This window comes from Centroberyx affinis, unplaced genomic scaffold (genome assembly GCF_046629955.1).
Source record: "Centroberyx affinis isolate AG114_WGS23_722 - 3 ecotype Tasmania unplaced genomic scaffold, CSIRO-AGI_Caff_v1 ptg000483l_1, whole genome shotgun sequence".
In the NCBI taxonomy this organism is placed as follows: Eukaryota; Metazoa; Chordata; class Actinopteri; order Beryciformes; family Berycidae; genus Centroberyx; species Centroberyx affinis.
Genome location: NW_027279140.1, coordinates 62,872 through 123,819, shown reverse-complemented (window position 1 = coordinate 123,819; position 60,948 = coordinate 62,872). Strand labels below are relative to the sequence as shown.

The following is a 60,948-nucleotide window of genomic DNA, read 5'->3' as shown; positions in this document are numbered from 1 at the left end:
GGCATTGCCCACGGATGCGCTGTTTGATTTGCGCTCGGCCTTGCTGTTGTGCTTGTCTGTGAGCTCCTGACATGTGCACTGCCGCATGAATAATTGAGGCCTCGCACGCAGTCAGGGTCCAGCAAGCACTGCTTGCTCTCTCTCTTTCTCTTTCCCTCAGTCCTCCTTTTTCTTTCTCCCCCTCTCTCAGCCCTCTCTAAATCTCTTTCTTTCTCACTTTCTCTCCAACTGGACTCAACAGCCAGTCCTTGACAATGTGTGTCTCGGAGATGTTGTGCCACACTAGTTTTAGTGAGATTATTACTGAGCTGATTCTGTTGCCCCTTCTCACCCTTCACTAATGCCCCTGTGCCAATAACTTGGCCTCTCCTCTGTTCTCATCCTGATGTTCTGGGATTGCTCCTTAACAAAATTCATGTGTAGTTGTATTGATAAAAATCTGTGACTCTTATTAAAAATAGATGTTTCAGACAGACAATAGATTGACATGTAGTCCAACCTTTCAAAATCAGATATACTGGACATCAGACATGCAGCTTTGGGGATGGACTTACGTGAAAAAAGACAACTACCAAAACATGTTTTTATCTGGGGTGAGCGATGTCACCACATATTATGTCCTTGGCCTTGTTTAGTCATAGTTAGGTCGTCACTGGCTTGGCAGGTGCTCCCATTGAATCCATACCAGAGGTCCAAGCTGGAGTCTGAGATAAAGAAAGCTGTACCTGGGTCAGATTGTTGATGAAGACATGCTAAATCAATGAGAAAAGACTGGAGGAGATGAGAATTTATGAGTGGTCTGTCTTTCTCACCGCCACTCTATATCTCCCTCCCACTCTCTTCCTCCCTCCTCCCTCTTTCTGCTTCATACTCAGGCCAGTACAGTTATCAGCCCCAGCAGATAAACAAGTCTGGTTGCCAGATATAACTCCAATATGTGAAACTCAATCATAACTCCGGAAACCGGCTGGGAATAGGAGCGGAGGAAAGAGGAAAATGAAAGCTGCCATGCCCACAGGGCAAAACCCAAGGTCCCTTTTGGCAAAGTAAAGCTCCTTCTCTTCCCTCTTTTCTCTTGCTTATTTATCTTAGAAAGTAAAAAAAAAAAAAAAAAAAAAAATCACCATGCAGCAGACCCTTTTTTCTAACCCCCCTTCCTTCAATTTTTTGTGAACATGTACTCGCTAGTTTTTATAGTATATAGCAAAGAAGAAGTGCTTGGTGTCTTCATCCTTAAGTTCAGGACATTGATAGCTGTAGGGTACACATTTCTGAAGTCTTCTTCACTCTCCATCTTTTGCCAGTAGGATCTCTGTGATTTCCACTTGTCAGTGAGGGCCAGCCATGCAGAGGGGATGGGACCTGTGCATCAGAGGGAAAGAGAAAAAGAAAAAGGGAGAAAGAAAAAAAACAGGTGGAGGGAGGGAGGGGGGGGACTAGCTTTGACTGGACTCACTCACGCTTTGACATTGACGGGCCTGGGAGAGGAGAATAGGACCAGCTACCCCAAAGGACCATGGAGAGGGAGCGAGAGGAAGGGTGGGAGGGAGGGAGGGGTGGGTGAACTGCCAGAGGCTGCTCTTGGCTTTGAAGCGGGGACTAGAAAGGGCTGAGGGCACTGTTAGCCCCCTTGAAGTGGTTTCAGCACTTGTCACTCTTTCGGGCATCGCCTAGAGCTGTGGACAGCTCTGCTCTTTCAGGATGAGGTCCCACAATGGACTCTGCAGCACTGATGCTCACCTTGATGTGGTGACTTGGATCAATAGTCAGACCAGGGAGCCAATGGCACCGGCACGTTGTGATGTTAAAACTAGCTGAAGTGCTTCTCGACGCTTGTGCACCGGGCAACCAAGAGGAAGCGGCTCCTGTCAAAATCCTCTCAGCAGCACACTGCAGGCTACAAAGTACTGGAAAGCCACAATGGATCAAGCCATACAAAGCTGCTCTGTAACAGGATGAAAATGAAGCACAAGAGAACCACTTTCAGTCACATTTGTTAATTGCTGAAAAGAAACGCTAAAAAGAAAAAATGTCAACCTGATTTTACCTAATTAAATTACACTTTTTAAGACTCATAATTTACATGTAATTAATTAATTGTGAAATATTTATTTTCAACAGAGTGCTGTGTGGTTCACATTTTAAAGGGTATTCTGTTATCTATTTAGCATGTATTTCCTTCTATAAGAGCGTGTATCTTTGCTTTAGTAGCCCAGCTCAATAAATAGCCTGAAATACTCCTGGTCCCAAAGTACCCACTAAGTACTATTAGTATTTACTGCCTGTGTTTCCTCTGGCCCCTCTTTCGGCCTCTCCGCTCCCCAAAGATAGATTACATCCAAGACAGCCTATGACCGATGGATAGGGGGCACAATGCCTGAGCCTTTGGAGAAATATGCGCTTATGAAATCGTAAATTTTATCTCAAACACTAATTAGCATTAAGAGCACCGGTGATTTTATTTATCAACTTTAGCCACAATTAATAACCGCAGCCTTGAGAAGAGCACAGGCAGATAGGCAGGACATGTTTGCCGCGTCAAGGCCATAAACCCATTACACACATAGACTGATTGAGGCAGCCCCACTGGGGGAATAAGTAATTGTGCCTGAGAAATTTTAATTGCCCTGAAATGCATTCTAAATTACACTACCTTGTTTTCCGGCATAAGTAGCATGGCTATAGGGCTGGTGGAGCGTGGTGGGTACAGAAATGGATTGCTAAACACAAGACCTCCTGCTTTTCATTGATGTCCCCCTGCACTCTTTCTGAAACCTAGATTGAGGGCTTGATTTTGAGGCCTGGAAATGAAATGCAGAAAAGTATTGTCAGCTACTGTCTTCTGGTACACCAAGACTAGCTTTACTATAACCAGTAAACCTTCCTACCAGCTAAAGACACGACCACTCTCTTTATCCCTCTCTTAACTGCTCTCTCTGTGTATGTGAGACGGCTAACTGCTTGGCCTGACAGATACTGTACTGTACATGGTTGAATGGAGGAGAGGAGACAGAGGGGTGAGTTAAGCGCAGTAGACGAGGAAGGGGGTGAACTATCCAGGGGATGCAGGGGTGGTGGTGGGGCTACGGGCGGCTAGTGGTCTCATTGCTAATTATCTTTATTGTGCTTCCCTGGCAGTTTTTCTGTGCAGGGCCTGTCGCTGGCTCTTGTGTGGGAAGCTCTCCAGAGCCCTCCTCAGTGGCCCCTGGCTAATAACAACTGAAGGAATCACGATGGAGGTCACAGGGCTTGGCTCTGTCGCGTTTACTACCCGTTCGTTTCACAGCACAGCCCTCCGTAGCACTGCCTGAGTCCTTAAACAAGGACCCACTCTGCTCAGTGTTACTGTGCAGCGCCCATAACGGTTATTCACACACACTGTTAACAAGGGCTCTGCTATCGTACTACATGCCTGAGCTGTATAGCAGTAAAACAGTAGCTCAGAGGCTCTTTGGGTGTGAGTTGAGGCTTGCACTGGGACACGGACACCCAAAGTGCGCAGTCCAGATATGCCTAGGGCCAGTGGAGGTCCTGCCCCAGAACCGAGCACAATCTCTGGGGTAGGAGAAGCAGCCAGGCCCCCGGGGTGGTCTTTTGCCTCACCTGCTTTCACACACCAAACCCCTTACTCTCCCATTCTCGCCCTCTCTGTGGGGGGCCGAGACAAGCCCTCTGCCTTGAAGAGTGAAGTGACCACTGGGCAAAAACAAAAAGGCTTTGATAGCTCCTCTGCCGTGGGAGGCAATGGCTGGATGGGTTGGATTGTTTTTCTTTTGGATCCATGACATGCACTGTGTTGAATTACCTTTCATTCAAATACTGACATGCACACTCTTTGTCTAGTACTCACAGTGGAGTATTCTGAGAGATTTTTGATGATTTATGTTTCTCTGAGATCTCTCAACCCTGTTTTGACCCTGGCTGTTGCCAAGGTTTGCATCACCTCCAAATATTTTTGTGAAATTCAAGAGGGGAAACGTATCAGATGGATGAAGATTGGACTGATGTGTTTGCAGAAAATCAGTAAACAACATTAATTTCATATGAATTAATAAAAAAGTGGGAAGTGGCAATTCTCACATGGGCTTTTTCAAGTGATACTCTATCAAGCTGATAAACTTTTGAGGTAAAATTAGGATATTAATCAAAGTTTCGAACTGATGACTCAAAGAAGTTATTTGACAGTAAGAGGTCTTTCATGTCTCATTTTTTTCATTAAGGGCATTTTATGAAGGGAAATGTACTTAATAATTTGTCATTCTCTAGTTTTTGAGAGACCTTATTCAGGCTATGTGCAGAGCTGTAAAATGCTAATGGGAGCTAGCCTGCCAATTCTGTGCCAGAGACCTCGCTACTGTACACTTCTAAAGAATTAACACAAGAGCCAGTTGATCTTTGTCGCTTCAGGGGAAAACAGACACCATAAGTAGAGCCAGATATAGTTTGAAAGCACTCTGAGATCATACACTGTCTGTAACATCAAAAAAGTGTCCACACGGATATTCTTAATGGGTTTAACTGGGATGAATTATTCAAATCTTCCCCTAATGCCTCTCTCTGGCCAAGTGAATCCACAACACACGAATGGTCATGGCTAAGTGTTCTAAATCTTTATTAGTCAATTTTTCAGCGCAATCTGTCTTCTGAAAGTTGATCCAAATTTTCTATAACTAATTGGACTGTTGAGAGTCAATAGAAATTCAGAGCTTTGCACCCTATATTCTCACTGTACTGTGATATTAAATTGAAATGATGTCTTGAAATTAAAAGTGCTCTGCGCTTGATGGTAAGATGAGCCAGTGAGAATATTTCAGTCATCAAAGTCTCTGTCTCAGAACTTCCAATCACTGTAGGAATTGAGGCCGTGTTGAGACAATATCTCAGAACTTTCTAGTTTATACTTATGACTTACACACTTACAAGTCTGCATTGATATGAATGCATGTGTCTCTTCTGTTCACCGATTAGAGTCATATCTTATTCCCTTTATCACTTCAACATCACACATTTTGTAGCACATGCTAAGTTTTTGGGCCTACATTATTACATCATTAATATTTTCTTCTAGTTAGCAAATTCAATTTGAAGCAGAGAGCTTTGCAAAATGGTGGAGAATTGGTCTCAGAAACGAGAAACACACCCTCCCGCTGTGAGCTGTCAAATCATTCAGATTGCTTGACTTTTTGAAGATCCTGCCACATGCGGTCTGCTTTACACGGCCCATAAAGAGGGAGCTTTACTAAAGCTCGGTGGGGCACCCACTTTGATACCTCGGTAACATGGCTTACTGTGACAACGCATCACAGGGGGTCTCTGTGAAGCTAATCTCTAATAAGGGATGAAACGCTCCTTCTGATGAAGCTGCTGAATGCCAGGTTGATCTTTAGAGAACTCCTTTAAGATTGACTGTTAATGACGGTCTTTTAAGATGCTCAGAGTTGCAGCAGTAATGATGAACCCTCCACTCTTGGATCTACTCCTGTTCTCTGATCCAAGGGGATAGTGTTTGCAGTATAATGATGCCATTACCCCACTGATCAATCTGACTGCGTGAAAAGATACTGATGGGTTATTTTTACTGCGTACTATTCCTGCTTAAAGCTTATCAACTCCCTTTTTTCTTGGATCAGATGTCCGGTTGCAGGCAAATATTCCCTGTGCTTCTTGATCATAGTTGCCAGTGAAGTTGAAATTGTCCTATAGCACTCTGTTATCTCATCTATGAACTGTCAGTACTATCACTGAAACCCTACCGTATTGACATTGACTGCAGATCAGCATACCTGCTGAGCAAAATACATGTAAAGTCTGAATCATTATTAACCTTTTTTTGCCAATACATGAGCAAAGTTTACTCTAGACTTAAGTAGTCAGATGTTATACCTATTATAACCTCAAATGTGTGCAAGCACATTGCTAATTATACTTAATACTGGGCTTGTTTAACAAATCAGCTGGCAGTTCACATCCATTGTCCTGAGATTTTTCTGTATTCAAACTACAGCAAAAAAAAGCAAACAGTGTCTTCAGCATGATCACTTCTTTTATGCTTGGCTGAAACAAGGACCAAATAGACAATAAACACCGCTGATGATCTCGCTGTCAAAGCCTGCCATTTCATATGTAACAGATCAAATTATGAGAGACCTTGCAGTGCAATGCGGGGGCTCAGCACGGGATTAGGGGGCAACTATCTCAAGGCTGTGCTTCTCAGATAACCGCACCTAAAGCAACCTTTTCTCAAACACACAATTACCCGTCCGCTCCCTCCCCCAATCCCCTTCACCACCTCCCTTTTGAATTTCATCAGGGGCTTAATTAGTATACAAATAAAACTTCCCTTATCTCCCTCTCGCCCTAATTGGCCTGTCTTTAGTTATGCCTGGCGAGTGTGTGTGAGTGTGTGAGAGAGCTGGGGCCCCTGTAATTAGGGTGACCGTGTTCACCTTTCCCTCTCAGACACACTGGTGCTCAGGGAGCCCATGGGGAAGGAGAGGGGGGGTTCTTCATTGTGGTGTGTACGTGCATGAACATGCATGTGTGTGTGTGTGTGAGCGAGTGTTTGGGGGGTGTGTGTGCTGGTGGGGGGTGGCTGTGCTCAGGATTATTGCTCTGCAATCATTCTTGGACCGTCCCAGCGGCGTTCTCATGAGCCAGGAGGGCTTTGGGTGCTGCTGGTTCCCACTGAATGGAAGGGGCATCTTACTCCTTTTCATTCTCTCATTCTCTCTCTCTTTTCCCCCCTTCTCCCCCCCCTCCACAACTAAAGTGTTTATCGATTATCTTGGCCCGCTCTTCAACAACTTAATATTGGGTGACAGTGCACTGTGTTCTCGCCGTAATTAGAGTTCAGCTCTGAGGTGGAGGTGTGGGGTTGTGGGGGGCAATTAGAACCCTTTGTTATTAAACTTGATTCATCTTCTTCCTGCTCTGCCCTGCGCTGCTCTGGTCTGCTCTCAACTGCTCTCGGATGCTTACTGAGGGTATCGGGCCATCCTGCCTCCTGAAATTGGCTAACCTGCAAATTATCGTGTTTGCTGCTCGACTTCCCATCTGCCCCCCACCCCGTGCCCCTTCCCCAGATCTGTTCTCCTCCCCATGCCAATAACACACAGTAATAACTGTAAAGATCCCCAGTCAAATCCACTCACATGCCTGGCCCTACAATCACAATAGAAGTCCACTAGAGCCACAGAGAATAAAGCCCTTACTCTAGGTCTGGGAACTGCTTTTGATGAATACATTTTAGATTTGATCATGTTATTTATGTATACAATTTTTTTGGTTTTAGTCTCTCACCAAATCTAACCTAAGCCTAACTCTAATTTCAGGCACAGACACAGAAATTTTGTCACATATCAAAGTAACACAAACTCGAGGTCAGATTAGTTAGGGCTAGGGTCAAAGGTCAGATCTGACATGGTTTCTCCCAGTAAGCACTGTGCTTCGAAGCGTGATCAAAACCATGTCAACCATTTAATCATTTCAGTTCAAACACAATTGTAAATGCATTGTATTTCATGAGAATATATAACATTAAATGTCATTACATTGCCATTTAGAACAATGCTTTAACCCAGACAAGTAACTGCAGCAAAAGAATTGCATACACAGCAATGAAAATGATGAAAATGAAAACATTAGAGTTGCCACTTTACCACGAGTGCAGAATCACAGCAAAAACAGCTCAGTCACCACTAATGAGGATCCAAAAAACAAACAAAACATAAGTTAATTAGTTGATCAGTTTGGTCACTTTTTGTGAAAAAGAAAGAAGCAGTTCTTGGTCTGGCTGATGCACAACCCCACTTGCCATTCAGTGCGCACCTCAAGTGTGTTATTAAGCTTATGTGTTATAAATGTAGATTCTTGCGCAGATGGGTCTTCTATGTTATCGTTTTGAGAGATAGATCTGAATTTTAAGTGACTGAACTGCACTGATTCTGCCATACTGCATACAATACCTGACTAAGAGGAATTATGCATGACATGAGACTGCTAATTATGCCCTTCATATGGATTACAGCTCTGTCAAAGGTAACCAGGAAGACAGCTGTCACCATGATACACTATGTGGCCAAATACCTTTGACAAGCCAACTTCTCAGTCTGGGGTTACTTAGCAACATCAGGTTTTAGAGCAGCATGTTTTGCTTGTTTCTTTTGTTTTGGTTTTGGTTATTTTCCACTTACATGCGTTCTACATGAGCTGGGTAATGAGGAGACATATGTGGAAATTTACACACAGTGCAGGCATTCCAATGCCTGTAAGTGGAAAGTAACAAAACGGCTTTTCATTGCTGATGGACCTGAACAATATATAAGTAAGACAACAGAAGACCAATAATTGCATTGCGCAGGAGATTGCTCTATCCCTTCCTCCAGTGGAGCCTGGTGACTCAGAAAGATGAGGACAGGGCTTGGTTATTTGTGGGGTAAAAGGATACGACCAAAAGAAATGGATGTTAAGTCTTTTGTACTCAAGACAAAACAATCTACTTTTAAATGAAAAAGTAAAAAAAAAATCGGGGGGATTATCTTCCCTATCCTCTATGAACCAGCCTCCCCCACTTTGATCTAACCACAAACACAGTATGATACAGTAAATAATTTGATTTCCGTCCCTTGTGTGAATATTTCTGTTCCATCAGAAACATTAAGGGTTGATATCAGTAGAAATCAGTACAATAGAAGAATATTAAATAAACAACATTTAAAGTAGAGATGTTTTATTTTTTTTGTGCCAAGGTCATAACTTTTATTGATTTGATTTGTGTCATTATGTGTGGCCTCAAAAACATCTTGTGGGCACAGTAATCTCACAATTTGACTCCCTCAGACAGACATCTGGGCAGCACACACTGCTGAGGGCTCCGCTTACAAGAATGTGGGGTGGGAGTCCTGGCAAATCATTTAATTCAGTGTGGTCGGAGGTATATCCTTTACAGAATCATCTGACCCGTTTGTTTTAAATACCACATCTACTTCACTTTAGCAGATCATATGAGGAGCTAACTATTTGAATCTTGCTCATAGGAAAAATAGCTGATGTTGGTAGCATTAGGGAATCTGCTTGTGGGTGTGTCACTGTAAGCACTATTTTAGCAACTAGAATGAACTTCAGTCCACTCCCACGCATCAAATTGTCAACGTTCACCATTCCTGCCCTGCACCAAATATTGTTAGTTTGAAGAGGTGATGGGAGTTGACACTACCCCCCCCCCCCCCCCTCCCCTCCTCTCCCCCTCCACCCCCGGCCGCCTCCCCAACCCCTCCTCCCGCCCCACCCTCCGCCAATTCTTTGTCTCCTCCAGAGTCTCCGGGAGCCTGATATGGAGCTTATGGGGAGAAGGAGGAAGATCAATCCTGGTGTCAGCAGCTCAGCGCACTTCTCTCCCAGTAACGGCAGGACAAGTGTCAGCTGGAGGAGAGGCAGCCGCCATGCAGAGAGAGGGGTGAGCGAGCGAGTGGGGGGGGGTAGGGCGGGGGGTAGGGGGGCGGCAGGGAGGGTGGGGGGGGATAGAGAAAGAGAAAGAGAACCCCTCTGCATGGCAGCCAAGCGAGTGAGCAAGCGAGCGGCCCAGCCCAAGGGAGTGCACCTCCAGTAGACAAAAGATCAATTCTCTCCATCTCACTCAAGGCTCCTGATAACAAGCAAAAGTTCAGCAAGCCCAGGAGCTGTCTTGCCTTTGAAATGTGCAATCTGGTGTGCTACGCTCATGCAGTTACACTCTCATACCAGTGGTACACACACACACACTAGAACACTCACACGTTCACATTGTGGGACGTAATGGTTTTAAGAGTGATTATGGACAGCTATTATATATTTGTTTGCTAGGCCTGGGGGAAATTTAGTAGTACAGTGTATGATGCAACAATGATGACTAAAGCAGTCAGCCACTGGGTTAAATGAGAACAGATAGCACTGTTTTCTGTGAATCACTGAAATTCGCTGTTTGCATGAGGATGGTACATGTTGTCAAAGTATGTCCTCTATCCAGCAATTTTAGCGTGTTACTAAATGTCCTTCCCACAGCAAAAACAGCATCCTTTAGTTTGCATTTGGTTCAAGATAACAAAACGGACAGTAAGAGAAAACAGCACCAGACAGGAAGCTGTTGCATTTGGTCAGAATCAAAACATAATTTGTGACAGTGTGCCGTGCCAAGGGTGTGCGGTTTGGATCGTGATTGCGGGTAACATTGTTATTGGCAAAGGGCTGCGGCAGTCAAACCAGAAACATGCATCTTGAAGAGCTTCATTTTGTTTTTCCTTCAGACACAAGTGTTATTGATAACATTCTCATTTGGGGGAGTTTATGGAATATATTGTTTCCTTCCTGTTTGTGCTCGCACTCAAGTCACAGCACTTGTTTTTGTTAAATCTTAAAATGTTCCCCCCAAAACCACATGTTTGAGGGTGAGCCTAGTGTGTTCCTCATTAGGTGTAATGACTTTTTCAAACTTCTTAAATTATTGAAATAAATATGAAATGAGATGTCACATTTATCTAGGCCACGCCTTGAACGTCAACACTGATGCGCTGTCCTGAAATACTTTATTTCAGTCTGAGCATTTAAACCCATTATATCTTGTCCAATTTCCATAAAACCCTCTCCTTGATCGAGGCAAAGTAAGACACATTTCAAACACATTGCCAAGGATCTAGTATTTGAAAGTCAACAACCAAATTTCACGCGAACCGTGTAAGTGGCCAATGTTTATCTCATATCCCTGTTTGGTGTTACTTGATGATTCCTCATCGTCTATTTGGATCATTATTCTGTCTATGAAGGTCTAGCAATCTCTCCTGAATTCCAGAGAGGCTGATAGTGTGTGACAGGTCTGTGGCTGGTTCTGTTTAAGACAACCATGAGCAGAGAGCAATTCTGTGGAGGTTAAAACCTAGCCACTTCTCATCAGAGTGAAACCCAGAGAGAGGGTCACTCTGAGTAAGTATTCAGGACAGGCGCTGACCCGTGTACCACAGTGGACTCTTCACACAGAGGTTGTCGGCCCGCTATCCAGCAAATGTTGATATAGTTTGGGATTGTTATCGTTTCCATCCCCCTCACAGTCCTCCTTCATTTGGAGAGCAAATGTCATAACAATGTCTCTGTAATGTACCCAATGATTAGGCCTCTCTCAGGGACCCGCAGCCATGGCCTCCAGCAGATGGGCCGCACCTATTTGTATATGCAGATTTATTCACTGCAAATGTTTACAGATATTGTCATTACATGGCCATACATATCTAAATAGGCAGTAATTGAGGCAAGAGCTGTCATCCAGTCAGTGTTGTTTTTGTCGTGTTCTGGCTGAAAGGTACAACTTGCAGAGAGGGACAGCCAGTATCACACAATTGACCTTTTACATGATTTTCAATTACTGGAGAGAAGAGAGAAGCGGAGGGGTCCCTGTAGTGCAGCTGTCTCTGCTGTCTCCTCTCCAGAACATCTGCCCATCGAACGTGGCGGCGGCTCCTCGCTCTCCCCGTGAGGTCGCCTGCCCTGCCCAGGATGGGCAGGTGTGTGCTGGGCCAGGCCCCTCTGTCATTAAGCGGCCCAGCTGTGCTGTCACGTCTGGCAGAGAGGCGGGTGTCATCCATGACCCTGTCTCAGCCCCCTTGGAGGGGCATACACAGACCTTGACAGGGCAGCTGAGGGTAAAGCCACGCATAGAATATCTATGAAGGACGACCATGTCGTCCCCTCCTCGCGCCCTGGTGGGCGCCACCTCGGCACGCCTGCCTCCCCTCCTGCCAAAGTGCAGGATGGGCCCTCATCAGCCGTGTCAGTCAATAAAAAGAGAGAACATCACACCTCCCCCCCTGCTGTGTCCTGTGTGTCTTTTCAAAGGAGAGTTGAACACTTTGAAAGAAGGACAGAGTGGTGGTAGATATAAGCTATTTTCACTGATTCACTGAGGAAATAAAAATATATTCATTAACAATCATATTGATCATTTTATTTTGCAACAATAGGTTACACATTATGTGATTTAAACTCTTAATAGATCTGGTGACAATTACCAACTGGTATGAAATTAAGGGCAAAAAAACAATAAAAAATAATAATTCAATATCAGAGTTTTAAACTGAGTTTTTACAGTGCTCATTTTGAAAAAAAAAAAAATTCTTAGTCTTTACACTTTGTTTATAGCTCCCATTTATCTGTTTTAGTTTTATTTAGCTTCAGTTATTGAAAACCCTTAACATTACAGTCACATGATTGTCACATCCGTGACTTGATCTGTCCTGACATTAAAGCCCTCATGTAACAAAAAACAAAGCTCAGTTTGTGACATAGGTGGCAAATATATCAGTTGAACAGAGGGTGCTTTGTGTTGGTGAACGGTAGCCAATGCTAGCAAGTGATTACACAGAATTCAAGAAGGTGACAATAAAAAGCAAAGACGCAGTGCTGAAATCTGCTGGCATGCTGTGCTGGCATGATGAACTAAAAGCTTTGTTTTCATGTTACCTTGGAAACGAATCCCCAATGTTGCTCCTCAAGCTTGCTGACAGATTTCAGTCAAAGTGTTATGTCTCTGGGTGCAGGTTGAGTATTTTTCTTTCACAGACCATTCACAGGAAGAATAAGGGAAAAAATAAAGAATAAATAAGAGAAATAAGGGATTTTTATTTTGAGTGGAAATTCCCATAGGTATGTTTTTAGAATATTTTGCCTGTGTCATCTCCTTTGAATACCTTATGGCTAGTTACATTACTTAACAATTCAAAAATATCGTACAGCCATGATGGTCAGTCATCCCTGCAGAAGAAAACTGCTGGAAAAAAACTTTGCTTGAAACAGTTGTTTGCTACCTGGCAAACCACTAACTGGAGTTGCTGGTGAACTCTAGCTCTCTCTTGCAAATGTTTTTTTTTGTTAACATTGTTAATGATTAATTGTTGCAATGTTGCATGCTCACTAGCAGCAGTGCAGCTGGATAATTTATCAGCATTTGTTTCCCTGTTGGCTACAGCAAATTTATGCAGCAGCTCAGTATTCTGTGATATCTTCATGATTTAATGCCATATTTTGTGTTCTTTGCCTGGGACATTCACCTACTGACCACAGAGATACTGACAGTGCACTGAATGCACCACCTGGATCCATAAACTCTCTTCTTACTTCAGTCTGTAGACCTGCCATGGAGGAACTACTGCAAAGAAACCAGCTAGCAACCCCAGTACTGCCTGTAGTTAGTGAGCGTTTTGGCTTGTGCCGGGGAATTGATTGCCCGACAGCTCTGCCTGCCTATAGCCTGCCTGCCTGCATTTGAATGTAAGGACCTGTTTCACCTCTGGGCAATGTATTTCCTTCCTCCACATTTACTGACTGTGGCTTCGGCTGCAGAATGGTAATTTCGCTCCATAACCTTGTGGGAAATGGGGCAGAGAAAGGGACAGATATACAGCGGAGACAGGGAGAGAAATAGAAGAAATGGCGAACAAGAGAGAGTGGGATTGAGATAGACACTGCTGAGCCCCGTGGTCAGCAGACAGGAGCCAGGGAAATCTATCCATTAAGTGACCCATCAGCAGTTTAGTCCAGTTCAGAGTATGGGAGAGTATAGTACCATAACAGCAGTTGCCACATTGAACCACCCAAGAGTTGTAATTGTGATCAGAACTATTGTCAAAGCAGGTGGCACTGGAAGAGAGAAGACATGCCCTTTCAATAATTGATTGTTGGAAAGAGAAGAGGTGAATTTGTCGTTTGGCTGTCATGTTGCACAGTTAGTTAGTTGTACCAAAAACTGAACCAAAAGTTTTAAAGGAAGGTCATTTTTGTGCAGAAGTGGAGGCAAATAAAATAGAATTACATATGCCTATTCTGGAAGGCAGAAATATGTTTTATATATTGGCCTATACATATATTACCACTTATTACAATTATTTCATTAAAAGTGAACTGATTACTATGAGGAGATATTGTGGCAGCACAAATTTAATGAACATAGACTATAATGCATTGCTTAGAGCATAGCGTACTGTTAGAGAAAACAATATATATATCAATGAATTGTTAGTTCAGTTAATTGTTGGTTGATAACATTACAATTCTGAAATACTAATACAATGATAAGAATATACAATTTACAACAAGCTCATACTTCCAGTACTGACATTGTGTGAGCACTCTCTAAAAAGCACTTTCTAAAAAAAAAAAAAAAAAAAAAATTTTTTTATAAAGAATAAATTCTAATCGCATCTTTCAGGATTTGCAAAGTCTGTCTTTGCATGAACATGTATAAAATGCAGTCCCTTCTTTGTACACTGTAGCTTGCAATCGACAACTATTGCAGTATACAACTAACTATAAAGTGGGTTTTGTGTATATTGTTAAGCTCACATGTAAAACAGCTAAGGATACAAGAGTGACATTCTTTTCTTATTTCATAAGTCCATTGCCCTATTCAGTGTAAAGCTCTCTCTTGTTAGCCCGTTACCTTGTCCGTGTATCAAAAACCTTGACAGAGAAGTGTGAAGAGTTCCTGGTATATTACACAAAAAAAGGATGAGAAAATTTGGCTCCAGATTTCCCCGGATGACTGGAACCTCTCTGTTATTTCTGTTAATTCTGCTGGAGTGCTGTAGCCTACACAGGAGAGGGGCACAGGGGTCATTTTTCTGCCCTTTTTTTGGTCAGGCCTCCAAAGTGCCCCTCACAAATTAAGCAAATATTTCCAAAGACACATACAATTATCTAAAGTGAAAGCCAACAGAGGCAAGGGTCAGTCAATGATCGGTCTGAAGAACACTTCTGTGCTTTTCCTAAAAGTCACTCCTGACTGTTTTTCAGTGTAAGGAGTGTTCAAGAGGGACACCACACCTTGGCCTGCAGGGTGGATACTGTATGGGTATGCTACTGGGAGACTTTTTGCAGCTACTTTTTCTTTCACATTCCTTTAAATTCACCATAAAGTTTGAGATGTTAATCAGGCTTTCTGTGAAGCGGCTGCCCCTTTGTTCATGTTTAGGTTAAAGATTGGGACTTCTGTGTCTTGGTGGAACAGCGGGCTAAGGTGCATGCCACAAGCTTGAGACACTGTGGGTTAAAACCTGGTTCAGGACCTTTCTTTTATGTCTTCCTCTGTCTCTTTCCTGTTAGTCACTGCCACATTTAGTGCTGCATTTCACAATCTGCATTTTGAACTTTCTCCATTAATGTGTCTCACATGTGGGAGCCCACTTGATTTTAGGATGCATCTCGTTCTCCTGGCCACATTATGTGTTCCTTCCACTGCTACACTGATGATACACAGTTATATTTGCCTTTAAAAATAGTTGATCTGAATAGCCTGGCCATCTGCAAAGAATTGACAGACATCAAGTCCTGCCTGTCTTCAATTTTTTCTCAGGATAAACAAACCTAAAATAGACGTAGTTGGCCTTCTGTATTCCATAAATTGAATTCATTATGGTCTAGTTTGTCTGTCTGCTAACATCCAGCAACTTGCTAGAAATGGCAATCTAAGTTTGATGAACATGAGGATTGTTAAGTCTTGCTTTTTCTCCATCAGAGAAATATCTCTAAAGTGATGAAATTTCTATCCACTGGTGATTTAAAAAGGGTCATCAATGCTTTTATCTCTTCTTCTTAACACACTACCGCAGCTATCTTCATACTCAAAAATCCCTCTCATGTCTCAAGCTTGTGCAAAAGGCCTGGACAAGATGACATCACCCCAATTATGGCATCTTTGTACTTTTTGTGCGCTAGTTTTACAATTAATTTTAAAGGCTTGCTGATTCATTTTATGCCATGGCTGGGTCTAGCTACTCGACCAGGTTGAGATCCTCCAGCAAAGCCGCTTTGGCTGTTCTGAAGTTTAGCCTTATAAGACTAAAAGTTATTGGGCCGCTTAAAAAATAAATTACTTTCTGAACACATTTTAACAAACTTGATTTTTGAAAGCATAATGTTTCATGGAACTGTTTGTACTTTATTGTATTTTATTTGTATTTTATGCTGCCATTTCCTTTTATATTAAGGATGTACTACTTCTTTAAAAAAATAAAAATAAAAGTAAATTTTTTTTTTAAAAAGCATACATGTATCACATAGCTAATATATGTTTTTTAGAGTATAAAACATACACGTACATTGTATTAAAAGTATATTATTGTTGGATATGATAAATACACTCAAAAATATGAATTTAGTGATACTTAATGAAATTCTACTAACTAAATTCTAAAACTTGACACTTCTTTCACCAAGGCCCCACAAAGGTGCATAATGAGGTCCTAGAATATCCCAGCCTTATTTGTTGTGCATTTCAAAAATCAGCCAAGCCTCAAGTGCACCCTGTTACATCCAAAGCAGAATGCACATTGAATCTTCTTTTGACCAACAAGGAATCAAGACTGTGTTGTTTGTTTGGTCATTTTTGAGTTATTGGATTTTTTGGTGTCAGTGGTAGATTGTGTAATTCCCAGCCTCACCTACAGTGTATACACAGATGTCTGGTGTTATTGGCAGTACGCCTTCATCCTCCGACACCTCCGGCCTCCCTGGTGGCCTTTGTCACAGAAGAAAGAGAATGATCAATATCCCAGTTAAACTAGACTTTCAAAGCTGATCGTAGGGCCTCGTTCTGGGGCCCTCTTCTTTAATGAATTTTCTTTCATTCCACACAAGTTTTTAAACATCAAACAATAAATCGGCCAGGGCACAGTAAAATATTTAGATCTATTGACTGTGGTTGAAAAATGTAGAGGGCAAAAACTCTGGTGGTTTGATGCTGATACATTCTGAGCACTTTAATCCACCCGAGTGTTTCCTTTTATCTGCCTGGGTTTCTCCAAAAGAGGGGAAAAGAGCCTCAAGAATGTTCTCAAAGATCCAGCAACTCTTTCTTAAAAGCCCCTTACCTTCAACTGCTCTTTTCTAACCCAGTGGTTCTCAATGTTCTCGGTGCCAAGGCACACTTTGGCAAACAGCAAAATTCCATGGCACACAAAATCATCGATTGCACGAGAATATCAGACAAATCCTTGTATGATCATACTGTAAGCACAATTGACTGCTGGACTTTGCCCATACTGCATTAATGTGAATGAAAACATTTGATTATAACCTCATGAAATTGAATTTTAAGTAAATGCAATCATTTTGTCTAACATTGCATGACATCAAGATAAAATCTCACATGTGCAAGTCTGAGCTCAATCTATGGCACCGCAGTGTGACATGTTGGTCGAGAACAACTGCTCTAAACCATCATCCAAGAAAGGTTTTTTTTTCGAATTGTAAGGCGTTACCAATATATCGCAGGGAAGCATTGTGCTTCCTCACCCCCACCCAAAACAACTCTTCACTCTAAAACAGAGAGGTGATAAAAATTACATCTGTCGAATGGAGCCACAGACGTTTGTTGCCGGCTACAGGTATTGACAAAATATCATTATGCTGGTGTGAAAAGTCCCACAATAAAAAGCAGTCAGAATTAGGGAGACAGTCTTGGTGGTGGGCGCCTAATAAAGTGCCTTCCAACTTTCAGTATTGACAGTTTGTTTTGGGACGGCACAAGGCAAAAATCAGATGGAGCCTCTGTTTGAGATTACATTTTGCTGTAGACACGTCTGATAATACTCATCGAGTTTGAGCAGAACTACACTAAAGGCAGAGAAAAGACTCATAAATGTGGGTGTACACAATGCGTATCACAGGCTTTGTTTTTCCTCCTCATGCAAACTTCTCTGGGTTGAGTGAAATCTGCTTGTTTTGTCATTTCTGGTCAAAGTCACGTCAAGGTGAAGTTCCTGGGTCTGACCCCTTGTGGAGCCACTCTTCCTAATGCAGTAATAAATTGTACTATGTCTATGTATGTGTAGCGTGGCTGGTGTGTGTGTATGTGTGTGTGTGTGTGTGTGTATGTGCATGAGTGTGTGTGTTTGGCTGGCGTGACAGCCTGGCCTTGACGTTAAACATCTGTTGGGTGATTCATTCGGCTGCGGATGTGGAGTGACACCGAGGCACATCTGCCGAGGCGCGGGCGATCCCTGCAACCTGCCCCTCACAAGGCCCCAGCTTCACCACCCAAACCACTTTTCTGATGATTCCGTCATTTTCCCTTCTCTCCGCAGCGGCTGCTTCACAAAAGTGACATCCTGCTTTTTTTTCCCCATTTGTGCGCGCAGGAGAGCAGCAGATGCATAGCCTTGGGGAGATTTAGAAATGGCAAACACAATGAAACTCAAGAACCTGGGAAAGCGCGGCTCCCAGAGAAGCCTCAGTTTGTCCTCTTTCCCCTGTGGTAGAATTAACATCACGCTAAAGATATGTCATGCGTTATGCATTTTGGATGTTCAAGACACATCAAAACACAGGGCATGATTATTCCTTGTTTTGGCGTGCACAAAATATCCACCAAAATGTTCCATATATTTACTTCAGAGCTGTATTCTGTATTTTATTCAATGATTCTCCGTCTGCTATAGGAAAAGTCGTGTTAGAGTGTGAACCCATGGTAGATTTATTCCAAAGAATGGAAAGATTGAGAAATCATTTGAGTTTAAGTGACAGATGCTTCTCTTCACTACTGTGCAAGGCATTGTAATCACTTGAATGAATACAGCTTGACTAATTAAGGTTATGCAGTTGGCTGGCTTTCTCCAAACAAAGCCAAAGTAATGTGGATTGTGGTGTAGCATGGCCCCCATAGTATACTGAAGTACAGATGAGTGAGGAGTGTGGATATGCTGTTCAGGCTGATGTGTCAATTGGAAAGTGCTAGTACAATCAATCTCTCCAGCACTTGAATTTCAACATTACATTCATGTTTCCACTTAGTTAAAGCTACAATTTTGTTGTGGGATTATGAACTTATAAATTGATTTACCATTTTGTCTCAGCACTGCTGTTACCATGACAAAAAACACTCTGAGGAATATGACTGTAACATATTAAGCAGAGAAATAGCTGATGACTAACAAACACAGCCAGCCCAGATGATGATGACCGAAGTCTGTTGGATAGCCGCTCCTGAGCTCACTGTGCATGTTTGGCACAGATAGAGCCCAAGGACGCACAAGGCCTTTGATCCCGTCTCCGGGGCGTCCCAGATGTTCCAGTGCAGGGGCACTGTCAAGTCTGGTTTATTTGCAGAGGTAATGCCCGGCCATTATATCTACAACTCATCCATCAAACATAAAGGAACATTTCAGGAACGCCTTTCTCTTTGTACACACAAGTGAGCAATTGAGGTTTGTCAGTGGAGGGAGTCTTGATAGACCATAACCACATCTTCAGCTACATGTGTTTTAAAGGGACCTGGGCACAATGTTTGGTCAGGGCGTAGACAGGATATTTCCTCTCTGAATTAATGCAGATGTCTGAGGATATTTTATCTGCCATTTGGAGAAGAAAAAAATGTTTTATTTCAATACCATGGATGCCATTGTGGTAGATATTTTCCTTGTAATCACTGAATAATTTTAATTTTACGGCACAACTCAGTGCAGACCCTTGTTGTTGGAACATGTCTTTGAATGAAGTCTTTACCAGTAGGTGGCAGTATGATACCTGAATCTACAACTTCCCAAGTCCAGACTCCTCAGCAATTATTAAGGATAAGCAACCTGGCCATTTCAATTGACAACTTGAAAAAAAAAACTGCTGCCATTATGATATACAAGTTGGTTATTTGACCAACATACTGTATGGTACAGTAAACATGCAAAACAATTAGAATGAATAATCCTGATTAGAGTTTTTATCACAGCATAGTAGAATAAAGCTTGCACCTTCCATCCACAGATCTGATATATTAACTGAACATTTATTCCAGCTGTAGCTATGTAATTTGTAAAGCAAAGGACAAATAATGATATTAATATATCCTTATGAATAAATAATTACTGTAGGAACTGAATAAAGGTAGAACCATTTTTCAAACCTGGACTTTAGGATCCATTCATTAAACAGTGCTACAGTTTATCCAATCAGCATTTTAGAGTATTTTTTTTTATAGTATGACAAGTTAGTGCTCTCCTTGAAAAAAATATGTCTGTATTTAGACTAAATAGCATGCCCTCAAAATCTGGGTAGAATGATATAAATATAGTTTATGGGATACCTAGAACATATCTGGATTTAGCCTGGTATTTTTCAGACTTTTCAGAGACTCCACCATCATAAGAATTTCCCTTCTAAACAATCCTTTGGCTCTTAGATTTCATAGGCAAGTATTTTTCATTTTTTTAGTTTACCCTTTGTGAATATCATGAAAATCTTACCCGCTGCTCTCAAACCATTCCCTCTTTATCAATTTAAATACAATGTTTCGGCAGTTCAACTCCATGTGAACATATTTTCAATATTTTCTTCCCCTTTGCTACCCGAGTGCAGTATGTACATATGAGCTTTGGATCTTTTGTTAATGTTTTCCTCCAATATTGACAATATCACTCTTCCAACTGGCAAGGTGAAGGGATAGGGAGCTCTTGTAATGCAGATGTGACACCATTTCCCCTCCAACTATTACTTCAATCCCCTTTGAAAGCAATTAAAAGGTAGCTGAAATCCTAAGGACCTAATGGGTTAATTTCTGGGCTTGTTGCTTCGGCAAGCCCAACACAATGAATTCTCTTTGTTTGTTTAGCAGTGGACTTTTTATTGACTCTTGTCAAGTCGCAAAATGATGAAACTTCATGGCTGGAGTGAAATCAGCGGGCTCCCTGGATCGGACAGTGAGAAAGAGGACACAAAATATTTTTTTTGTGGATTATTTAGTTCTTAAAATGTATTTCCTACAAATTTCAAAAAAGTAAAGCGGTTTCACAATCTGCTACATTCATTGCCTCCACTCAGAATTAGAGATTTATTTTCTGAGGAGAAAAAAAAATCAATTAGTGCTAAATTTATTCATGGATTTCTGGGTCTGAGCGATCAATGCGAGTCCACTCAGAGGGGCTCGGTGGGACCCAGTTCATCCCAGTTAATGTGTTTGAAGGGGAATTACCATTGATGTTGTTTTCCCTTCCTCTCAGGTCAAAGAGCATCTTGGAGCTGTCACGGCCCGCCGCCACACGGGAGGAACTTCCCTCCAGTCCTCACCATTACCCACAAGGCACCTGGACAGGAGAAGGGATGGTGTAGGCAGCTGGTTGATGTGGGAGGAAGACAATCAGGTTGGTTGGCTGTAGTGAATCTAACATACCCATTGTCAGGGACTCTTTCACTAGGGCTAATTGCGAATCCAATCAACGCTGGGAATACTGCCTATTGATTTACTCCACTAAACAGACAAAATAAACAAATACAGGGGGAATACATTATGTGTGAATTCGCTCACAAATGGCTTTCACGTCTACAGAATATTATTCATATAATCTACAGGGGCACAAAGTACATTCCTATTAAGCTGGTCTGGTTAGGGGAAAAGCAGATGTTCCACACTCTCACTTAATTGGCTACAACAATGGTAATTTTAATTCACAAGACCTTTTATGACTTCTTGATTGTTTTCATAATTCTTGTATACTTCATAATGTTGCTCCTAAGGACATGTGATGTGATGCTCTGAAATGTTCCTTTAAGGATTTTTTTTTCACTCTTATATTGATTTCAAACAGTTCCTGCACACAGGCTATATTTCAGGTCAATTAGAGATATTTGGGCATTTGCAAATCATTTTTTTCTCTTAGATCCTGGGGCTCTAAAACTGCACTTTTGGCCCTAACTGCACTACTCAGATTCTCTGTGGAGCTTGACATTTTGATCCGCAACAGAGACTAAATGATAACCGTTTCCTTGTAAATACTATACCCTGCGGGGGAGGGTTTAAATAGACCAACAAGGACTTTTCACTCACTCACTTGTTTATATTCACAACTCATCTAAATACAGACAGCCATAGCATTTACAATATACAGAGTGCATTGTATACAGCACTATCAGGCTGTATAGTAACTAGTTGCAAGGGGAGACCCATAATTACAGCAAATTATTATTAGTAATTTTGTAAATTCCTCTGCTTTTACACGTGTAAATTATGTAATTGTTACCATTTCGCAGACAGATAGCAAATAGGCTGTGATTGTTTTAGTTCAGCCTTGCTTTTTCCAGACAATATAATTCCACCATTTTTCTTTCTGTTGCCCTCTGTGTTTTGTTTCTCTTTAAAGAGAATATCTTTAAAGATTTTTCTGTTCATGTATGAAAGAACAAGCTGCCTTTGTTTGAAGTGTTTGGTCTTGGCATGTGTGATCACTCTCATTAAGGCACTCTCCCTCACTGAGAGTAAAAACACTCCAATCCATTTATTTTCATTTCAAACATATCATTGACTGCTGTCTGAGCTAGCATCCACATCTAAGAGAAAGTATTTATTTGAACCTAACTAATGCCTCTCTCTTCAACTTTAAATATAAATGGAAGAGGAATCGATTAGTCGCTAGCTCATATCTGTATGTTTTTCCCTATCTCTCAAAACATAAAACAAGTAAATAATTCCTTTTGCCAATAAGTGTGGAGATTGGATGGAATATCTATTTTGCCTGGAGAAAAGCCAGTGCTGAAGTTTGACCCCTACGTATTGTAATGACAACCATAGGTCTCTGACACCTCATGGCTAGTAGATGACAGCCTCCTCCTACTGCCGTGTACATCGTGAACCAGTACCACCCACACAAGGGAAGATTGACATAAACACTTTTTAATTGAGCTGCAAATGTTGTCAAAAGATGGATTCATTATTTTAGCATCCCTAAGGGGAAAATCTATTCATGCAAAAAAAGAAAAAGAAATATATAATTAATACAGCCAGTCACATTATGCCCGATCTAAGAGTGCACTGATAGGATAGCATTATATTTTTACAGTGGCGCTCCGTGCCTTTCCCAGATCGCTGATAGTGTTCGGTGCTCAACGGCTGGCTCCGGGGGAGAGATTGCTCCGTGTCACATCCTTATCAAAAAGACGTTTTGTTCCCTTATACGCGCCGTTCTTATTCCGTAAGAAGGCCTGTGATCTGTTATACGTGTGTAGATCTTTCTTCAACACCCCCCCCCCTCTCTCACAATGCTCCGTAGAAGATCAATTGTGTTTGTACTGTATGTGAATGTGTATCAAAGAGTCCCCGCAGTCAATGCCTCCACTTATAAGGTAATGTACTGACACGGGAGATTCCACGGGGACTGAGCAGAGCTCTCAATGCACATAGGCTGTGCAGCAGAGGGAAGGGTTGGGAGGAGGGGGAACACAGCAGTCATATAGCGTGGGAGGAGGAAGCTGGGTTGATAACACACACCACTTACACAATACTATACCTTCAAGTGGAAAGCAAATACATACGCGCACAGAAATGCAAACACACGCATATACATTCACAAACGCACACACACTGTCGGTGGTTGGTTTTCAACGTGAAGCGTTCCTGACCTAAGTGTTAGCCATGCTGATTAATCTCTCATCGAACACCTATGCCGTCTCACAGAGCCACAGGGGGATACACTCTCAATGAGAACTTTCATAGCAGCAAAAACACTCACCCAGTTGTTTTATTAATCCTTCAGACTTATGAAGGTAGCTGTCCACGCAGAAAGGGAATTATTCCCATGCATTTCAATATTATATTGACCTTATAACTAGCCAAGTTTAAGTCATAAATCCATAGTTGCTCTTGTCTGAGAAGTGGGCAGCCGGGTGCTTACCAGCTCCTCCCGCTCGCTCTCCCTCTTTTACAGCTGAGGTGGGAGGCAGGTCAAACACAAGGCTGGGGTTTTGCTGGATTTAACCCAACCGAAGGAGAGAAATGGGAGGATGCGAGTGGTGGTCTGTGCCTGTGCATGTGAATGCAAGTGTATGCGTACGTATTAGCAATAAGATTGGGAGTGCATTGTCCTTTTGGTGTGTATTTGTGCTTATCTATGTTTGTGTGTGTGTGTGAGGATATTTGGACAGGCGTGTGCAGTGACAGAAGGTGACCTCTGACTCAGTGGTTTATCATGTCCCGTTGATTTGCCAGGCCAGACTCCGTTTGCTGTCAGTTTTTCTGCCCGACTGTGTCAGTTGGACAGTGTTAAGTCTGAGGGAGTGTTTTTGCCTCTGAAGCCGTCCTGAACAGAAAAGCAGTGAGAGCTATATAACAGGCTCAGTGACAGGCTCTCAAAACAGGCGGGCCATGAATATGCAAGCTCTTCCACAAACAGCCAGAAAAAAAAAAATCTGCTTGATGTGGCTGAATCTGAAAATAAGCAATTTTGCCATCTTCAAGCAGCCGCATTGACACTTTCAGCATATTTTTCTGAGTCTCAGGGTCTCTACAAATTTATTTCTGCAGAAGGGTTGTGAAAGAGAGAGTTTCTTGCTTGTTACATCACTAAATATTAAATCATGTTTCACCTTTCTGTCACAACATAATGAAATATAAACAGGAGAGGCATATGTTAAGGGATAAAAAGAAAACATAATTGGATATTTTTTGTATAACTTATGTATTTTTCGCATTTTTAAATTGTGTGATTTTGCAAAAGTAACATGTTTTGATTGATTGGGATAAGGACCTCCTCTTAGCTCCAAATGTGCCTCCACCCCTCCCTGTTTAATGCAAATTAAGCAAACATGCGCCCTTGATATTGAAATTAGCTTAGCACATTTCTACAAACATTTTATCAGACACAATGGAACTGAGTGCACTTTCTTACTGTAAGTTACACTTACCTCACCAGGGCCTGAGGTTTACTGTGACTCACATTTAGTATTTTTTTTTTGTTAAAGAACAGCCTAAATTATAGCTATAAATAATCTTTTTTATGGCTGGAAAATAGAATAATATCGTGTTTTGCTTTGTGACACATTAACACTCTTTGATAAATTCAATGACATTACATCAATATTTTATGGCAGCAATAAACCCTACAGTCACAACTGAATCATTGGGTTATGGAGAACATTTGCAGTCTGCATAATTTACCAGAAGTGAGTTTATACTGTGGCTTGGAAAAGCATGAATTGAATGATACTCCTTCAGTGAATATGCACTCACACAAGACAAACACAGCGATAACACTGTGCAAGTTATAGTCCGTGTGTGGGTCCCAGCAGTCGCCGCCTTGTATGTTTTTTCACGCTTAGCGTCTTTTCAGCAAGAAAGACACCATGTTGTGTCGCCCTCTGGGTAGCACTCACTGTATGAGGTGATAACAGGACGGTTTGTGTGTGTGTCTCTCTCTGTGTGTGTGTATGTGTGCACCGTAACACACACAGGCCCAGTGAGAGTCCCACTGCAACAGACACAGCAGCCCCGACCCCGCGGCCCTATTCTCCTGAAGCAACAACACACCGACTCTCACTAATTACCTGCTATTGTTGAGATAAGCAGTAGTGGAGTTATTGGCTTGTCCTTCCCTCAACTGTCTGCCTCTTCTGTTATTATGACGCTTTGTTCTCTAACCTTCCAGATCGCAGGTAAATCATTTGCAATCAAACTGATAGGGATATTTTCATGTGTGGATACTGTCTCCTGCCAGAGGCTTTGTAGGCAGCGAATCTGAGGAAATCTGAGGAAATCAGACTTTGTGAGGGATATTTCTGTGAATAGGATATGGGACAAGGATCAGATTGGCCCACAGTTAAAGTTCTTCTGGTCTGGCCACCGCTCTGCACAAGGGGAAAGGGTGGTGATGCTATTAACTATACTCCTTTCCTGTTTAGAGGAAGGGGCTGACATTCCAGAACACACACACACACACACACACACACACACACACACACACACACACACACACGTGCACACACACACACACACACACACACACATAGGCGCTTGTGAAAACATCCATGTACATGAAGGCAAATACTATTATGTGCACCACCTACACATACTTTACACTTAGTATACATTTTGCTACCTTGCATGCGCATGCACGTACGCGAGCACACATGCATATAAATGCCTTCCTTCTCCAATAGTCACTCACTCACTCACTCACTCAATGAACCTCTCTATATTCCTCTCCTACTTTGTCTCCCTCTCTCACTCACTTTACTGGAAGGCCACTTTGATAGGCCCCCTTACACACGGAGAGACACACCATCCCAGCTGATTCCAGGGGGAGTCCTTCAGAGGCAGCACTTCCAGTGGCTTCAGTGCATTAAAGCTTTTACCTTTGCTTCTAAAGGCATCGGGACAAAAACAGGCCAAGCTCTCTCTCTCCACCAGGGAGAGAGAATGCATTGTCTTGTGAGGACACTGATTACTTAGGAATCAGTCATCAATTATTCAAATGATGGCATACTGTATTGCCTCCACCTTTAGTGACAAGACGGCCTTTCAAGGCTGGGAAGTGGAGAGACACACCCTGCCCAGTCCGCAAGAATCAATACAGGCGTGGGTGGTTTACTTGCTCTCTTGCGTTCGGTCTGACTTTCTCTTCATACTGATGTGAATTTGGGGCCCTGGCAGTAGACTGTAAGGCATTTGGGAAACCTTGAAGTGCCAGCTGCAGAGGAGGCCACAGAGCTTAGGGAGGCCACCGTGGAGGCCTGCAGGGTTTGGAAACACGCCCTTGGCATGTCCCTCAGTCCATCCTGCCGCCTTTTTGTCAAATTCTACCCACCCCCTTTGGTCTCTCTAGTGTCTGTTGTCTTAACTCAGCTGATTGGCTGTAAGTGAGCCTGATGAATGTCCGCTGTTCATCCACAACACCTGGTTCTCCAGAGAGTGGGGGCTGAAGCTGCCTCAAGGATGGAGACAGAGGGAAAAAAGGGACTTTTCTTAGACCAGTCCAAAGATGGGACCACCCAAGATTTGCATACTTGAGGTTTTTACTCAGATTTTTCTTTCTTGCCTCCACTCAACGATGTTGGAGAGTTTTCACTGGAACAGACTTCTGGCACACCTTTCTCTCCCGCTCCTTAGTCACTGTCACTGAAACACAAAGGGCCCAACACACAGTCTTGTGTCCCGTCCCAGACTGTCTGACCTTCCCTTTCTGGAAGCCTTCACCGTCTTCCAGTGTTTGCTAATAGAATATCCTCTTACTGTACCTCAGAGCCAGATCTCTTATTTTGAACAACCACAGACCACCAAAAAAGGACGAGAGCCCGAGCCCAAAGAGCCATTTAGACAAATGAAGTGTAATTCACACCTGATCAGCTGAATGCTGGATGCTTTTTCTTCTTCTCCCTTTTACTCTCATGTGTTTCTAACATGTTAACATTCCAGAGAGCTTCCTCTGCCTTCCCTGTCGGTGCCAAAGACAATCTGCATGCCAACACTGTTTATTTACGGGCCATTTGGCCTCTTAAAATGTATCTGCTCTGCAGCTTGTGACATTAAGGCTGTGAAAGAAAATGTGGAGAGGAGGGAAAAATCACAAGGGTGAGGAGAGGCATGGGAGGAGCCAGAGGGAGGGAGGGAGAGGTGGGGAGGGTCGCTGGAGGAGTTGGATAACAATGGCTGGAGTCCAAGGTTGGCTAATAGTATCTGACACACTGCAATTTTGAGGCTTATATCAACATTGTTTTTACAGCTGTAATTAAGCCACCTAATCAGAAGCACATTGGTCGGGACAGTCTGGGGCTGTGAGGGGGCAGACACACAGTGAGCTGTGTTCAGCCCTGCGGCAAGGCAGCAGCACCGCACTGGGTTTGGGCTGGGTGGAGGCCAGCCAAGGGAACTGTGGGTGGGAGAGCATCCTGAGTGTGACACACACACACACGCACACACGCACACACAGATGTACACAAGGGCTGAGCACTGTGAACCAGGGCCACACTGAATGCGTACAGATATGGAGAAGGAGCATTTTTTTTACTGTGTGTATCTATAGAACTGTGTGTGTGTGTGTGTGTGTGTGTGTGTGTGTGTGTGTGTGTGTGTGTGTGCAAATTCTTATGGTAATACAGTACGGGTGTCTGTCCAATTATGTTTGAGGCTTTGTGTGCTGCAATACAGTTAACTCTCTGTCACATGGTGCCGTGCATATCTGTGTTTATCAAGTGCTTAATTATGCCCGAATCTTACTTATGCACGCATGTGTGCACGAGTGCATTTCCATGTGTGTGCAGTGGACATTTTTTGTGTGTGTTTGTGTGTACATGAACAGTGTGTGACTATGTGTATATGTATATGAAAGAGAGAGAGAGAGAACATGTGCATGTGTGCGGTCGCCTCAGGCCCACAGAGGTTCACCCCGCCCTTGTCAGGGCCCAGTGCCGAGTCACCCAAGTCTCAAATGGCAATAGCACACAGACAGGCACACACACACACACACACATGCACGCACACACACATACACACAGAGCAGGACGCGGAGCTCAGCTGGGGCCAAAGTCAACAGATGAGCTGGTCTGAACTGGCTCGCTGTGTGTTCTGATTGTAAATTGCACTGGTGATGATTAGAGAACTCCAGCACAGGATGTCGACTCTTAAAACTGTCCAGAGAAAATAATTTTCTACTATGTTCAGGAAACTTTTTTTTTTCTTTTCCTCCTTTATACCGCTCCCCACTCCAACCCCCTCCCTCCCTCTTTAATTTAAACATCATGGGCAGTATGTGAGGAGGTGGAAGGAGTTGGTGTGTAAATTGGTTTAAGGCCTCCAGAGTAAAAAGCCAGACAATGGAGGCTGTTTAGAGTTTCATCTTATCTGTGCAAGCACACACACGGACGCACAGACGCGTGTGCACACATGCGCCCATGCATGCACATGCACGTGCACACACATGCACACGCTGAAGTGCTGTGCAGTATATAGACAGTGCTCTGTGCATGATGCATGTGCTTGATCTGCCTAAGTGTACAGTGTGTGATTGAGCTATCTTTAGGAGAATGTTTGTTTTTCAGTACAGATGGGGTTTAGTCCCTAAAATGTCAGTAAGGTTATAATTTATGTGGCGGTGAACATGTGCATGTGCCTCTCTCTCTCAATCTCTCTCTCTCTCTTTCTCTGTATCAGTGTGTTCAGGATCATACTGTATAAGATTTTACTTTGTTTAGGTATGTGTGCATTAACAGCATTACCTAGTTGTTTATTCCAGTGTGGCTGTCAGGAGGTGGAGAGGAAGATCAATGAGGGTTTGTGTAACATAGCCAGAGGTTGATGGGGATGAATGATTATTGTTCTGCTCTTTACCTCCTACTCGCTGTGTCATGATGTCATCATCCTGAGACACACAATCCTGGGCCAGTGCAGCCTGATGTTGTTTCCTACATCCCCACAAAAACCACAGCTTTCTGACTCATCACTCACTGACATTACACTGGGCTTGTCTGAGACACACTCACTTCCTGATGGACTGTATAGAGAAACAAGCCCAGATGGATTGATCCCTTTTGATGTTGCTTACATGGATTATCAACATCAATGCTTACATTAGCATTATTAAGTTCGGTAAAGATTTTGTTGCTGGCTACACTAGCATATACAAAAAATATCATAGCATCAGTATTACATACCTATAATGACAAGCCACTGAAGTCTGTATATTTGCCTGGACACCTGAGGAGAGTTAGCTGAACCTCTGGCAACCTGTAGCCAGCTGGCAGACTCTGTTCCACATTCTCGCACCCCTGCCGTGTCGCCCAGCTTGGTGACCATGAATGTGTTAGCAGCTACACAGTCCTCTCACCACGTCCTTTGGCCTAATTTAGATTTATGTGCTTTTCTCAGAGACTTTGCCTTTGCGTGCCTTTCCCTCGTCTACAGACAATATTTTGTTTCTTAGAGTCATATATATACTATATATGTACAATCTGAATATATATATATATATATCTTTTTCTACTTCAGGAGGAAAGGAAAGAACGGATAGGAGGAAGGGAGGGAGGGAAGGATGGAAGGAAAGAGAGGAAGACAAGCTAGTGTGACTTGACTGGAACAGTGTGTCGCTGCTCGCCTGGAGTTTGGCAGCGGCTGCGCTCTCCCTCCCTTGTTACTCTCCCTCCTTCTCTCCCACCTCCACAGAAATGTCCAGCTTGATTTAATCAGGGAGGCAGAGGGGAAATCAAACTGGGCGTGGGACCAAAAGCCTCCATATGGGGAGGGGACAGGGCCCGGTCCTGCGACCTAATCGACCCCAGGGGCAGGCAACAAAGACAGCCAGTGAGTTTGTTATGAAAGTGTGTGTTTGTGTGTGTATGTGTAATTGTCTCTGTGCGTACGTGTGTGTGTGTGTGTGTGTGTGTGTGAATTAAGGAGGAGCAAAGGGTGTCATGCGGCTGGCGGGGAGCAGGGAGGATGTTAATGTGTCCCTCAGGTGGCAGCAAGAGCGCAGTCGCACACAGGCTGGGGCTTGACATGAAGAAGGTGGGGAGAGTATTTCCTATCCCTCTCTTCCCTCCTCCTCCTTTTCCTCTCCCTCCCCGCTGTGTGCTTCAGACTTTAGAGCCGACATTAAATTCCTTGTCGACAAGCGCCGGGTGGGGAGCGGGCCACGTTTGCCGTCACTGTGCCCCCAGGCCCTGCAGGAGAGTCGCTGTCTTTCCCTAACATACTGCACCTCTGTCTCTCTCTCTCTCTCTCTATCTCTCTCTCTCTCCCGCTCTTTCTCTCTCTCTTTCCCCTCTGTATCCACAAATTTCTCCTCCCTCCTGCTCTCTCTTCTCTTTGCCCTCCTTCTCCCTCGTGTTTCTGTGACTGTTTACGCAAAATGGACGGTTCCTGCTCAACTCGCCGGCTTGCGGTTTACCGAAACAAATAAATAAAGCCGTGAGAACACACAGATTCATTCACAAACAGTCTGCGTACACACCCACAAGCGCATAACAAGATGAGAGATGGAGAGAAAATGTAAGCTGTGGGAAGAGAAAGTAAATTAAAAACAAATCACGGCATGGCTATGGAATACAACCGGCAAGTAGCGGAGACAACTGGCTAAACAATGGCAAAGCGACTCCCTGGCCCCCCTCATCTGGGTTAAACAATAATCAGGAATAGTCTCCATTTAACCTTCATTCAAATAACTCATAGGTGTGAGTCATTCTGCGTAGCCTCACAGTAGTAAAGGTGACATGACTTGGAGTTCCAGATTCTTAATGTAGCTTAGCAACATGGTAACAGGATACCAGGCGAGCTGCAACACCTTGTCTCACTGAAAGCATGTATTATCCCCTCCATATAACTCAGCCAAGGCCAGCTCAGACAAGGGCCCGGTAGTGAGCAGTGTGTATTCAAACTGCAGTCATAGTTCCTGAGGGACTTTGTGAGCGTATGTGTGTGTGTGTGTGTGTGTGTGTGTTCAGTGCTCAGCAGAGGGACTTGGATGTGAACAGATCCAGATTTATACGTGTTGCTGTTGGAATATCCCGGAGATATGTCGGAGGCAGCAGGGGGATTTTGTAAAAGTCTTCTCTGGTTTCAGTGGGTCAGCATTTCGTCCTAGCGAGGACATTACGTGGTGACAACAGGCATTAAAATACTGATCCCCCCCCTTCCCTCCCCCTCCTGGCCTTCCCATTCGCACCCGTCTGACTCTCTTCCTCACTCAGTCTCTTGCTTAATTCTTTTCCAGACTGCTTTTTCTTTCTTGTCTATACGGCTCCACAACCAAGTTGCAGTAAAACTGTATACTGACGTGCATATTTTTCTTAAGTGTAAAATAGAATACAGTAATTAACTCTGGAATGAAATGACATTTCATGCCACGGATGAACTGAGTAATTTCATTTATGGGAAACACTGGGACCACACACATACGGGCAACACCTTACTGTCCTGAAACAGTTCTTAGCCACAACCTGCTCCAATGAGTAATGAATCTTTTCCTCTTAGATCTGTTGCTACATCTACCATTACAGCAAGGGCTTCATTTCAAAGGCTTTTTCCTTGAAGCTAAATACTTATCTTATTCTAATGGTACTCCTGAGAACAGACCGCTTATCCTGATATGAATTGAAAATCCGCTAAAGGAAGCAACCATGGCATAGAATCTGAAACATAAAACATAAAATGGCATAATATTTGAGGGGGGAATGAGGACATATTCACATTAGGTTTCAGTTTTATTATTAATATATAAGAAAGATTCACTCATATTGCATGTTTGAGAGTCTGAGGAAACCTGGTAGAGAGATGTATTCAAAACTGAAATGCAGAGCCTACCAGGAGCATATTTCAGTATGTGACTACTATGTGTGTGTGTGTGTGTGTGTGTGTATCTGTGTGTGTGTGTGTGTGTTGGTGTGTGTGCTCGCCGATGACAGTTCTGACACTCTGCCAGATTATAACCCGATTCATGACTCTGGTTGCTGTTTCCACAGCACTATAAAGAAATCATTTAGGTCAGAGGAAATTATTAAGTGTTATTAATATTTTGCCAGTGCTCTCTCTGTGGATATGGATGCTAAAGTGAACTGGAAGACCAAAATGGTCTGTTTGGGTGGACGACTAGATGTGAAACCGCATGAGTGTCCTTGGGACTGGCTGGTTTGGTTTGTGTGTGTGTGTGTGTGTGTGTGTGTGTGCAACTGGGTGCATGTGTGCATAAGTATGTGTATGTGTGTCTCCAGCAGCTCTGGCAGGAGCTTGGGAAACCACTGGGAGCTCCTCCAACAGTGCCTAGTGTGGACTCGTTTGTTGACTCAATAATGGTTAGAGGGGCAAGTGTTGCCATCTTAACACCAACACAGCAGAGTGGGAGACAGAGACACACACACTGAGAAAGAAAAAAAAAAAGAAAAAAAAATAGTTCTTCTTAGAGACTGCAATGTATAGCCAGAGGGCAGTGCTGTTTGCCTCTTCCTTGTGGTAATCCACAGTAGTTTCATACAATTTGAATGACAAACTGCACTGACAGCCAAAGGCCAAAGTGCCGCATTTGGATGAGCGGAGGAGAGACCGGGACCACCGGCACACTGCAGCTCAGGTGAGCTAGAAAACGCCGGATGGAACCGCCCTCCTATTCTCCGGTTGGTCTCCTGGAGTCTGGGCCTCGAAGAAGGTCTTTATTTTCCCTTACCCAAAATGGTCTGGGGTGCTAAAGAGGCTCTTATTCACACAAGGCTGACCGTGTTATTTTTAATTTATTGGACAAAGCTGCAGCTGTGGAAGTCATCAGAGAGCTCCTGGTGGTTTCAAGCCTCCTCTAATCCAGCTCGGACTGTGTATTAATAGTTAAAACTCAACAGCACAATCAGATCACCAACCCAAACACAATAACACTTAGGCCTCTGCAACGTTCAGCTTTCTTAGTCTCTCCCTTTACTTTCTCGGTGTTTTCAGCAGATGTCTAGAGCGAGCAGGAGGCCTGGAGGCTAAGCATTGAGGATGTTAAGTGTTAAGAGTATTAAGTATTACAAAATCAAAACAAAACGAGGTGGTATGTTTGCAAAGAATAGTTATCTTCATTAACATTTCAGTAACTGCCATTTGGGTATTGCAAGCAATAGGAATTCATGCATGTCTAATGTTAACTAATGTTAATTTTCACCTCTCATATTTATTTTCACTTATCATGCAGTAATGTGGACCACTGGGGAGTCTATTGTTTAATAGGGAGGGCAGATATAATTTCAGCACACTGTGCTTAAAATACAGGGGGTTGCATCTGGTGAATGGTCAATATCCTCGATCGATGCTGTTCAAATTTGGGATGCCATAGGGCCTGACAGCTATGAATTGTATTATTTTGGTCAGAGTGAAGAATGGATGAATTGGGATTGTTATGTTGTGGGAATTTCAGCCCAATATTTATTTTCTGTACATACACCTCTTCGAGTTTGGGGTATGAGGCATTTGTTTTGGGTCAAATCACTCTAGGCGCATAAAACTTCAGCTTCTAAATTCTATAACTCCACATATAATTTAGAAAGTATACAGTGCCGACTAGAGTTGTCTGCGATTTCTGGCTAAAATACAGCATATGTTTTGATATGGCATTGTGATCACCTTATTTAATTTAGAGTGAACTGCTCTCTGTTCAGCTCCTTAGGAAGGGAAATAAGGCTGAATCATTCCAATGTGCTCTAAATTGGGAAAGAAGACAATTAGGCTGGCTTGTGGCTGTCAGTCAAGCCACTGTTGCAAGGTGTTCTATGAGGTGGAATCAAGCAGGCGAACTAGGGGAGAGCTGGTGTAGTGAGATGGAGAGGCCAGGCAGCCAGGGGGCTACACTACAGCAGCCGAGTGCTGGGGAGGGAAACACCATTGTACTGTTCGTTTGGAGACATTCTGTCAAAGCCGGCCCGGGCTGACACCTCGGATCACAGTTTGATAGATGGAAGAGTAGCTCTCGCTGACTAGGTCCTATTAAGGTGGATGTTTTCAAAGTTTGGGCCTGGCACTAGGGAAAAAATAGGAAGGACACAGAGGGGAAGTGGAGCCTGAGCGGAGCTGACATGCTTCAAGACCCTCTTCCCCAACCGCGCTGTCGGGGGTCAAATAGCTCTCCTTCCTCAGCCCAGTCTGGCTTGGTGTCCAACTTACTGTATCTCTAATAGAGAGAGAGTTGGGGATAGCCAGCACACACAACGCTCTACAAACACACGCGCGCGCACATATTCACAAATACACACAAGTGCACGTACACACTGACATAAAAAACCATGCATGGATGCATGTAAACACACACTAGCGAGCATTCATGCGAGCACAGATGCACACGCAGACAGACACACGTGCACAAACACACGCACACAAGTAGTTTAGCTATGCCGCAGTTAGAAGACTGAGTCGTGTCCAGTAGAATTAGTGTACATAGGTTCCATGCAAGAGCGTTTGTGCCCCGCCGCATCCCCCTCTCCTGGATCAATGCTCCCCTGCTGTCACAGTGCAGTGAACAGGCGGAGGTAGCCAAGAGAGGCCTGGAAGACCTATAGAGGCACAAAGGCATTGAGAGATGGGGTGGGGGGGTGGGGGTGGGGGGTCTGCTTGTGTGTGTGTGTGTGTGTATGTGTGCGTGTGCGTGCGCACTGCTAGTCGTCAGAGAGGGCCGAAAGCAGACACACTGCACCTTGACCACCTATTATGAAGCTCTTTGCCGCGATGTCAAGTGAAAGCAAGTTAATTGGGTGAAGCTGTAGAGCATGTTAGGGCGGTGGTTGAGGGCTTGCCGGCTTGACAGTTGAGTGTCAGCGGGACCCAGTCAAGTGTGGCTGAGAGACAGAGCCCTGTCACCGGGCCTAAAGCAGGGCCGCTGGGGCTGTTAGGGAGAGAGACCCCCCCCCCCCACACACACACACCCCCACGCCCCCCTCTCACACATTGACACATACACACAATTACATTCGCTCACCCCCTCTTGTGCACGCCCACACTCCGCCACAAATGAAAATCACTCTGGAGAAAGTAAGACAATCACCTTTACTTAAGTGGAAGGATTAACCTGCCCTTTACTATAAAACACTTTTGTTAAACTATCCTAAGTTATAGTTAACTTGTATTTGAATGAACATGAACTATACTGTATATTTGTGTATACTGTATATATATATATTTGTTTGTTCAGAGCTGGCTCTGTGACAACAACTTATTTTTATTATTATCAATATTATTATTGTTGTTGTAATTTTCATTGTTAATTTTTTTTTATATATATATTTTGAATATTTTATTTGTGCCTTGTGCAGTTAATGGTGAATTTAGAGTAGAAATCAAAGAAGAGTTAACACACTCTTATCAACTGTGTCTATATTAAGTACAAATTGAATATACATTTTGTTTGTTTTAGTAAATTACTTTGCATTCTTTTTATCAGGTTTTAAGTATGTCAACAGAAATATGCCTAATATCTCCAAGCAAAACTATTTTCTAATTAGTTGTTTTAAAGTTCCATATCTATGATGCCATTCTAAAATACTTTCTTCTCAATATTATGAGATGATTGCTCTCTAAGTGCTGTTCAAATAAACAGCGGTGACTCAAATTTGTGATTTTCTTTTGTAAGTTGTTCAATTTATATTGTTTAGCTAGTGGTTTAATAGCATAAGATAGGATAACTGCCAACACCATATTTTTTCTTGTATAATTTAAATAACCTATACGCATTACCAAGATCCTTCACTGTTTTGAACATTAGTTCCATTTCAAATGGTTTGATTTTCTCTTTTCCATGACTGTGTTCACTAATTTCACTGGAGTGAGAGGGACCTGACAATTTATTGACAAAGCTAAATAGGACTTAACCAAAAAGGCCCCAAATATTCACAGTTAAGCGATTCCCCAGGGAAGGCTATAGAGCAGCTTTGCAGATAGTGTCGGAGGGTGGCGGGATGCCCATTTATCTTCCTAAAGCTCACATTCAATCTCCATCACACTGTCAGATGGAAATGAGACCCTCTCTTTTGTACCATTCACTCCCCCAGAAGTGCTACTCAGTGCCCCTCTCTCACTATGACAAAAAGATCCTAATTAGAGCGGATTGAATGATAGATGAGAAGAAGAGGGCTGTGGCCCCCAGGATCATTGTGTTTTACACCATGTTATGTCTCAGGCTGTAATATTTGTGCTGAGCAGTGTGGGGATGAAGCATGGCAGCAGATCCCCTGCTATGGGTGTCTCAACATACTCAACGGTCCATAATGGAGGCCTTATGAAACTGATGGGCCAGAACACAGTCTCTATTCTGCACGGCACAAAGCATTTGACAAGGTTGTTAGGACTTTGTCCAGCCTACACTCACCGATTAGGCTAATTCTGTGGATTTAGATTTGTATCAAGAAATGCATTAGCATTGAATAGACATTCAGAGCTGTGCCCCCAAGTTTAAATCAATATGTATTGTATCAAGGTGTACATGAATTTCCCATTAACTGAAAAATTGTAGAAAAGCAGTGAATGCATGTGATCTATTTTTTATTTTAATTTAGGCAGTTGACTAAAGTATGAGGATGTGTGTGATATATCTGATCAAATCCAACCCTGCAGCAAGACACAAGCCCTTTGACACTGAATGAAGCACTCGCCTCAGGCGGCACAGATATAATTACCTTAATTTGATTATACATGCTAACAGTACAATATTTACGAAGCAACACATCTCACTGAATCACATTGCTTAATTTTAAAGGTTAGATAGCTCACAAAAATATGCTCTAAGAGAGAATTGTTGAATAAGCTTTATTGGAGAAGTACTCTAATTGGTCTTTAGCACTTACTGAGTGTTTCTTATAAACCCTGCAGTCATCCATAAAGTTTTAACCTCACAAGCATCACCTAATACCTGAGCATCAACTTAATGGAATCAGCCTAGCTTTTAAAATCTAATTCCTCCAGCATTTCTACCATTGTCCAAATGCTCCCCTCCTGTCTGATTCTTCTTCAAGACTCCCTCCTCTTCTACTAACAGCTTTGTAAACTGCTTAAAGGACCATTACTTCTCCTTACTTCCTCTGTGATAATGGATGAAATGTGCCATAGGTAGTCAAGTCAAGCAGTCAAGTTAAAAGGCTATAAGGAGTCAAGTCTTGAAAGAATACTATTGTGATAAAATACTTTTTCATTGCATCTGTATAATTCTATTTACCTTTCATATTCCAGATAGGAAATCAATACAACCAACTACAAATCAACACTGTGAAAAAGTGAATTCACCCCCTCAGTCCTTCATTTACAGTATACAGCATGTGGAATATCTATTTATACTTTGAATGGAATATGTTGGTAACACTTTATTTTATAATACCAAACTAAGCACAGTATACCATGGAGATATAATTTTAATAAGAAGGATCTGTGATAGTGTGATGATATGGCATGATAAAAGCTCATTATTGACTTTTATTGAATTGAATTTTTAGGCTTGGTTACTTACTAGTTAGTCGTTCCAGGCGAAATTCTGAATCACTCCACACTGTCTTTAGGCGAGCTGACAGGTGAGAAGTGGGCAACCATGTAAATCATAGGACCAAAGCACCAGTCAGGCTATCCACAAAATACCACTTAAATCATAAATCATAAATGTCAATCTAATGAACTGGTAATGGTAATAAATTCCTTGAAAAAGTAAGAGTTAAAGTGAAACTTATGTTTCCAAAATATTAAATCTTTAAAATCACTTTTTTTTTTTTTTTTTTTTTTTTTACAGGTTAATAATGTCATAATAATTGTCATAATAATGTCATGTTATAAATGAGGTTTTATCATGTTATTTCATCATACTGCCCTAATACATAATTTATATAATAATTACATGACACATGGCCTAATCCATAGTTAGAAATCCGTGCTATTGCTATTTCCTTAATTATATAACAATTTATATTAAGACATTTCATTGAAGATAATTAAACAAAAGATATGACACTCTCACATGAGACTACTTTTCTATTTCCCCAATCTGCGGTAATTGTTTAAAAAACAGCTAACTTTTGGGGTCTAATTTTTCAAAGTTCCTAACAAAGAAAAAAGGGGTGAGAAAATCAATAAGCCATTTTAGTCTCTATCTATCAAAGCGGATTCCTTCTTGTCTGTTTTAAAGTGGGGATGTGGCACTTTAATAGGATAGCGCGAGGCTGTTTGAAATGTATGCCAATGATTCCTGTCATTTCATGGCAGCCCGGCCATGGTTCACTGAGCGCCCACTTCTCCCCTGTCAGCTCGACTGAAGACAAGCATTTAGTTGCAAACTTTGAGCAGGTTGCGCAAACCAGAAATGATGTGACTGCTGCTTCCAATCCCCATCCTTCCCTTTCATGCTGCAATGTCACTGGCGGTCAAAGAAGGGGAAGAGGAGCCCGCTTCCCTGATTTAACTGAGGAACATGCTGATTTAGTAAAAGGCCTAAAGTTGAATAGACAAGAGGAGGGGAAAGGGAAGGAATGACAAGAGAAAAGAGGATAGGGGAGAAGTGTACGAGAGGAAAAATAAGGTAAGAACCTAGCATAGAGGAAGTCAAAGGTTATCAGTTGACCTTTTGTGCCATATTAATCCCCAGGATAACTGCTTTGATAAGTCTGTCGTCATCCTATTAATTAAGCCAAACACTCCATCTTGGTTTGTACCAGTCTCTCAACGCTTAAGGTTTTTTCCCGTGTGCACAGGACTACCTAACTTTCATTTCTCATGCATGGCCAGCATCAATTTCCAGATATTGACTTAGTGTCCTATCCAAACATTTTTACCAATCACTATGTCTTTACACTGAGCCATCCCTGGCATCTCTTTGTCTGCAGTAAGTCAGTAGCAACTAGCCCTGCTGGCTAGCTGACAGTTTGTGTGCGTCAAGGCCACGGCCCTGTATTTTCTGCCTTGTAGCACACCAAAGTAAAATCGCTTGTCAGGCTGAGGTGTCTGTGAGCTGACAAGATGCCCCAGTGACATTTCAGCTCGAAAGAGCAAGTGTCTTGCAACCGAGTGGTCAAATATCAGAGAATAGGTCAAGCAGGGCGGAGCTGAGTGCTATCCGGAAGGCCAGTCTCTACCAAACGCCAAACGCCCCCTTGACTTTGACAAGTGGGGCGGCTGGGGGGTCAGTCAGGGCGGCAAAGGGGCGGCTGTGCGACGGAACAAAGTGATGTTCTGTTGGGCATGGCCAGACAGTGTGTACCTTATTGGCTTCAAAAGGGAAAAGACATTGACATTGATTAATCTTCTTAACCCCCTTGAACATGAGGAGAGTGGTGGGGAGCTGGGAGTGGAGGGGGTTTGGCAGCCCCATAAGATGGGCCACTCCAGTGGTTTGTATGGAGCATGGCCCCCTGAAATGTATTCTGACATTCATTAGAATATCTTTGACACCCATCATGGGGGAGCCAGGAAGGCTAGAGGTGGAGAGAAGTGTCTCTAGTGATCTCAGTCACCCCAAAATCTGGCTGCTTTAACCCTAGATTAGGCCATGTGATTTCACCTTGCTAGTAGAACAATGGGACTAGAACTACGATGGGGCATAAAAGCCATATGTTGGCGAGGCACACTAAGTAGACCTTTGGTACCCATACACACTGATGCATAGAGATACACAGAGTTTTGAATTAAGAAGCACCTGCATACAGTACAGTACATGCCACTGCATATAGAAACTAGATGGAAGCCAATGTCAATCTTAAGGTTGAATTGCTGCTATAAATACATGATACCTTCTTCAGTACTTTATGCCTTTGTGTTTTTTCTGTTTTGTTGAATTTTAATGGGAACAGAAAGAGAAACAGAGAGAGAGAGAGAGAGAGAGAAAGAAAGAGAGAGATAGAGAAAGAGAAAGAGAGAGAGCATGTGTCAAAGTCTTGACAGCCATCAAGGCAATACGGCAGTGCTGACATAAATATTTAACACTGAGGGGCAACCTACAGCATGTCATGTCACGGCCGTGATTAGGGTGAACGGTGACCCCCTCTCATATAACATGGTTTCAGTTTGGGGGGGTGGGGGGGGCAAGTGTCAGTGCTTCATAGGATCCCTATCAGAAGACGGACGATGCTCCCTTTAACCCCCATTACCATAAAGCCATTCCTATGGAACAGTGTTCCCCCCTGGTCTCGACTCCCTACCTCCCTACTCCCCATCTCCAGGTGGTGCAGTAGCCTTGCAGAACGGGCTGAGATGAGGAGATCAGGCCTGTTCAAAGTGTGTGTGTGTGTGTGTATGTGTGTGTGTGTCATTCTACTTGACATCACACCTCTAAGAGCCTGATGGTTTAGGTCTAGGGAGAAGACCTGTTTATCATTCAGTTGACATCATTTGGTTGTTTCTCATCGATTGGCTCAAAAATGTTTTTCCAGTGTTATGTCATTGTTTGCAGGCCGTCAAGGGTGATCCCCCCTGTGAATAATTCCAGCCTTAATTGGAAAGAAATCCATACGTGGAACTTCACTTGCACACAAGATCACAGTACCTTGAAGAAACAATTAGAAAGCATAGAGAGGTAATCAATGGCACAGCATTGCTATGAAATGTCACCAGATGAAAACAGTATGGCCCTGTTGTATCAACATTTATTAGTGGCTTTATTTCTAGAGAAACACAGAGTATGAAGGTAATATAGAACGAATAAAAATAGCACAAAGGGCAGGGCAACGTGGCCCAGTTTAACATTAGCCAAAAAAGTATATGCATATAAATTGAACCTCATTAATAGTGTGCAGTGAGCCTCAGCTAAAGAATCATCAATCCACTTTAGCAGCCAGCGTCTTCCAACTTTTCTTGACCCTTTAGCCCTCCAGTGTTTATAAGATGCTTCAAAGCACAGCACATATTTTTTAATCATCCATTTAAAATGCTTGAATGATAATAGAACTAGCTGACACAATCATATGCAATTATGCATTCTCTAAACACACCCACAAGGAGAGGGAGAGAGAGAGAGAGAGAGAGAGAGAGAGAGAGAGAGTAATGAACTTGCTTTTTTCTGAATCCTTCCATTCCAACAGGCCACAGCTGCATAATGTTGGAATTTATTCAAGGTTTATTGGGGTCAGGCCTCCCTCCTGTAAGTCAACACGTTCATCATACTAATATATTAACCTCAGCTATCGATTTGTAGTACTAGTTGCCCCAGAAGAAAATCAGAAGAAATGGAGGATACCAACAAGAAAACATAACTTTTAGTCAGTAATTATCAAAGGATCTTAAACATACAGAAAGAGGAGGCGTGGATTCAAAGATAAGACAGTATCATATAATATGGCCAAAGTTTGGTGTGTTCAACTCATTTAGGTTAACGACTAAATGTTACTGAAATACAAAGTGACTAATTTATATTACTGTGATAATCACTTTGAGACATATTCTTCCACGGTAAAAGTTGTCTGCAATAAAGAGAACGCAATATTGCATACAGGATAAGTTGTCTATGTAAACTCTACAAAAGCCTTGTTGACTTGATAACAAGAGATTGTTTGTTTGTGTTAGCCACAGAAGTAAGACAGAAGCACTTGACACTATAAGATTTACCTCCAGCGCCTGGGAGTTCACTCCTCTTCCAGTAGGCTGGGCTGATAGTTCTTCCGGTAGACGACATATTACACCAGCGCTGTGGTCGTGCCCAGGCTCCATCTCTCCAGTTCTTTGTTCAGTCACAAATCATTCTGTGGGCTCCCTTAAGTGCATCTGTGTTTGTTAAGTGCCCAGACCATGGAGCATGGACCGTGGTGTTAATCCAATTTGCCCTTAACATTTTTTTTCAAGCAGTTGCCATGTGGTTGGGTGGTTAAAGGGGGATAGTGACACACCTGGGAGAAAAGGAAAGAACTCCCAAGATCCAGGAAGAGGGTGAACTTGAAACAAACAACACGAGAGGGGATGAAGATGGGCTCTGAGTGCTGTTACCTGTCCCTGTAGTCATTTACACACAAATGTGCCCACATATATACACACTCACACACACACACACACGCACAGACACACACACATTCAGACACCCACACGGTCACATGTAGTGGGAGACAAAAGTCTCTGATTAAATTTTAATGGGAAGCCTTTTTAGGCCAGCCCTATTGTCTTTCCCATTAAAGTCTCTGGGATATTGGGATCTCTCCAGTGAACGGCGACAATGGAAGGCCCTCCTATACTTTCCTCCCCACCTCTCTAGCTGGGAGACGGAAGTGGGATGTTATTATTATTTCATGCCTCAGAAGAGTCCGGCGTTCACTTTAAGGCTTGGTCACAGCAGTGGAGCATCCTGCTCAGGGAATGCTCTGAGAGGTGCTCTGAGTGCACACACCATTGTTCACTTCGGGTCGTGTGCCATTTTCTTACATGCCCCCTGAGCGGAAGAGAGGCGTTGTTATTTCAGCCTTGTTTCGCATGGTAAGACAAGAAAAGCATTTAGTGCTCCAGAAGAGGTCAAAGGTGAAAGGCAAGGTAATGGACAAGCAAACTATGAAATCCTGTTCCCATTCAGAGCCCCGCACATGACACAATTTATTTTCCAAATTAAAGTAGCAGCATGAAAAGAATAAATTTTACAGCAAGTTTGGAGAATTTTACAAATGCTTTCACAGTCCCAAGAGGGCAGAGGCTGCCATATTCCTTATATTTACAAGGATAGGCACTACTGCATCATAGTCCCCAGGCAAGCATATTCAGCCTGAAGATCACTAATATCTGCAAGCATGCTTCATTCTTCCTGACTGCTAGAGGCAGTGCTCAACAGTGGATGGCTATTACCGTTTAGGTCAACAGGAACTAAGCACCACCTCATTGAGAGCAGGCTGAAGGCACTGGTAAAAGAGCTGCTGTAAGAGCAAGGGAAGTGGTGACACTGAAAATGTAGAATTTAGCAGTCCACCCCTCAATGTGAGTGCGGACTGGGAGACACTCCTGGTGGATTGGCAGTTAAGGGTACAGGCAGGCCTTAGGACCTGCCAGCCTGAGCAATCACCTCTACAATCCATTCTGAAAGCCACTGTTTGGTCAAGGCACAACCTTTTCTATGCCTTCCAAAAAAAACAAAAGAGACTGTCAGACGAAAGCTGACTCTTGCCTCCATGTAGAATTTAAGGGCCTGCACTGGACAAAGTAGTTTTAATCTCTCATCCCCGTTATGTTGCAGGTCATATGCCACCAGCTCAGTGACCTGATTTGCATGGAAAGTAGACAACCTTTTGTGGAGGAATGAGCGGTTAGGCCATCCAATTTACAGAAATTTACACTCATCAGATGAAACATTCACCAAGCATCAGCTAACCCTAAGGTAACAAAGATCATTCATGACTCACCTTTGTATATCTTTGTAATTGAGTTAGTTCAAATTTGAAGACCTTTAATGTGGTGTTTCCATTATTTTGTCGACCTCTTGTAGATTATATCTATTCCATATCCATGTCTTAAAGCATGGTCAGATGCACCAAAGTGTGCAAAATTTGCACTGCTGACCAATAGAAATGCTGCTTTGGGCATGTTGACCTCTGCAAGAAAATCTATCATGGCGGAGTCTCTCATCATGGCAGTGTCACATTATCCAATTTTATGCAACAGTGCTCTAGCAGGGTACATGAATAAGCAAAGAGGCATGGCTTACAGTCATTAGGCAGGACTATGGTACATTCATGTGAATAATGATTTGATAGATGTTTTTAAGTTAGATTATAGCTAATAGCTAACTAGCTACCACTTGAGCTATTAGCTACTAGCTGCGATAATGCTAGTCAGCCAGTGTGAAAGAAAGAAGCCTGCATGTTCAAAGCCACTCATCTCTTTGTCAGCTGCCTGGCTGTGGTACATCAACAGAAATGTTACTTAGGGCCCAGTAGGTGGAAGTATTGTGACTGACCACTCAATCAACTCTCCCAAACCCAAGAAATCGCAAACACAACAAACAACATTTTTATTTGTTCAAGCATGATACTAAGCTAACTCATACCAAGATAGCTACTATAAGAGTGGCTCTAATTTGCCTGCCCTATCACATTTTAAATCACATCCTTTTTTGTCGCAAAGAGCTAAGATAATTATTCGCTACTTGAAATCTATGTGACCAAGCCTGTAGTGTAAATGTTGACTTATAAATTTATGTATCCCTCCTGAACCTTTCAGCAGCCGTAGTCTGGGGTGTTGGGATTGTTAGGTGTCTAGGCATTCTGAAGACATCTGAGGGTATAATTAATGAAAAATAGACTAGCTGTGACCTTTGAGCGAAGTGATTGACACAGACAGACAGTTACAATCTTTTAACCTTCACAAATGTCAGGATAAACCTAAACTCTGTGGCTAGGCCCGCTGACACCTGTCCTCCCCTCCTTTCCTTTCCTTTCCTGGCCTGTATGCCACAGTCTGAGTCTCCCTATGTTTACTATCACCATATTGATTTGTTTTGAGGAGGCTGTGGTGCCCATTAAATATTCACAGCTTGTTTTTTCCCTTTCACCATCACTTTATTCTAAAAAGCAATTTGTCTCCTTGACTCTTTATAAGTCATGTTCTGCTTACAAGTTGTAGAAACAAGAAGGCAAATCCTTTCCACCATTAATTTTTAAATCTCTATTCTTTTGAATCTCTAAATCCCTTTATCTCCTTTGGCAGTTAGCTCATTTTGTCTGGAGCGGTGCTTCAAATAATAATGTGAATAGAGCCCCCTCACACTTACACTTCTGATAACTATCACTGTCTGGGCTGCTACTCTGTACTCTGAGGTGGTTCATAGGAGGACTATCCCGTCCACCCTTGTAATTGATTCATAGGATCATGCTATGATTTTTTCCACAGTGAAGATATCAAAGACTGAAGATATCACAGCTAGAGTCAACTTCATCCACACTTCTGTCAACCAAGTCAAAGTTTCCTCATATTGATTTCAGAGGGCGGCAAAACTTTTCTCTTTCTCTTTGTTTGTTGTTTTGTTTCGACAGAACATTGTTAAAAACAGTGGAAAAGTAGCTGAGGCAGATTAAAGCGCTCTTTTTCGACTTTTTTTTTTCTCATTCTTAATTCCGATGTTCCCAGTAGAGCAGAGACTGAAGTCTTTGCTGCCGTCAGAGTGATTAGGTGTGGCTGCGGAGGCCAGCTTCCTTCCCCCGTCTTCAGCAGGTCCTAATTTCATGTGAGTAGCTGAAAGGATGTGTTTGCGTTTATTTGCGCCTTTTATGTCGAAAAACTTCAAAGGCGCCCCTCTCCTCTTCACCTATCATCAATGACAGATGCTGCACCCTGGGAGAGAAAGGGAATCACTATCTTTCTTTATTTATTTGCTCTCCATCTGAAGATGAAATACACCACACACAACCCCCCCCTTCCCAAAAAATAAAAGAGCATGGAATTGATATTGAGAGGGCTGCAGGTGAGGGGCGTCCGTTAATATGTTAATGTAATCCTCCTGTTGGGTGTCTCCAATCCCCTGAAGATGGGCAGTAATCAGTTTGTTCCTGTCTGCTGGCTTTCTGGGAGGGGAAGGCGGCGCTAATCAGAAGTGGCGTAGCACTCGCAGATGCCAGGCAAAGGGGAGGGGAGTGAGATGACACCTCACGGATTTATTACCTCCCAATCTCTAGCCCAAGCTGGGCGAATCCTCCATAAAATGGGCAAAATAAATAAAGCTACCCACCCATCTTAACCAAACGTGGCAAACGCCAGCCTGGAACTTTGCATCAAGAGACACCTCTTGAAATTGAGATGAGCACTGTTTTGCCTTTGTGCTTGTATGTGTTTTTTTTTCTTTTGCATATAGCTACTTTGCATATACAAATTTTTATGTTAATTATTATTCTTTCTTTATTTTGTTCAACTTTGTATCTTAAAGCAAAAAAAAAAAGATTAATTTTGTTCCATGGCCAGAGAAAATCCTCAATTTGGATGCTATATATACAAATTCTAGATTTAGTGCTGTATAATACCATAGTTAACTCACCAAAATTATTTTATTATTCAAATGATTATACTGTCCATGTACACAATATTTAAAAGTTAAATAGAAAATTCTGATACTAGCTAAACATTTTACATGCTTGTGACCAAATCACAGCCATGATGTTATTTATCAATGTACCTCCCTATCATGTTCTGTTGTTTATGTTTAGAGTGCACTATTCAAAATCATAAACCCCACATGCTGTAGTTTGGTTGTTAGGCCATGCCCCTAATAAGTTTTGTAATGGAGCCTCACATGATGGCTTTGACCTTTTGGTGTAACTAAACTGGCCTTTCACCCATAGACATTCACCCTTGACCCCTGTCATTCTCAATACTGCGAGTACAAGTTATGAATTTAGTATTGATTATGTCTTGACGTAAAAACGTCCAGATATTGAGCCCTAGTCAATTCTCCACTGCGTTGATTGGGTGGGAAATTACATATTCAGGAAGTATCTGTAAAATATGTTTGGGAAACCATATAATAAGCATCCATATAATGATAAGTTAGTTCTATGACAAATTCAAATGTGTGACTCAAACCAACACTGAATTCTGAAATTCTGACAAAAGTGAAATGAGGTAGCTGCAATTTTAAATCTTTTTACAGATTTAAGACTGGTAGAGAGGCATAGCTAATAATGGTGCCTTCCCTTTGCCGTTAATTGTTGTGTATGCCACTATAGATGCCATGATGCACTCATGTAAGTCGTGGTGTGAAGAACAATGCAAAACATTCTTGTAAATGTAAAAAGGAGTTACCTTTTTCTATCTCAGGAGTGGTTCCTCTTTGTCTCTGTCCGTCCATCTGTTTGTCAATCTGTCAGTCTTATTCTTTGCCTTTCTGTGGCAGTGTGCAGTGGTGGAGTCATTTGACCGCTATGTATTCGCAGTTGCATCTGTGTGTGGGTATGTGTGTGCGCACGTGAGTCCATGTGCGCACACGCAGCGCGCGGCAGGACCGGGCGGTAAAGGTCAGTGCGATGAGTTCAGGAATGACAGGAAACAATGAACCTTCCTGGGTCCAGTAAATTAACCCATGTCACGGGCTGCCCATTCCTACTGATCAATACTGAACACTTTGCTTTCAGAAAATGAGGGTCATCCTCCTTGGGCCCCAGCCTCCCAGGGGACGGACAGGAACGCTGATAAAACAATCACCATAAAGAGGTTCCAGACTCACAGCTAAAGAGTGAGTGCTAGAGGCTCCTCCAGTGTCAGTTTGTGAGCTAAGAGCCACTCGCTCCCATCCCAACCCCCTACCACCACCAGCCTAGCTCTGACAGGGGCACGGTCGATAAAGTGGATTTGAGATATAAATGTTTCCCAGAGCCCTCTCCATCACTTGGAGACACCTGCAGGCCGGGGCACAGTGACACAAAGGGAGGTACTGCTCCACTGTCTGTGTCACCCTCCCCGAGCTGCTTGTTTACAAGGCAGTCCCAGCAGTTTAGAAACGCAGCCTTGCACAGAGCTACAAGTACGGCTCGTAATCTCTGACTGCTTTGGTACTTACTTTTATCTCCCGCTGAATTTTCCCGATGTAATTGAAGAGCTACAAAAATCCTTGGAGAACAATATGCTCGGGAGCCACAGGAGTTAGATAAAATGTCTTGAAAACTGAAAAAGTATACACAGCTTCCCGAGTGGCACAACAGTTTTATCCAGCAGTGCCTCCTTTTTTTTTCTTTTTCAATTCACCCACCATCTCCCATCTTGGTCTTTCTTTCATCTCTGTAGTTTAGTGTTCACATAACAACAGTATACTTTTATCATTTTCTCCAAACTGGTGGCCTGGTATCAATACTATTTTCTGCCGCCTTCCAATCTGAAAATGCACACACTCACACACACTCACACACACACACACACACATATATACACACTCAGCCACCGATGCCTCCTGACCTCAGCTTGCGGTCGCTGCTGGCTGCCCAGAGCATATTAAAGGCTTAGATAAAGAGAGCTGGAAACTGGTTGGGGCTGGCCCATCGGCCCGGAGAAAGTGCTTGGAGCAGCAGATGCAGTGGCGGCTCAGGGAGCCCTTTTTCCATTAGGAGTCATTTCCAGGTCCACCCTCAGCCGGTGACAAAGTGGTCTCCGCGTCTTCATTTTCTGCTGATCCCGTGTGAGCCAGAGGGGAGGGGGGGGACTGTCATCAGTTACTGCTGCCGCCGCCCCCTAATTGCAGCCAACTGTCGATGCGTGCATTTGGACCTTTTTCAGGCCTACATTATTTATTGGGAGAAAAATATTGTATTGATTTTGGATGGCACGGTGAGGTATAAGTGATGTTGCTAAAGAGCTGACAGGACACTCTATAAACTTTTATAACACAGTGTCATAGCTGCACTTTGCCGACATAAAATTAACACGCTTGAATATAATGTAGAGCAGAGAATGACTGCATTGCGGGGAATCACAAATGTGAGTGCTCCAGTCCGCTGCTGGATTTCGGTTCACCCTCTCTTGACTCTGTGGCCCCGCTGGTGGCTAAGTAATTTGTTCATGACACCAAGGGCTCTGGTTGAGCACAGCCGCAGAAAATAGCATGCATTTACTTACACAGAGAAGCAGCAAATTTGCATGATTCAGTTGTGTTAGTTTGCGGTCACGATGCTCTGCCCATAGCCTGTACGACCTCAAGATGTCACTGCAATTCATTCGTGGGGACTTGCATCTTGAGTCTGAATGTGACCAGTGTAACACCTTGATGGAAATCTTGACCAAATACCATGCAGCAAGATATATGTAAAAACTAGACACTCAAAAGGCTGATTATATTGTTAAAATCAGCTACATTACAGCTACAGGTACAGTGCATCTCAGATATGGACCACTACTGTATGTCAAAGTCCAGCATTTTCCCAAGCCTGCTTTGGCGATAAGGACAGACCGCGTTTCAAAAAAATACTGAAAGACTTGCATGAAAAACCATTAACTTTTCATTTCATTCACTTTATTGTTGTCCAAACATGCAAATTCTAATAAGTTTAATTTAAGATTCAATTTGCAGAAAATGCCTTTAAAAATACATTTTAGAAGTGCAACTAGCAAGTCATTGAGATCTGTGTTAACAATTTGGCAGTGATGATTGCTTGTCTGTGTATCAGTCTTATTTTAAAATTTGGTCTGCATTATGTTAAAGGCAAAGCAGGCTCACACCACAGGGTCATGGAGAATAGTGCAGCAGAGCAAGTGCTTGATTTTGACATGGAGGTCCGTTTCTGAGACATGCAAAATTGACTTTTACAACAAAATCTAACTTCAGTGTCTAATTTTTACATATATCTTGTTTGCATATACTCAGGGAGGAAGGCATCTCAGCAGAACCCATTTTTGACAAGCCGCTTCTTGCCATGTTGTCAAAATTTCCTCCTCCGCCTCAAGTTTTCTCATTTAAAGTTAATGCGTGCGTTCAGTGTTTAGTTGTCACGCCATGGAGTGTCAGCAACGTGCAACGTGAAATGGGATCTGTGCCTGGAAATTGATTCATTAATTTATTTGTTTAATCAAGAGCGGCTGTTATGCTTTGTCTGCACTGCTTTAAAGTGTTTCATAACACAATTGCCCACCTCTCAGGAATCTAGTATTTCACAAAGCTGTTTTATAATGCTTTAAAAGAAAATGTGGGAAATGTAAAAAATGATATTTATAATGAGGAGAGAATGGAAAACACTTCACTTTTTATTCATTTATTTTTTATTTTTTGCTGTACACAGGGTATGAATATCAATTAGGTTACAAATTCTGCTAAGTAACATTGAAAAAAAGAGTGCTTTATTTTATAAAATGGAGCATCAGATTGGCCCTACAAACACGTCAGCGTTCATATTATCTGAATTCATCACTAAGCTGCTCAGCTTGGCGCCTCCCCTCCCCATGTGAGTGTGAGACTGTTGTATGTCAGTGTGCTAACTTGCCATTCCTTAGCAGTCTCCACCCCCTCTTATTCCCCCAGTTTGGGACACATTAAATGTATCTTTTTATGACCCCTTTCCACTGCAATGACCTCATTACCTGTAAAGGCGCTCCCCTAAACTCCTAGTTGAAGTGCCTGTGAGCACATTAGAGCTGTTTAGTGGTGCAGGGGCAGTAAGGTACAGGGCCTTGTGTTGGCACCAGTTGTGGGCACTCCAGGAGTCCCAGGAACAGTACATACATTAGGGATGCTGCTCTGCATATTGAGGATCAGTCCAAGGTTTATAATGAAACACATACATGTGGAGGGTGACACACATAATCCAACTCTAATCTTTTCAGACATTTTAACAAGGCTGACAAGTCACATAAAATCAAAGTCAGGAACCCCACTATAAAATACTGCATCTAATAGTTAGCGCAGGTTTGTAAAAAAAAAAAGAAAAAAAAGAAAAAGAAAAAAAGACAAAAAAATAAGAAATCACATTGTTACTGAACACATAACTGTTTGCCAAACTACCACTTTCTTTTGTTTTACAATTGTTTTCAAATAAAACAAGGCCGGCTTTCATAGGGGAGGGAGGGCAAGGGCTTTGTAACCCACGCTCTCCCTCCTTCCCCTCTTTCAATAAAGACCCTGTGCCTAGCATACCTGCAATGTTTGATTCCATATAATTGAAACAAGGCGAGAGTGGGTGCTTGCCAGCACATGGCCTCACCATTTAAGGTAATGTTTGCGCTGCTAAAGCGGCTAATGAATCCAAGTCTTGGGAGCTGGCACAGCGACTCCCCTCACCAGGGCCTGAAAGCGCCTCAGGATGCTGTCCCCTTCCCTTCCACACAGCTGTGAAAAGTTTAAAAAGCCCGGCCCCATAACATGAAACGGTGAGGGCGAATACAACCACAATTAAAAAGGGGGGAAAAAATATTACTTTGGCATCCTGAGGTCATTATCCGCAGTTTATTGCCATTTGTACAGTGCTTTTATTTTGCTTTATATGAGGAGGATTGGCCTTTAAACACAGCGTTTGCTTGTTTTTCCTTGCAGTGTTTTTAATTTCTGAATGCTTGTATGCGTCAAGGGGGAAAAAGTGGTCAGTGTACCTTCAATGACCCTCCGAGTTTCTGCAATAGATTGGTATGTCTCGTTTAAAACCCTCTGCCCCTGGGATTCTCCACATAGCTCATGACAAGGGGAGCAGCAGACTAGGAAGTTCAAAATATAACTCTCATTACTGATACTAATTTCATCAGGGGACAGACTGGGAGTCTCTCAGAGGTCTGCAGAATCTAGCCAGAGCATTTAGCATTTATACCGGGAACTTATACTGGGTTATTGGTGTATCTGACCCAGGTTTGATATCTGTGTAAAGATGTCAAGCTGGGGAAAAGTGGGGTTAAAATCATCCGGCTCTGATCAACCTCATGACCTAGGAGAAAAGCAGGAGAAAATCCAGACCTGACCCGGTATTTGTTCTGTGTAAAATAAAGCCTGAAAAATGCCTGTGTAAATTCCGTGGTAACCATGGTAACTATCTCATGCCACAACTAGAAGGGCACTCGGAGAGCGCAGACCTCCGCCAAGGTTCGTGCTATTACTGCTTGTTCGTGAATCAGATCCGGATCCGCTCCCAAATTTAATGGGTTCTTCCTTGGCCCATGCTACACCCTTCCTCAAAGTTTCATGAAAATCAGGCCAGTAGTTTTTCCGTAATCCTGCTAACAGACAAACAGACAAACAAACAAACAAACAAACAAATGGCACCGAAAACATAACCTCCTTGGCGGAGGTAACTAGTATTCCATCACGTAAGGTGCGTGTGGAAGTTGGGCTATCAGCAGGAAACTGTTGAGGTGAGGGAGAACTGCAAAAAATCAAAGTTAGTTTAATGCAGACTTTGTTTCAATTCGAGCATTTTAGCCAGCAAAACTATAAATATTAACAGAAACATCTTGAATCTACTGGCCACATGTATGGCCTAGGTTTAAAATGATATCACACAACAATCAACCACAAGATAAGCAAAGTTAATTGCTGCATGAGATCCAGTGGTTCCCACGGATCCCCCTCCCACAGTGTGAAGATGATCATACCAGGTAAAAGGTGGATAAAGAACGCTTGTTGAAATTGATCATGATTAATTCTATCCCGGCTCTGCTACGGCATTTTTAGCCGGGTCAGCTAAAGATAGCTTCTGACATCTACATAATTTGTTCACTTTACAACCCTTAAAAAAAAGATAGAAGGCTTTGCATAGTTACTTATACTTTCAGTGTATTTTCTTTGGAGCATGACAGTTCTTGTTTAAGATAAGTAAGACAGGATAAATTGTAACTTGTGTTATGATAAAGATCTCTGGATCAGAAACACTGGCACATCAACTGCTATAAAATAATTCAAATCTCCTTTCACATAGAGGAGCTTCATGGCCTCACATTCTATTTTTAAAGGTCAGACCAGCATATTTGCATTTTCTATGGTTTGTTTATATAATATAAGCAGCATGTTGGTAATTCTGAGCGGGGCAATGTGAATGAGTCCAAGAGCAGCAGTGCTACATTTCTAAATACGGCCTATTTTTACCAGCTTTTCTGTGAAGAGGAGTAACACAACACAGACACGCTCCACACAGGACCAGACCGCATTCTGCCAACAATACAACAATTACATCTGTCCCAGGAATTAAGAACACATTTGAGACCACAAGCCACAAATAAGTTTCAGAGGAAATGCTACTTTTCAGCTACGCTAAGTTTCTTGTGTGGCTTGCTTTATTGAGCCGTCTGAGAAAGGGTCTTAATCCACTAACTAGACCAGAGAGCACCCTAACTGGACTAATCCAGGGGCTCTCTGGGGCTCTCCCAGGTACTGATTGACTGATTGGTGGAGATGGATGCTATCTGGTGTAGCGCAGCTCCGTTGGGCATTTAAACAACATTAACGTTGCTGGATAGGGAGAGCGAGAGACAGAGAGAGAGAGAGAGGGAGAGAGAGAGAGAGAGAGAGAGAGAGCATTATGAACTATGAATGATGGCCTCCTGACAAATCAGTGCGTGTCATGACAAATGCACATTTTACGACACTCTCCGGTTGCTTCTGTCAGCAGGAATGACAAACAGCTACCAAGTTTGTGTGTGGTGGGCTGTAAGCATGAATGACCCATGTCTAGTAAAAGAGCAAGTCCTGAGTAACTGTCCATTATTGGTCATTTGGCAGGTTCATTCATTGGCCTTGCCAGAGCCTATTTCAGTCTCCATATTTTCTTTATCAGGCCCCATAAAAATATTGACACAATAGCACTGACGTAAAAGATCAACAACAGCAGCAGATTTGAAGTGAAAATGAAAGCTTTCAACAACAGAAGTTGTTGAAATTTTGCCTGATTACGCGTTCTTTCAAGGTTTCTTGTCCGTATATATTGCACCATGCTGCAGGGATATGTGTTTACTAAATGTTCTAATGATTCATGACTGCTATAAATTGACCATACAATATAAAATCATGCAAGTTCCAAATTATAGAGCCTTTAAATTTAGGCAGATAATTTATCACTTTTGATGTCATGCTGCATGTTATATACCTCTAGACACAATTTAATTAGGAGAGTATTTTCCATCTATGTTGAAGGTTTGAAGGCCGCTCCATCAGCCTGAAATATACACACGTAACATATTTTGACATTATCGGTATAGACAGAATGTATGAAGCTTCAATAAAACAGCCTGTACCATGCAGTGATAATCACAACATGTAATGCTCACTATCTCCCACGTCTGTTGAACAGTGTGCCATTAAATATTATGCATGTGGGCATGGTTTGATTTGATGCCCCAAATCTAAACTAGATGTAATTTATGCACACATCCACACGCAGTCACAACACACACCCAGCAGAGGAGAAGGCCATATTTTATTTCAACAATCAATTTATTGTGTTTTTGCCCGTCTTCTCAAGTTGGAATTTTATTTTGATTTCAGCATGTCATCACAGCTCATGTAAGGTTTTGCTTTCAAAATTTAAAATACCCATACAATTACAGGCTACTTTTGAACTGTGAATTGATGTGTGAGTAAGTTTGAACCATTGAATGTGTAGAGCTAAAAACTTTCTTTTAATGAATATATCACACAGGTATTCAGAGCCTGAAATAGATCGAAGACAGGTTGGATTGTATCTGAACAAATGCTTCTCTCCAAGGCTCCAGCTCCTTATAAAATATACCCATCCTGTGCTCAGACCTCATTAGAAAAGCTCGGTTTACACAGCATACTAACTGTGGTCCTTCCTTGGTGAACAAAGCTGCAAAAATAACTTCATCTGACATTATAATTTAAGTGATTTTCCTCCCAATTTATTTTTGAACAGCACAACATTTGACTGTATTGAAATAACAATTTAAGATAATAAAAATGATCATGTATTGCTGTGGCATAATTGAGCAAAGCAATATTGGACCATAATTAAATTATACCCCTCCCCTTTCATAGCTAAATGATAATCATCACAAAGATTCACATGCCCATTTGCTAATAGATATGTTGAAGTTATTAAAGTAATCAGCAGCAAAGGAAATCCATTCAGAATTGATTGTAGAATATGCTGATTGAGGCATGGTATTATTTGGAGGTTGAGTCCAGTGTGGGAGTGATCATTAAGAGATCCTCCAAATGAATGGGAATTATCTTTATTCTGGAGAGGGGGCTTACAGGAGTGAGGGCCTCTCACTGAAACAGACCTTAATTAAGAGCTCCAATGTCATTATCAAGCTCAGGAAAAGAGGCTCTGCTACAGGAGAATGTCTTTCTAAGTAAACTTAGCTGGATACAGTCGTAGATAAATCTGATTTTTGGCAGCTAAGATGGAAGCCTGAGCGACCCCCTTCTGCGTGATTTAAATGACATTCCTATCAGTTTGACCCAAAAGGAACAATTTTATTAACAAACTTCAAACTTCAAGTGCGTTCTGTCCTTCACATGTACGCTGCTTCTCGTGGATAAAATGCCTTTTACTTTTATTTGGATGCCACCTTTTCTATAGTGTTGATTTGGGTAAAAAAAAAAAAATCAATGTTGATTAGCCCGGTAATATGATTATGTGCATCTGGAATTGATGTTTACTCTTAAACCAGTCGATGCCAGTTAGGTATGAAACCATGCATTCCTTCACACTAAATCACATTAATACCTAATCATCCAGAATGAGGGAGAAATTAAATTGGTGACAAACTCAGTTTAAATTACTGACTGTTTTTCCAATTTTCTTGAAACCTAATAAGCACGTTGCTGTGACCTCGGGTAGATCTTTTCACAATAAAGAAGTCTCTCAATGTTGTATTTTTATTCAAGTTACTTTCATTTACAGTAAGTGCAGAGCAAAATAAACTAAAATATCCACTGCATGAAAAAAAATCTCTTGTGGTCTTTACACATGTGCTCATGATGTGCTTAGGAATTTTAATATTAGATTTTGGGGAAATTACCATCTTAGCTCGTACAACAGCATAGTGAAAAAATGAGTTTAAGATCTGTAATGAAATTTTAAAAAAGGGCAAAACAATGCAATAATGCAAAATTATTGTGGAGAAAATGACAATGTCTCTATTAAAGAAATGAAAATGAAGCACATATCCTTTCAATGTCAATATCACTCATAAGAAATTCTATAATAATCTGCACATCGCCTTTTCCTTTTTATATCACAAATACATTAGATTGACTACTGACAGGTAAACACACAACTATGCTAGCTTATTCTCTAACGAAGCAACAGCACATCTTCTGAGTCTGCCTGGCTGTGCCACGCAGAGAGACCAGAGGAGCGAGCGGCACAGTAACATTTAAAGTCTATCTGCTTTACATTACTGTACCAACAAGCACAGATGCCTTTTAAACATTCCCAGGAAGTCCAGAGGAGTAAAATACCCAGGAAGGAAAAAAGAGAGCGTAGTCATACAGTCCAGTCTAATGAGATCTGTTATTCTGGGCCATTTTATACCCACCTAATCACACGCTCAGATAGATTCTGTGAAACCCCATCTCCCGCTGAAGACACTCCCACCACTCATGTGATCTGATTAGTATTTTACATGAGATACCAGCCCAGGCCAATAATGAGAGCTGACCAGAATGTTCCAGTCATTTGATGGGGTGGAGGCTCAGTGAGGTGGAATCATAATTAAGGGCAGTTAAAGACAGACCCCTGGATCAGCGGCTCCCATAATGCACTGTAAAAAAGGTGGCCCAATTAGTGCCTGCCCAGGAGCGCTTTTAGTTCGACCTGGCTTTGCATGCTCCAGCAAGGTGATTAGTGGCCAAATCCTACATGTGAGACTCCAGCTAAATCTTTCTTAGGCTAGTTTCACAACTCTATCTTTTAAAAAACATTTTTTTTTGCCTTTATAATAGAATGTGATTGCTACAAGTTGTAGAGCTGTCCATTATTTAAATGCCACGTCTTTATTTCTTACAGCAAATCATTAGTTTTGATTACAATATCTTTTAAGGTTATACGGTAAGATCATACTGTAGATTATATTATATTATAAGATGTACAGTATATAAGATGTACGATAATGATCTGTGCTTTAGGTTTGAACATTTTATAGAACATTTCAGATCATTTTTTTAATTTAACAATGGGGTTTTTAATCCTATTATAAGAATCCTCATTTCTCAGTGAATAAGTGAAGCGAAGCAAAGCGAAGCAAAGTGAAGCAGCGTCCTCAGCCTTTCCTCTGCCCTTTGTGGAGAGGATAGTCGGAGATAGTGGGTCCAGAAGAGGGTGCCATAGATCAGAATCCGAGCACACCGTGCCTTTCTTCCTCCTCCTTTTCTATCATCTATGGTGCTGTCTGGAAACACACACACACACACACAAGCACACACAGACACACACAAGACCAGCCAGGGGAGCGGGCTCCTAGGTAGCTGCCTATTCTCCTCCAGAGCTCATAACAGTCAGCTCCTAATTCAGTACAGTAGAGCAGTGTTAATTACCATCCAGCAAGGCCTGCAGAAAGGGAGGCGGGAGGCCACAAAAGGAAAGGTATTTGGAAAAGAGGAAAATGTACTTTTGCTGTGAGGGAAGTAATAATGCTTTTATCCTGGACAATATAGAGATTTTTTTTCCTTTCCTCATTCTCCTCTCTCTCTCTCTCTGTCTCTCTCTCTCTCTCTCTCTCTCTCTCTCTCTCTCCCTCTCTCTCTCTCTTTCTCCTCCAAACCAGTGTGTGTGCTCTCCCGCAGGACCTAGGTGAGGAGTTATTTCTGCATCTGGCTTGAGGTTCCACCGAGCTTTTACATAATCAAATCAATATTGCTATGATTCACCCTCTGGCAACGACTGCCTCGTGCAAGTTTCACTGGTGATGTTTGGCAGCTTACGAGATAAAAAAAGACAGAGAGTGAGAGAAAAAAAAAACCCTTAGTTAAAAATCTCTGGGCTATTGATTTCTTGCCTTGTTGGTCCTCTCCCTACCACCCTGCTACTCATCGCCTTCTCTTTCCTCCCTCTCTCCTTTGTTGTGTCCTCTGTGTTCGAGGTGTAATTTTTCAGTCAGGTAAATAAAGAAGTGGTCCGACAGCGAGGTGAGCTTCCGGGCCGAGGTGGGGCCCAAGGTGTGGCGAGGTTTCTCAGTGAGGAAGCACGGTAGCCCACTGCGTGATCCATCTTGATAAGTTGACGGGTTATAGACAGCAGCAGCACACCAAACGGAATCCTCAATGAAAGCAAATATGACAGCCAAATGTTGAAAAAAAAGAAACACTAAAAAAAAAAAAAACACACTGATATCTAAAACACAAAGACAAAGCCCCTGAAAATACTACAGCGAAAGGCAGGTTTCGGCGTGCAACGTTTCACTCGTTATTGAGCTGGGTGGTGGAGAAGAGGTGCAGAATGCTAGATATCATTACAGAGCTGCGGGATGACATGATGAAAAACAACAGTACCCGCCGCGCTCCCGAAAATCAGCAGCGAGCATCAGAGACAGACAAATCCAAATGCACAGATGAAACAAGAGACACAATGTATGATTAGTTGTGCGCCGTATCCCCACAAGCAAAAAAAGGCCTTATCAAAGTCAGCTTCTGAATGGGGAAAATTCTGATTTGATATAATGTGCATCTACTCTCAAATACACAATATTGGAGTCCAGCTTAGCAGAACTAAAAGGATATTCAGAAATCCTCTAACATGAAATTCACCGTCTTTTTTTACTCTCTTATAGCTTCATGAATCTTGCCCAAATATGACTTATTTAAAGGTTCATTGAGAGCTTCAAGTTTCCTCCAGTCTTTTCATCTTAATACACTTTGCACCGTCTGGACAAGTTCAGCGTGGTCCTGTTAGTTGCCGCACCGGAGCATAAATCCTGCCCCTCTTTGTCACTTTGATCAGCCTCACTTCCTTTTCCTCAAGTGTCCATCAGGAATGTGAGAGGGCGGGGGACAGCGGGGGCGGGGAGGGAGCGTGGGGTGAGGTGACAGGAGGCGAGGGGTGGGGGCGGGGTGGGGTGGGGGGGGAGATATATAGCACATATCGCATCGCATTGATTCGGTCCATTTGGTGGACTGAACATGAACCCAATAATCAGATCTTGCTTAAGCACGCGCTTCCTCAGTAATTGACTCTCACGTATTGATTAAGATGTTGATGTGTCCCAGTCCTGCTCCCGTGCTAATGCAACTGAGAATGAGTCTGACCCCCACAAGCCCACAGCCCACCCCACACCCCGCTTTGCACACTGACACTGACACTGACATACACAGACACACTTACACACACACACACACAAATGCATGAACAGTCACACACAGGCTCAGAACACACGTACAAACACGCGCAGACGAACACATGCGCACACACACACACACACAGCCGGAACAAGGCTGTCATTGGGCTCAGTCTAATAGATAAAGCTGTCATGCCGATGCTGCAGTGTCTCACAGGGCCAGCAGACCAAATTAGCCAGTCAATAATTTATGTAGAATAAGTAAAGAGAAAGAAACACTGACAGAAAAGTGAACAACACTGGGTGGAAATGGCAGAGCCGTACAAATTGCTGCTGGATGTGATCGTTGCATTAAGAAGGTAAATGTGCTTGCGTTAGAGTTTTTTTTTTTTATTCTTCCCCTCCATCCAACAGGGGCTTGTATAAAACATTTCATATGCACATAAAAAGATGTACACATTTATACATGAAAAGTTTAGGATTTATAAGAGGCAAACTTGACATATGAATGTGTGTACCGCTGTGCATTGTCACCATGTGCATGCAGGGGACATGGTAGTGGGACTTTGTCGATGGAAAATGACAAAGTTAGGTTAATGTAAAAAGAAATGTAGGTCATGCAATTGGTCTTATACTTTAAATAGGGCTATTGCTTCCATAATAGCCATTTTTATAATTGGCCTATTGGAGTAGTCATTATGGCATGCTAAAACACAATTTTGTCATAACATTTAGAATTGGAAATACATGTTATATAGCAGTTCAATGTGCCATGCTTCTATATATCTTGTGATTTTTGATATCTGTTTTTAAATTCACAATAGAAATCAACCAGGGAAAAATTTATAAGAAAATGTTATATATCTGGCCTGTTGCCTTATAAAACCTAAGTGTCACAATAGCTACTAGATGATATTTAATTTAATACAGTCATTCCAATGCTCCAGTGTTGTTCCCCAAAACGTCCATTAGCAACTGTAGAAAATATAACAGAAATTCTGCTTCACCACAGTGAAACACACCCTGTGTCAGTACTGAAGCTGCTGTCATTGCGGTGTGTTATGTTCATCTTCACGATGCTTTGGCACCGTTGGAAGACAATTAGTGGCAGACTGAGAAAGTGCATCCAGAGGTTTTATGAATTTCCTGGCCCTTGATGATGATGTGCATACTTCTGAACTTTTCTTACCCTGTGACAAATTTTATTTCATATGTATAACAACTAAAAGGCACAAAATAATATCCTCTTTTTTTCTGGACTGATAGTTAACCTCATCCACAAAAATGAACTTCACTGCTGACAAAGCTGCGATGGTCTGAGTTTCCTGAATAAGTTGAATAAGAAATGCTAATGTATTTCAACAGCAATTCATGGGAAGTTGTGAGAGTTGATGGGATGTGGATGTTTTGAAATACCACAGTGATGTAAGCAGTGCAATAAACCTACAACATACGCATGTTTCCAACTTTTGGTGTACAGCTTTTTGTTGTTTAATCTATGCAAAGTTTTATAATGAGGCCCTGTGTCATATCTATGTATTTGTATTTAGTATGGTGGCTTCAGTTGGTGCAAAATAAGCCTGTTTTATACTGTAAGGCAACTGTATGTAGTTTGCAATTCTCCGTATATCATTTGGGAAACATGATAAGGCAAAGATATGGAAAAAGAGTATTTGTAATTTTATGACATTGATACTGTTGTGGTGTTTCAGCAATCAAATAGCAACACTGAAATAAAACAAAAATAAAACAAGTAATCTGATGCAGTTTAGTCATCTAATTTGACTTTGAATTTACAATCATTATTTTTGACATTATAAATGCTCAATAATTAAAAGAAAGAAAGAAAGAAAGAAAGAAAGAAAGAAAACAAAGCATGTATGATATACTGAACTAAAGAAGGAAGAACTAACTGAATTACTTGAGGTGGCAATAAGTAGCTTGGCATACAAAGTTAAATCACAGTATGAAGATGAATAACACATTATGAAATACCTTCATTTTAATTTCAGTTGACTTAGGGTGCACTTTTTTGAAAGAATTGTTTAAACAATTGAAAAAATAGCATAAATTGAGTGTGATATATCACAAATAAAAGCTCACACAACTAACTTGTTTAC

At 42.3% G+C, this 60,948-nt stretch overlaps 1 long non-coding RNA gene across 1 annotated transcript; it reads right to left on the bottom strand.

The window, feature by feature from the left end:
- Window positions 1–20,619: 20,619 nt before the first annotated feature.
- Window positions 20,620–23,673, bottom strand: LOC139642441 (uncharacterized). Its single transcript, XR_011695046.1, has 3 exons — window positions 23,508–23,673; window positions 20,978–21,118; window positions 20,620–20,693 (listed from the first exon to the last, which is right to left on the bottom strand). It is a non-coding gene; the product is annotated as an uncharacterized lncRNA (long non-coding RNA).
- Window positions 23,674–60,948: the final 37,275 nt, after the last annotated feature.